At 36.6% G+C, this 72089-nt stretch overlaps 3 protein-coding genes across 3 annotated transcripts; 1 reads left to right on the top strand and 2 right to left on the bottom strand.

Moving 5' to 3' along the window:
• Positions 1 to 27449: 27449 nt before the first annotated feature.
• On the top strand, positions 27450 to 52266 carry LOC134679945 (protein windpipe). The gene is made up of 2 exons (XM_063538897.1): positions 27450 to 27517; positions 49155 to 52266. Exon 2 carries the CDS (start codon positions 49175 to 49177, stop codon positions 51233 to 51235), a length of 2061 nt encoding a protein of 686 aa, XP_063394967.1. The 5' UTR covers positions 27450 to 27517; positions 49155 to 49174; the 3' UTR covers positions 51236 to 52266.
• Positions 52267 to 54808: 2542 nt separating this feature from the next.
• Positions 54809 to 65743, bottom strand: LOC134680246 (uncharacterized). Its single transcript, XM_063539339.1, has 5 exons — positions 65626 to 65743; positions 61470 to 61633; positions 60093 to 60512; positions 57026 to 57235; positions 54809 to 56939 (listed from the first exon to the last, which is right to left on the bottom strand). The coding sequence occupies exons 1-5, from the start codon at positions 65741 to 65743 to the stop codon at positions 54852 to 54854; spliced, it is 3000 nt and encodes a 999-aa protein (XP_063395409.1). The 3' UTR covers positions 54809 to 54851.
• LOC134679944 (leucine-rich repeats and immunoglobulin-like domains protein sma-10) lies at positions 59772 to 63314 on the bottom strand. Its single transcript, XM_063538895.1, has 3 exons — positions 63158 to 63314; positions 61470 to 61633; positions 59772 to 61376 (listed from the first exon to the last, which is right to left on the bottom strand). The coding sequence occupies exons 1-3, from the start codon at positions 63165 to 63167 to the stop codon at positions 60060 to 60062; spliced, it is 1491 nt and encodes a 496-aa protein (XP_063394965.1). The 5' UTR covers positions 63168 to 63314; the 3' UTR covers positions 59772 to 60059.
• Positions 65744 to 72089: the final 6346 nt, after the last annotated feature.

The following is a 72089-nucleotide window of genomic DNA, read 5'->3' as shown; positions in this document are numbered from 1 at the left end:
AATATTGGCGCCTAATGTATGTGAGTATTTAAGAATAAATTATAGCCACTAATTTCGTTCATGTGCATATCATGGGTAGGTATCGCAAAAACAGCTAAAAGTTGTGCACCGTAACAAGTAGTTGTCCCGTCACGCCGTAACAAAGTGGAGCGCAATTTCTTCGCTTCCATTATCTTGCTAATGTTCGCTTATCGTTCAACGACACCTCGTTAAACTGTTGTGCTCCAATATCAATTACCAGCTTCAGTGAGCTAGTACTGACTCTGTGTTCCGATTGCATCGAACACATCGCTTCGCTCGCTTTCGCTCGTATCGCTTTCGCTCGCATCGCTTTCGCTCGCATCGCTTTCGCTCGCATCGCTTTCGCTCGCATCGCTTTCGCTCGCATCGCTTTCGCTCGCATCGCTTTGGGCAGATCTTCAAATTTAATTGTCTGGCGTACACTTGTACATATTATTAGGGGGATGAACGTTGTACATGTCCGCAGGAGAATGGTTTAGATAGGTACCCTGCTCGTGTCCTCTGGGTAGCGATTGTAGAAAATTCAAATTGATAAAAAGTATGTATTATTTATTTAGTTAAAACTGGACGTCATTAGTATCATCATCAAAATCAATTTGCCTTGTCTTTGAAGATCTTACTTGCTACCGGCGTTTTATGGATGGTTTTATCCGCGTGATAAAATAATTTTCACTTTTTAACATCGCGGGATAGAAAGTAACGGACACAGTTTTATCACGCTGTCACGTAGACAAGAAAAACCATCATATCCGCACTGGTTTACGTGAGGCCAGTCAGTCGCTAAGATAATGGAATATTGGTTTAATACTGCGTGTTGTATTAACGGCATCGATAAAGGAGTCGATGAAAGCGTTTAAATTCATTAGGTACCTATATGATGTATACGAGTATGTAGTAATACCTACTTATCACTTAGTAACAGCTGGTAGGACAATCAACTTAGAAAATTTACGTCAGTACCTATTAAAGATACGGCTTTGTAGTTTAACGGCGCGATTCGGGAAATGAATTAGAGATTAACTAGATACGATATAGTAAAGATATGTGACGTCCCACTGGTAAAGGTACCTTATGGCGGTTGGTACTTACGCTATTATTAACGCCGCTCTAATATTATTGCGGCGCTATGCGACGTAAGCGCTGGTCGCCATTAGGTACCTTTTTCCGTGGAACGTCACATATCTTCATTATTTCATATTTAATGAATCTCTAATTCATTTCTCGAATCTCGGCACCAACCGCCATAAGGTACCTTTTGCAGTGGAACGTCACATATCTTTACTATTTCATATCTAATGAGTGTCTAATTCATTTCCCGAATCGAGCCGTAAGTTAATCATTGAAAATATCTCTTTTACCTACATCAAGTCCAGGATAGATTTGTCCCATTGAATGCCTCATACATTCTGGCAAAAAAGAGTAGAAATTAGAAAGTGGCAATACTGATGTAGTGTCGTTTCTTTCCAATCAATCTAAATCATCTAAAATCACAGGCCACATTTTACTTAATTTAAATTGCCACTTTTAAAATTAAAATTACTTCTTCACATGCTAACCTTTCCTTAGCATGTGAAGAAGTAATTAATTAGTAGTAGTAGTAATAGTAATCACTTTATTGTACACAACACAGGTTTACATAATATTTACAGAAATAAAGGTACAAAGGCGAACTTATCCCTGTAAGGGATCTCTTCCAGCTAACCTTCGAGTAGATGAGGGGAGAATGCAAATTAGATAGATAAACTTACGGAATGCACAGTAACATTAATTATTATTTCATGCGATTGGACCTAGATCCTATATTGCAACCATGTAACGAAAGTCTAGTTGTAATCCTTGTAATAACTACAGCGTTTGAGTGGATAACATGCAATCGTCACGGAGTCTGACCGCCTATATGCAATTACTCAATCAAGTGTATTGCAAGAAGTAAAAATTAGTTAATTTTCGAGCTAAGTTATGGAAATTTTATATGTATACATGAGTACCTATTTATGTCGTCGTCTTGTCGTCTAGTTGTCAAAAGTCACAACACAAGACTAGGTCGATTTGTGGAAGATTTGTCCCTTAATTATTTATCCCATATATCCGCTGCTAAATGTATTATACATAGAACAATATCCCTGTAAATGGGTATAACTATAAAATAAATTAAATAAGCTATGGCGACATAAAGCTTTAAGAAGAAATTCGAAGATTTAGGTAAAGTTTCAAAGAAGATAACTGTCTTTGTTTTGCGTAAAGTTGACATAACGTGGGCAGGGTAGAAAATAGAGGCAAAATATGTTTAGTGCCTTTTGCATACAAATTGCCGCTATGGCCTAGGCTAGCCTTTACATAATATTAATTTTTAAACAAACCCTTTTAATTTTCTGTTATATATATGTTTTTATGAAATGAAAATAGAAATGATCTAATAATTATGTATCATGGAAAATACACAATAATCGAGTAACTAATGTATAACTCAGTCATATCAGAACTACTTAAAAACATTAATACAATGAATGTGTTTAGTGCCTTCCGTCTTTGCAAGTCTTCCGTTATAAAATTTAATAAACAATGCTATCAGCTACCACATCCGACCGAGCTTTAACTAGTATCTCAAAAATGCAACCAAAATCAGTCTGTTATCACTTTCCTGTTTTTACATGCTCCACTCCTTTTTTGTTGCAATCATGATTCATGAAATAACAAGTATGTTGACTCACATTATTATCATTGTCCAATGCCACACGCAGATATAGAGAACCACAAAAAACGTCTGTATGACTAGAATTACCTCATCTGACTAGATGTTACATTCTTACCTTATGTTCGAGCTCATTATATGATTCGATTTAAGCTAAATATTTTGTTACTCATGTACCTATTGGGAAGCGTTGGTAGCCTAGCGGTAAGAAGTGAGGCTTCCAAACCTTACTCTTTGTATTAAATTGACGAGTGGACTCCAGGCGCCTCATGGAAAAATGGGATCACGTTAGGAGGATGATGACATTGATGACTTACCCAGGTCTTGCAATATACATATACATCTATAGAAAATATATATGTATGTACAAAGTATGATCCCAGAACATGCGGCGTAGGAAGAACTCCAACAAGTGGATGAACGATTTGGGTAAGAAGAGATATCGTTGGGTGAAGTCAGCATTTGTGATTATTGCGCGAATACGATTAACATAACAATTGAATTAATTTTTCAATGGATGTTACTGCTGTTATATGTCTAGCAAAATACCTATTATTCATTTTCTTTTATTTAAGTGATCTCATTTTTCATTATTACTTTCTTACTAATGAACTATGCATTAAATAAGCAGACAATAAGTCATTGCGGTTACATACTTAACTGTCATTAGCTCCTAATTGCAGATTTCTAATGAAATTGACACCACCTGTTTGGGATTGTTTAGCAACTGTTTTGAAAGGAAAAAAATTACACAAATAAAAATGGTTCATTTGAAACATAACTTATATGTAATAATATAAAATGTCTCACAGGAAACATAAGATGGTGGTACAGTCACCTGCAATAATATGTTACACAACGAAGGCCGCAAAAATATCTGACATGATCTTATTTATAGAGCCATATGAGCGTGTCACATATTTTTGCAGCCTTCGAAGAGTAACATATTATTGCAGGTGACTGTACTAGTGCTCGACGTGTTAATGCTCAATAGATGACACCCTGCTGTCACCTCTATTGACAATTACTTAAGTTTCAAGATGACATGTACAGGGACTGCGTCGAGCACCAGTACCACCACCTTAGCTACATAGTACACTTCATGACGTACGTCTATTTAAACTAGTAATTTCAAAACTTAAGTTATCGAGCTTAATTTAACGGTATATTGGATTACATTTAGCCTGGCCTAATTTGAAGTGATTGCCCACTAGAGTAGAATAGCGTACCTCTTTATTTAGAGGTGTTGTAAGAGGTGATTAAGGTTAACCTACAGGGTTTTCATTCCCATTGCTCACAAATTTAGTGCAAGTTGATTACTATATTTTTTCTGTTTTTTTTTTATATGTTCATGAAAAATTAAAAGATTGGGTCACGTTTTTCCGTGTGGGAGCCCCCTTAATCTTAAATTTTATTTGTTAGGTCTAGACCTAATAGTTGGAAAAACATACCATCAACTATTTAAAGAGATAACAAGTTTGCCCTTAAACGGATCTTCAACTTTTTTGTTACACTTTGTATAAAACACAATCAAGACTTATGGCTCATTTATACGGCGCGGCGCGCGAACTCGTATACGATTTTAGTTACATGGCGGAATTTGCGGACCATTGAGGTTACACCAGTTCAGCCGACCGATGAAATGAAACTCACATGGGATGGGAGTTCTCACATCGTCTAAATGAGCCCTAATACTGTGCTGTCCCCGACAAGCAGTCCCCGCGACCTTCATCGAGAGAAAGCATCCACTTTCCCACATTAGATTTTTATTGATGTATACCTACTTACGATCCCGTATACTAACGAGGAAGGAAACGTGGCGCAATAAGTGTTTTTACCACTTTCAGCTATTTTGATAAATGCTGAGCGTTAATGGCTTCTTAAAAGCATGCTCGTTATGCCAGGTATTAAGATATGTTTGTTGATTATTTGTACTCGGTGCAACGGTATCGGCTTTGAATTAACACTATTGTGGGTTAATTTTGTACGAAGCGACTTCTAACCTAACGTCGCGACTTCTAACCTAACGTCGCGGTGAGGTAGTAGTTGGTATCAGCATTGCACACATCGGTTTGTATCCCATCCTCTTCGCCAATGTAATATAATAGAAAGCCGGTTTATTTCTGACTGAGTTTATTGTCAAATGATCTCGAATCTCAAGTGCCAGTATATTAACAACCTTTTTTACAATCGTAGCAATTGACTCTACCAACGAAGTTGTTGTGGGCCCAAATCTCGGTAGTTATTTATACGCTAAATATTTTAAAACTTGTATGATGTTTTGATGGACGCGAATATTTGTTCATGAGTCTAAGGTGTTAATTATGCTTGGCCATTTCAAAACTCATTCAAATTTCTACCGTATTCTCGCGCAATAAGTTGCAGATTCAAACTAGTATATCAGAGGATATTACGCTGTGATGCGTGGTGGGGAAGCATAGTCGCCAGACGAGTGCCATAGTTGCTACATAGCTAATAAAATTGAAGTCGCGTGCAAGCAACCACTTGGAAAGAAAATTAGTCCCAGGAAAATGTACCCTTTTGCCGGCAATTAATTTATGATTATGACGTTCTGTTTTACACCAAACACATTGATAGCATAGAGGGGAAAGAAACGAAGAAGTGTTGGCTGGACGTAGCCAAGGATGATATGCATGCCACTGGTTAAAACTAAACGGAATTAAAAAGAAAATAACGGAAACCGGACGCTTAGATTTTAAGCAGTAGCTGATGAGGATGCAACTGCTAACTGGGTTCAAAGCTAGGATAAAAAGAAACAGAAACACTTACTTACAGCCAAGCAGAATCAAATAAGCGGATAACTTAGGTAGGTATGTGTCAGCAAAACTATTATGTAGCTCCTTTGCAAACATATTTTGTATGCAGGGGTGCTAAGCTAATCCCAATACCTTGAATACCTGCAATCAATATGACTGTGTGAGATTTTGAACTTTATTATGATTTTGCACAGAAATATAAATAAAAAAATATAAATCAACATTATAATAGGACATTTTTACACAAATTGACTAAGCCCCACGGTAAGCTCAAGAAGGCTTGTGTTGTGGGTACTCCGACAACGATATATATAATATATAATATACAAATACTTAAATACATAGAAAATTACCATGACTCAGGAACAAATATCTGTATCATCATACAAATAAATGCCCTTGCCAGGATTCGAACCCGGAGCCATCGGCTTCTTAAATTCATAGGCAGGGTCACTACCCACTAGGCCAGATCGGTCGTCGAAAACACTTTACGTATTTATTAACATTTTCAAGGAGGTACAGGCAAAAAGAAAAAACTAACTAGGATATTTTTACAACGATACGAAAGTAAGTAGAAGTACTCTCTTAAGTACTACTTATTTAAAATAATGTCAAGTGAAATTGGAAACGGCTTGCGAAATATATTTTGCATACAAGACAGTACGGTACCTAGATGTTTTATTGTATAATTCAGCATTTCACTGATTCTGCTTTTACAGCATTTGTACAGGGCATGTACTTTCCAAGTTTATTATAAATTTAACATTTGTCTTAGGAATATTAGATTTAGCTATAATAAATTTTGGGATCTCATTGGATCATTAGAATGTCAGGTCGTGATGTTATTTTAACACGAACAAATATATTTTTTCAGTTTTCGCAAAAGTGGTACTAACTCGAAACTGTTTATAGTATGCATATTAGGTCAGCATTTTGGGTCACGGTGATGGCTATTTATGCTATTATCATTCGCGATGACAAAGGGAGCGGCCAAGGCTGACGCAGGGTGGACACCATCACGCACCCCGCATCGGAAAGCAAACATTAAATATTTGAGCATGATGACATAGCATAAAATTTGTTGGATATGTTAAAAACTGGAGTAAAATGGCTCGTAACTTAATTTAGATAAATCATTTTTGTTTTCTAAAGCAATTACCAATAAATTGTCTGCGAACGGCGATCCCAATGGAGATAACGATTACACCCCACTTCAAATGAATAAAAAATATCCCCATTGCATTATTGATGAGAATTGAAAATGTGTATTTATTATAGAAAAACTTCGTACCTAGTGTACAAATTTACGACAGACCGGATCATACAAAAAAAAAGAATAATATAAATGGTAGATGGTATTATAACGGAACCGTTAAATAAGATTAATGGCGTGTTTACAAACCATTGCTAACCAAAACCACGCAATACGTAATCACACGCGTAAAAAAACGTACCGTTTGCTAATTTATTAACTGAGGTGGTACGATTGTCGTACGATCTCTGTGCTCATTTATATGTTTTCCAACAGACTCTGCGTGCGATTATTTGGAATAAGCAATACGTACGTATCTAATGCTAAGTAACGAAAATGTACTGTTTTTGCTGTAGTTGCCGCGTGTTTCAGCAAAATTTTCGAGGAATTGTGACCAGTTATTCGCAGTTACATGCACGTGTCGCATGATTTACCTACTTAAGTTTCTCAATATACCTTTACGTCTGACTAAGTCTCAGTTACAAATTTACAGTTGTTAGATAAAATTTGTAGGAGTAGGTATGAACGTTAAAAAGTAGGTAAGTAAACAGAAATGAGGTTAGGTAAATTTCTACGACTCTGTCCAATTCTTAGACGTTCTTTAATTTAATGTCAGTCGAAAAAACAAAGTATACAACAATTTACCCGAGTCATGAAGCTTATGAGGGTGTCCTTAAAAAGAAAATGAAGCGTGTAGTCAATTTTAGCCAAGGATGGTTATAGTCGTGTCTAGTTTGGTTAGGAGCGAAGTTGCAGTTTGCGCGCGTGCATTGCTCCGGCTAGGCCGCGTCGAGTCGGACGACTCGATCAGTCCGCACCAACTCGCCGATCTGTCGACACGCCGCCGTCCCACGGACGGTCGTGGCGTGATACCCGCGTGACGAAGTGACAGTGCTGTGAGCAGTGAACCCGATTTTTCGGCAGGACGATTTCACCGAACGAACGGAACGATACGACTGTTTTTTTTTAAATCAGTTGCACAATACACAAGGTAATTTTTTGTAATTGTTTATGAATGGGATAATCTTGCCTATGTGCTTAAGTATTAACTTCATATAAAAAAGATAAGATCAACAAAATAACAGCTTGTGTAAAATCATCTTCCTAGTTGACAAAAAAAAAGCAATTTGAAGCAATGGATGGACTACCGGCATTTTTAAAAATGTCATATCTAACTAAGTTGGAAAGTGATGTAGCCGATGTAGGTAGGTATAATTACAACTATTGAAAAACAGTTTCTGATATTGAAATTCATGTGTTTGTCTTTAATATCATTTTAGTTACTACTTTACAGTGTTAAATTTGCCGAACGCCGGTTTCGTACAAGAATGACAAAACAAGTTTTCAAGGTTCACATCATTTTCGTAACGTCCTAATACTTTTATGTTACGTGTAGGTACCTACATTTTATGATCACGCTAGACAGGTAACTCATAATGGTAATTTAGTGGTTTTGATGACTGATGGTCGTACTTTGCCTTGTCTTGACATGGTAACCTTACGTGCTGATATCGTATCGTATCAGTTAAAAGGGGTCAATAGCGAGCTAACTTAACTATTTAATTAATGTGTGACGACTTCAATAGAAGTAAATCCGGTTGTAAATTTTATGAATGACATTGATTACGGAATATGGTTAGGTACAATGCAATTCATGATTCTGTTTCCCTCTTTAAAAAAATATTTAAATTAGTTTTTTTATTACACCTAGAATTCCGATAAAGTGCACATTAGGTAGCTATTCCTATACTGTATGCTAACTTGTACAGTCACCTGCAATAACATGTTATACAACGAAGGCTGCAAAAATATCTGATACGATCTTATTTGTAGAGCCGTAAGAACGTGTCATATATTTTTGCGGCGTTCGAAGAGTGTCATATTATTGCAGGTGACTGTACCCTACTACCTACATTTATTTTCACGATCAATGCCCATCATGAGTATCATCACTTAACTGTTCACTGCCGGCAGTGAGTTGTGGATCCAGGATTTTGGTTATGGGGTTTAGGTAGGATCCTAAATTTTTTTATCACTCAGACACTTTTGGGCAAGGCTCTCTTTAGCTTCCTCCCCCCTCTAAGTGCAAGTAGGTAGAAAAATGATCGATATAGGTATTTTGCGCAAGGAAAGTCTAATTTACCTCTAGGATTAACTTAATTGAAGTTTAACGACCATATAAGTTAACATGCGACAGCGATAACTTATTTATGTTCCAGAAACCCAGTATTAATGGCGCCGCCTTGCACTTCTTATCTAATATAAATAAAATTCTACCCTAATTAATAATAGCAGTAATCATTATACGTCAATAATAAAACAATTAAGGTTAAAATTACTTAAAATGTAGGTACTTGTTCTATTGTGCTTTTAATTTAGAAAGTAAGTTACTGGTCGTATTTAGTATAATTGCTTAGTTTTGAAATAAAATAAATAAGTATAAATAAGCATTAAGTGTAACAATGTTAAAATTGATAAGCGTCTGGCATTTTCTTATAGAAAATCCAATAAAATTAAAAAAATAAAGCTTTTTAGTTGATAAAATGATTTTGCTTTCGGTAGGTAAAGGGTAACATAACAAACCGCCCGTATATGGGTACCTACATCTGCGAAGCAATTAAAAGGGTTATCGTATTATCTCAAATTAAACGCACACGGCAATACTATAGACCCACATGCTATAGAGAAAAATATACTGTACCTACAGCCTAACAGATTTTTATCGCGAAGTATGCAAGGAGTAGAAAAGTAAAAAAAAAACAACTAGCTGATAGATTTCTAATGGTTATAAAAAAAGAACATATCTAATTAAAGATATTAGGTGTGGAGATGGAGATAATCATATCCGATCACCGAATATGGTACGATTACCACCCTTACCTCGGGATCAACTTACAGGTCCACAAAAAAGGTTAATTACACTCTTTCTGACAAGTGACCGTGCAGACATTACCATGGACAGCGCGCAGCAGCTCTATTCACATTGCTTATTGCGTTCGACTCAATATCAATCCTACACAAATACAGCACAGGTTAGGTAGGAGTAAAGGGGACGACCGAAGCGGTCCATACAAACGTAGTCCACATTTTCCTCTTTGGATGAAAACATTATACCTATAAGTAGAAAACATATTACAATTTGATGTATAATGACCGGCTAAAGGGTCAAACATAAAACGTCGTCGTTTGACTTTTTAGATTTTTTGATTATTATAAAAGTTAGAAGCGAAAAAAAATTCCGTAAAAAAATTTAAATGCTCGTAACTCTTATAATATGTATTAAAAAAGACGAAAAAAAGAATCAAACAAAGGGGCATAGTTGTGGTTGATATGGTACATACATCAAATTTTATTATTCTTTGAAAATTGTTTATACCTATATATGTAGAGGGGAAAACTAAGTTTGTATAGAAAGACGGTTTCGGGGAGGATGTCCACTTTCGTCTCAAGAAGGCGTAATAGACGCGTTTAGTGAAGCTGTAGCAACATCGGACCAATTTCCTAGCTCCAGTTACATTAGTTCTTCCGAGGCAAATACTTACTCGAGTAAGCCGTGACAGTAACGCTGCAGAAGCGTCGCCATTAAGGTAATAGAAGCGATTAGCGAAGCTTGGATTAGCGGCCACCGGCGGCGCGCAATTTCCTAGCTCCACTTACCTAGGCCACATTGGCCACACTCTGATTAGCCTTGGGGTAGTTTGGAAATTATGAAAGATCGGACTGTAATCATTTTTTTTACATAATCCAGGAAAATAAGCAAGAAAATTCACACTTTTCCGTATTTTTCAGTTCATCGATTAAAAATCTAATACTACCTTTAAACGAGTAATTCTTGTTTATTTATATAGGTACCTATATATTTCGGGGATCTCGGAAACGGCTCTAACGATTTCGATGAAATTAGGTATATGGGGTTATTCGCGGGCGATAAATCGGTCTAGCTAGGTCTTATCTCTGAGAAAACGCGCATTTTTGAGTTTTAATTTTTTTATTCATAAACAGTGCCTTAGGCCAAACAAGAATATAAAGAATGAAATAGCAATATATTTTTGGGACCAATGTAGAAAAATACAATAATGGCTATGATTGAAAGCTAGCTTTTTATTACGTAAAAAATCTTTAAAAGGCATTCAAACAACACTAAATTGACTGCAAATCGACACCGCTGGTAGAAATCGTTAGCAATATTATTACTTATTCATGTAGCAATTTTATAATTCCGCTTACAACATACGAGCATAGTTTAATGATGCACACAATATAAACTAGCGGTGTATGATTCGCCAACAAGAAACTAACGATTTGGTGCGCAAAAAAAAATTGCATCTGATCTTATAGTCTCATGTTGTTAAAGTATCAGTCGTTTTAAAGTTGTTTTCAATTAATGATCGCAAATTACAGTAATAAAATAAGTAAATGAATAAATTAATTCATTTCTCAATTATAATAAGTGGGCAATTTTAATAGGTACAAACAGCAACACTCCTATACAAAAGGCATAAGGTCCAACGAACCGAACCGTACAGTTAATAGTGTGGGCGATGGTACCAAATCTGTTAATGATCATGTGCTAACAGAAATATTGCATACTATTACATTTGTGACGTTATCTATGAAAAGGGACCTTATTGTCGATGGCGCTTACGCCATTGCTAACGATGTTCCTATATAAATACAACGCCGCGCGACGCTGTGCGGCGTATGCGCCATCGACAATAAGGTCCCTTTTCATAGATAATGCCCCATTTTTGTTTTCAAATACGCTAAGACGTAGACGCTAGAATTTGTTTGGTGGTACTTTATAACCAAAATGATGATCTTCTATTACGCTAAATAGTTAAGGAGCTAGAGTTCAAGATATACTAGGGACAGTCGAGACAAAAGAAAAGGTGAATTAAGTAGCTGAACCGGTTAGGCACGTGTTGACAGCAGGAATAACTTGCAGTTGACCTAAAGAATGGGGTTAGTTTGAAAGATTTCTTATTGACACTAATGAGGCTATGTCTATAAACTTAAAAGCTAATTAACCTAAAGGAAAATTATATTGTGGTCATTTCTTCGCTCCGGCAAAGGGGACTTTCCGTATACCAATGCTTTGCATACCATATTTGTGTGTGGAACACAAATAACAATATAATATTTGGTTATCTTACTATGTTGTGACACATATTATAATAGTCTTTAAAAAAATACTCCTGAGTAGTCCTAAATATTTCCCCAAAAGTGATAGTAATGTACGTGACTCATAGTAGATAAATAGCATTAAAATTATTTTATGTCAACAGGATTTATTTTTTATCTATGGTGCCTTTTTTAATTTCTCACGATTTTCTTTGCGATGTCTACGAACCGCACTCCAATCCGTAAAGGATGTTCTTCTCACAACTTCAAATCTACCTTTAAACATATTTGCATTCGATAGTTCGACTTAAGCAAACAGCATGATGGATGATAAGCGCAGATGTCGGGGTGTGACGAATTATTTACATTTTTAAATGTCATATCCTTCTTAAGAAACGGACGAAAAAACTTTCGGGGTCTTATCATTCTATGGGACCTCACATCCTTCTTTACATTTTTATACTAACATATCGCCCTGGAGTTGGGATTATTTCCAAATCAAATTCATGCATCAACCGGTTTTGATTAAGAAAGAGGTGTCGAGGAATGATATTTACTCCCGTCGTATTTAGCAATATTCCGACAATTTATTAAGCAGTTGCGTTGGTATTGCGAATTAAAAGCAAGATTAACCGAGATAAGTCCCGCATTGCTTTTTTCGCATTTATACGCAGTGAAAGTGCACCTACTTTCACCCCCACTGCGAATCTGTATCAAAACTCGTGTGTGCAAAAAAATGGTGTCATTGGGTCTTCCCTCCGTGAATAATGCTAGTCTATTAATCTGCAATTTGTTCTGAGCTGGCTGTTTCGAAATATTATACAGCATAGACATTTATCTTTTAAATCTAGTTTGCGTAATGTACCTACTTACGGTTAAGTAGACTAAGTGGTAGCCGGGATTTAGACATGTTGATATATATGTAGTTAGTATTAATACTCATGATTGTCATCCGATGGACATAATTTGCCTAGGACTAGATATACAGGTATTATATAATATTACAATAAAAAAAAAAATTGTGAATAATCATAATTTATTTTATTCAAAGAAAACTAAATTATAGCATTATGATATTTATGATAAACTTGGGCGTGCCAGTTTTTGTGTTTTTAACATCGAAAACAAGGGTGTCTGTTCTAATCTATATTTTGTTGACATTTATAACCTGAAAATCTTATTAGGTAACAATGTAGTAAAAAAAGAAAGCTAGTTACTTTCCTAGGGTCATCTATTCATCAATGGTTCAAGTCGTAATGCGTGACTGATTCAAAATAAAGTTATTCACATGCGTAAATAGGGCATACTAGTGGGTAAAGGTGTGTCCACACGTTGTGTCAAATAGGCCATGTGGCACAGAAGCTATTGTGGCTCTGCCCATTGTGTCAGATGACAATAAATTATTACCATATTTAATGAGAGCGATGCACTGCGCTGGCGCATCTCGCCAACTTAGAAAAACAAAGACTGGCCATTGTTTGTTAATAATGCATAGAAATTCGTGTAACTATGATATTGTAGTTTCGTAGCTGCATACTGATGTGGAGACGTGTGCCGAGGATGTGGAAAAAAATGAAGGCAGGAGTCACGATGACGGTCGCTTATTGTCGTGATGAATTGAAGATGCGTTGAATAATTACATAAACTTAACGTTTTGTATAACCAATTTTCAACCATTAAATAGTTTTATTGGTGATTGAAGAAAGTATGGAAATATTTTACCATCATTCTATTTTCTAGTCAAAACTTTACGAAATACCTACGTTATACAAATACTTTCGTTATACAAAATCTATGACGAATACTATATCTTACAAGGTATAGCTAAAGTTTGTTTTAGGAAAATACCGTTTTTACGAGTTTTCTTGGTCACTCAGACAACTTTTCACTTGCCGCAATAAAAATTTAACTGTCTTATCTTTAACTATTTTGAGAAATGGCCTCGTTATGTTATTATATACCTATTAATTTTAATTTATTTATGGTGCTATTGCAGTTAATTAAAGTGGTCATTCTGTCGATCATTTTTGTTTACCTATCTGCTGTTGATAGGTATCATCATATAGATATGTGTGGTTGCAGTATCACGTTAAAATTAAATATTTATCATATTGGCATGGGAACAGTAAATGAATTAAGAAGTTAAATATTTAACCAGATTCATAACAAGATAAGTAACTTATCGGTGTGGTTCCTAGTAGGTAATCGACATTAATGGATACCGAGGCAATACAAAAGAACAAGTTAATATAAGCACGCTATAGTTAGTGTAAAAAGTATTAGAGAAGCTTTAAATAGCTATGTGGAGTAGGTTTGGAAATTTAAGGTAAGTATGATTAGGATAATTATTTAAATTCTGTTCTGCATTCATAACAAGTAAATTTAAATATAGGTAGTATGGTGTAATGTAACATTTATAGAGTTTGGGTAAGCACATAACTTCAATTTTTTTAATTTAATTTTGTTTTACTGGAAACCATGAAATATTAATGATTTTACAAACACTTATCTAATTAATCATAACCTACTTAACCTACCTACTTTTTATTTTTTTACTACTTAATACAACATGCCATAGATAATTGTTTTGATATGCATATTATGCATTTTAACCGTCATAAATTAGGTGATGAAAGCATGCCGTTCTCGTGTAGTCGGTCGTAAAATGCGTGATTTAATTACTGCCTGACCGCGGGGCACAGCATATCACATCACTGATACCACATACGAGTAACATCCGTAATATTCGCTGGAAAATCAGTTTGAATTTGGAATGTATTGCGCGAATATACGTTAAATAATTGACTGAGTTTTCCAATGACAGTGACGACTGTTATATGTGTGTGTGTGTTGTTGTTATTCCATCGTGTATCCGTGCACTGACAAACAACTGAACATCTGAAAACAGTTTATGCATAATCGAGAGTATGTACCCAACTGATAACAATATGTTTTGCTTGCAGATTGTTTTTTATTCAAAATTCATCTTATCATATTTATCATGTCACTCACGCCCAATGTACTTAAAAGTTTAACGTGCAATGTACACAATTATAAAACACAGCTCGTAGTATTATATTTCTTAGAAATAATAAGATATACAATCAATGTCGAAGTTTATTTTTTTATGAATTACATAAGTTGCGCCTGCAGCATCGTGCTGAGTGAATTACGTGTAAAAACGTATAATAAATTAAATTATAATTTGATGTTTATATCAATGCGTCACTTTTACATAAAATAGTGCACTACCGTGGGTGCGAAAACAATCAATGCACCATTTCGAGTCAGGGCATTGGTTAATACATATTATTAGAGGTTCAAATAAATAATAACAAAGGATGTCTTGTTAACTTTGGTCAAGACTCGAAGACAAATATGAACACAATTATTTTAATTGGAAAAACATATCCTCCAATCACTCTCCTGCCGTGAAGTGTAACTAATGGCTATTTACACAGCAGGGATTGATTGAGAAGTCAATATACGCCTTGCTCCCATGACACTGGACAATGGATTCTTTGACAGTTGGGCGACGATGACTTTTGACAGTTCATTGCACTCCGGAACAACAAAGATACCTTGACAGCGCACTTACACTTTCAAAATTGAACACGGTGTATAAGAAACGTGTGAACGCGCATATCATTATCTACACGCGTACCTTATTGTTCAATTGATAAGAATCGTATAAGTATCGATGACTGAATAAAGCAATAGCAATTTTTTTTAAGTGTCCCACTGCTGGGCAAAGGCCTCCCCTGTCTTCCGCTACTCGTCACGGCTTTGTGCATATCGCCACAAAATGAGTCCAGGTCGTTTCGCCATCTCATTTCGCAGTAGCAACATACAAAAAAAAGTTAAATTATAAAAGCTCAGCCAGAACTTTTTCTACTTGATCTGCACCTCGTACCATCGCGGTGCATTGTAACTTGCGTATATGACAATTGATGAAATCTGGGAAAAAATAAAAATTGACTATTATTTATTTAGGTATTAACGCCCATTATTACTTTATATATTATTCAAATTCAGTTCCTTACTCTCTCTCTCCCCTCTATGCAAATTAGAAACATAGATACACAATATTTCTTTGTGATAGGGGTCGGTCAGGCCGGTAGTGAAACAAACGGTAGTGAAAATTCCCTATCTAAATGGCAATTTACAACATTAGAAATTTAATTAAGAGAATATTTACGGTATTGTTGACGCAACACGCACACGCACAAGCCTTGGCAGTGAACCCCGACACAAAAATTTGATAAAGCCTAACGGGCTTCGCCGAGTAGCATTCATTATTTTACTAGTTAAGGGGCCACTTTTATCTTTACTAGAATACTTGGAATACTAGCTTGGGCCGGTCTTGTCTATATAAGGCCCAAATGGCGTCTTCCGTACTGATCAAGATTCAGAAACGACGCGAGGCGCGACTAAGAGTCGATCTGAAGCAAAAACACAAGAAGTTTGCAGAACTCGAAATATGCAGTAATTGATAGCGTAGACTCACTCTCGTGACATTGTAAATCGGCTTAAGAGACATTTTGATCATTAAAATGTGAGAGAACCCGCAACCACTCTACAACCGCTTCAAGATTGCAAGGACAACTATTGATATATCTGAGCTCTAGTTAATGTGACTTTGTTGCTAATGTGTATTCATTTATTTTCTTCATTGGGTAAAAAAACAGACATAGGCAGATAATACATAAAAAGGACATGGTTTATACTTACGTTTTTATTACTAAGAATTTTATTTAAGGTCATCATTATTATCAGACTGAACTGCTGATCTCAGGCGTATCGTTAAGTAGGTACCCAATACTCATCTCATCTCATCCCGACCCAGTCTTATCTTTGAGTGACCCCCGATCTTTCTAGTATTATCGACCTGTTTACCACGAATGCGAGGTATTTTTTTATACGTGCAATATAATTTCTAACTTGGAATAAATAATAATAATAATAATAACCCCGCGGGGGCAGCTTGTGGCGAGCTGACGGTGAGTGGCGACACCGCGGACCCCTATTCCAGAGGGCCCTGTCATCTGGCCCTCGCCTCTGTGCTTGCCTTGATTGGCCGGCCAGAGTGGAGTCGCAAGAGCGGGACCTATGCTCCAGGTTGGAAGTGTAAAATGTCATAACGCCGGCGGCCTGCTGAACGGATTACCGGGATCTGGCTACCGCAGACTCACCTCTCGACAACCTCACAGCCACTCCAAAGTGTTGCCCTGTTGTCGCACTGTGCGTGCGGCCATTGCGGGGCCCACTCAATGAGTTGGCGAGTCACCACCTGTCTGATACAATTTTGAGAGTGATTGTCACGGCAGGTGTCCGCTAGTCTCTCCCATAGCCCATTATCCAGTTCATCCAACTTTCAAATCTATAGCCCATGACCTTAGTTCCCATCGCAGCACAAAAGTGCTGCACTGCAATAGTCTTTGCACCTGGCGGGGACCATCTCCGGATGTATCACATTGTGCGTTCGGGGATGGTATCCGCCACGTGTATCCCGTGCCTTTAGATTAATTTGTCTTAAAGGGCCTCTGCGCTGTTGGCTTCGGCCCCACGCACGCCTCCCAAAGGTCCGGGACCCCATGGTCCCGAGATATGGAAAGACAGACAAATAATAATAATAAATAAATATTATAGGACATTCTTACACAGATCGACTAAGTCCCACAGTAAGCTCAAGAAGGCTTGTGTTGTGGGTACTCAGACAACGATATATATAATATACAAATACTTAAATACATAGAAAACACCCATGACTCAGGAACAAATTATCTGTATCATCATACAAATAAATGCCCTTACTGGGATTCGAACCCAGGACCATCGGCTTCGCAGGCAGGGTCACTACCCACTAGGCCAGACCGGTCGTCATACCGGAAATCGGTCGGTCGGTGGAATGAATGACAATATACAATAAAAATTAAGTAACTATACGTATACCACATACCGCGTGCGTTTCCTAATTGTACGCAGACCCAATATTTCTGGGAATGACCCTAACTTTGACCCTTTTTATTATTTATTTGATCATTTTGTTTGCAATAAGTACAAGGTCCATAATGAGAAAATTAAAAAGATATTTACCTATTAGATGCAATTGAAAATGGCCATGGACTCATCTTGACAAAAACGCACTAGACTCACTAGAGAAGAGACCTTTTAATATTTCTACGAATACTAAATATACAGTAATGAGCTTCTTTACTGTTAAATGAGTCAACGATAATGATTTTTCGATAATGATACAGATGTAGTGCATAATTGTTTTCCATCGTATTTTCTCGGAAACGTTCGTATGTATTTGTCATGCTACTTCAGTCAACCTATGTACTTTTTGTACCGAGACTGACTGAAATAGTAAAAGACACGTTCGTATGTTTCCGTGAAAATACGATGGAAAATAATGATGCACTACATCTGTACGATACTAACATAGACTAGGAATCCTCTAGACCGAGTTTAGAGCAATTATTTCATGCAACCGATGATGTCAAAAATGCGGGGGTGCGCGGGACGAGGTGAGCGAAGTCCCGTGCCGTAATTGGTCCGTTCAAAGACACGGACGCCACACAAAGACACTTTCGTTCGACACGAACATGGAGTAAAATTACCGTATCCTGGCAGAGGGGGTAGCTCGACTATGCTCAGTCTGGATGATGTTTTGACTAATAACATAACCTCGACAGAAACTATTATAAATAAAATAGAAGTCGCGCGTCTTGCTACCTACATTACGCACCCCGTCAATATTCATAATCAACTACAAAGCATTTTGTATTATTAAGACACTGACAATAGCTAATGTCCTTGACAATGGTATTTAAACAGTGCTTTAATGATTACATACCTGTTTGATTTTACTGACGTAGGTATATGTATATGAAGTTATTATAAAGGAAGTTGATTATAAACAGGTCGATAGATATTTACAATTGTATTTTATACATATCTTACATTTCCAATAAAATCTTTAAATACCTGTATGTTTTTTTTACTACTTTAAACGTCTTTAAACATGTCTTTAAATATTGTCTTTATAAATTCAGTTCTATTACTATTAAATTCTGATTAACAGGCAGCTGTCCAATAAATTGGTAGGTATTGTAGTATTTTTCGTTCACATGTGCCTTGTAGATAACCACAGCTATTATTAGCACCTTAATTATTACTATTTTAATATACCCGCTTTAATATACTTCTACTTGTACTGAACAATAAACATTCCTTGCAAGTTATAATTACGGTAGCAATTTTCCAGTTCATCCCAAGGATTGTTTATATATGGCTTGCGCGTGCGCCTCGGCAAGTAAACAATTTAGTTTATAGAATTACTCAAACATGTACCTGAAGCTTTTGTTAGTCATCGTGCGTTTATTTGTACTTAAATTGTTAAAATATTCTACCCTCCATTATCCTAACTTGACCACCCGAGAACGTCTTGTTCGACCTCGTCTCCTACGTATATTTTACGAACATCCTTGCCCGATTTGATAGTTACAGTTCTTTCTCTATTTTCAATTTATTTCTCTTTGGCAATTATTACTTTCCACTTTATTTAGAGAACCCTTCAATGACCAAGTCAGCTTATTTAGATATGCTCACTTTTAGGAAAACTCTCCACTGGAACAAAAATAAATAATTTCTGAGAAAAATGCTAGTACATTACTTTCTGTTCAAGGAATGTGGTCATTATTGTCTACGAGCAAGTTATCGTTACCTTTGGAATGGTATCGATAAACAAATTCCTTCAACCGCCTTATCCACGCATTGATGGCAAGTAACCGTATTAGGGAAATCTAGAAACGCCATAGATGTCGTGTTAATAATGAGAAATGTTTTCCGTTAGGATGAGGGATATGACTAGGCACTAGGTGATATTCCAATCGATTAAACAGAAACAGCAAACACTTAAGACGTAGGTACACATAGATAGCTGCAAAAGTGCAAAAGGGCATACCCCCGCTTTATGAATGAAATTCTTTCATAAGTGTAGCTCGCTGTCATCATCATCAGCCCGTTTCAGTCCACTGCTGGATATAGGCCTCTCCCAAGGTACACGCCACGTGGCCCGCTCTACCGCTTTATGCCTCCAGCGACTGGATGCATAAAGGTGACAGTCCATTTCCAACGACAGCTGCATTACTGTTCATTTTACTATGGAAATTGACAATGACAGCGACGCGTTCAGTACCGGTAGTGCAGCTGCGGTTAGAAATGGAATGTTACCATAAAGCTCGCTGTACTATTGTAAAATCCCTCTCAGATTTATGTGACAGATTTAATGATATTATAATTTGGCTTATCTAGAAACTTACATAAGTAGTAGGTACCATGTTATTTAATTTGAAATCTACATAAACTCTCATCTCCCTATTGACCCTTCAGTGAGGCCCTCCACAATTCCACTGGTTTGTCTATGTGTCCGACTCATCAGCGGGATCAAGGAACGGCATGGATACCAGGAATGCTCGGAGGCGATCGCGTCGCCTACTCGCTGTGGGCGAGACGTAGGACACGACTGGTTCCTACAACCAGTCCTGTAACGACCCTAGCTTTACAATTACTTTTGAGTGTTCTTGCCGGCTCTTTTATTACTAATGGCTATGTAAATTCTAGAATCCTTATCTTAGCATTGTGATTTCTCAATTGTCGATGTCGCTTTGAATAGCGCCACTGTGTCGTTAGGTAAAACTAAGCGGCAGTGGTTCTACTATTTTTTTAACAATAAGTCCGCATGCTTTAATTTCTGAAAATCGTTATGACAATAGCGCCGCATATTTCCAATACATACTATATCATGTCTTATTGAATTTGTTTTTAGAATTCAATTTCATTCAACAGAACCTGTTCTATAAGTTGGGCGACGTCAATTACCACTGCCTGTGGCTGCCTGTTGATTTGTTGTCCGATCGGTCGTTTCACAAATGGCTACAGCCTTCAGCCAGAACCTAGATCTTCGTTGCTTTGACAATGCGCTCCGCCGCCCACGCCGCGCCGAGCCGCTCTCCAATCGTTTCATATTCCTGCTTTCCAAAGCAAGGAATCAAATCTCACAAATAGCCACGTGATTACATCGCGACACTGAATTATTGAACTTCGACGTTTATGACCAAGAATCTATTCTTAACGGTAAACGCAGGAAATTAGCAGCTAGAAAGTGCGAGGCTTGCTGCGAAGCATGTCTAGCAATAAAAAAATGGTATTATCCTTTTTTATTGATGAATAGCTTTATAAAAAGTAATCAAAGCTGTAGAGAAGATGATTAGATCTATTCTTCGCAAAATTGACACCAGTATATATGAGCAGTCAATCGCAAGACTTTCTAGTTTTATTTAAGTCAGTAGTTCAGCGATGCGCGCGAATGATTCCTTACATAACTAACTTCAGTAAGTGTATAAGAACATTTATGCGCAAATTACAAACTAAAAATACAGATCTTTGACCTGGAGGTGCGACAGTTATAACACTTATAACGGAGAGAGAAGTATTCTGGTCTGTGCGGGCATACCTTATCGCGTATTTGGCTAAGTGTCACCGAAAATGGCGGTGGAGACATTCGCCTTTTAGCTAATTACGCAGTGGAGCCAGTCGCGAGACGGGGACTGATGAGGTCCATTACTCGAGCCGCCATGCGCAGCTCATTATGGTCGCATGCAGCTTCGCGTAGGCCATAAAATTGCTATTAACTTCACTTAGACTATTTGTCTTCAACAACGACAGAAAATACGTTTATTAGACACTAGACGCAACTTAATATAGGTCTCACTTGAGGTCTGCATTAGCCTCTTAAGATGCGTTAGCTGATTGGGCGTTAATAATTTATTTGAACTTCCGTTCAAATTTTAATGTGATGTGATGTGTGGAGTTTAATGTGATCATTTATGCATATTTTAAGACAGCATTGAGTGTGTCTAATTTAATTATGTAGGAACAGATGTCTAACGCACGGATAATGGCGTGTGTTTGCATCGCAAGTTAGATTCGGTACGTGTGGTGAATTATTGCATTGCATCAACATCACAATGTATCTAAATACAACTGTGGCGTCAACTAATTATTACAAAAGGAATTATAATTTGTTAAATACCTAATTAGCATTCAGCAAAGTTCTGTGAAGCACATATTTGTAGAATGTCATCATCGATTGTGATCTTAGATAAGACCTACAGTTCCTACTACCACACAAATAGCGTGGCATTTTTGCAATGCTTAAATAGGTTGAAGTTATTTACTGATTGGAGAAGTCTTTTCGATATATGGAAAGTATTTAGTAGATTTTTTTTTACTATTTTTGAGTTAATTGTGATCAGTAATACTCCAATCTCAAATAATCGTTATTTGAAAAAAGTTTACGGTCGTAAAAAAATGTTTGATAATGTTGTTCTAAAATTGGCATATATTTACTTTCCTATGTATGTACTATACATAAAATAGAGTCTATACTATAGAGAAAGGGCCGAAAAATAAAAGTTGAATCTCTTTAATTTGGTCATCCACAGTTAAAACCGTTTATATAATAGAATTAAATCGTATTCGGCAAGTCTGTTCAACACGATAAATATTTAAACCCGCGTGAATTCAGTTGACCCGACTCCTAATGCTATTCAAGGTCTAAAGTACCGTGGTACACATTAATATTGTAAGTACGCCGAGGGACGGACGGAGCGTTTCAGGGTCGAAAAAACACGAAACGAGCTTTTGTCAATGTTGACACAGTATACCAAGGACGAAATGAAAACAATGCAAACAACATGGCAAGGAATAGGTATGTTGATTAATTGCCTATACCTACTCGTATTACTTGTATGTTTCTGCACAAAAATATAAGTTTTCTGTAGTATTAACTACCTATCGCATGAGAGATTCAAGGTACCTAGTTAGAAGTGTCGGTAGAAAACATCTGTGAGCAAAATCAGAGTAGAATCTGCTCCAACGGGTCTAGAGAAGTAGAGGGTACAAAGAAGAAAAAAGGTACACATTTGGTACTGTGTAAACGCACTTACTACAAATTTACAATGGAGCATTCCACGGACTGTCCCGTACAAACGCATTTTATTTCCTGTGTTGCGACTTTTTTCTCGGCATTTAAAGCAGGCGATTATTTTTCTGTGCATATTTTTGACCATTTCCCATAGAAAAGGAAACTCTTATACCTTTAAATCTTCAGAAACTTCGCGTTTGTACGGGACAACGGTAGACAATTTCATGGAATGCTCCAATAGATGTATCGCAGTCACGTATACAAACGGTAAGGTCACCCATGTTTATGCAAACACTCGGTTAGAAGATAGTGGAGTTTGCCGTAAGTAACCAAGATAATATCGGGCAGAGAAATTCCTACCTGGCCCCGTCACTCCGACGCCCGCTTCGGACAAAAAACCGTTTCCTTTGCATTATGTTTACAGGACCTCCGACACTACGGCTCTAAGGTCCCTTTATGCACCGCCCCTCGAATAACTTCGAACGGACGTTTTTTGTTCACTAAGATGCCGTTAAGAAATGCGATTAAAATTGTTCTATTAGTCAATTTATCTTTTCTTATAAGCTACGGGGATTTAAATTATAAATTGCGTAGAAGATGGTTTGACTGCGGTCACATTTAGATATTAAATTGAAGTCAAAACTTAATCATTATTAAGCCACTGATAAACCCGTAATGCCTAATACCTACTGATAAAATATTACAAATCTTATCTACATTCTCTCTGTGTTTTTAATGAATGAAAGTCTATATTTTCAGGCAACTATTGGTCCATACATAAATACCTTCAAACTAGCATACATATTATTATAAAATACATATAAATATTATTATTGGTTTTAGTAGTCGTTAACAAGGACCACAAGTGTTTAATTTGAATCGAAATCCATTTTGATTTCATGGGTTTAGGACAATCCCGTAACTCTGATCTAAATAAAGACCGCCAAGAGATGACATTAAACCTGATCCCTAAACAAAAAAGCTAATGGTTTTTGTCTCGTTCGAAGAATTGAACCGTTCCGATGCGTATGGGCAGATGTAGCTAGAAATAGTGCATTTCCAGTTCCCACGACGGGCGGGCTTGCGTGCTGGCTAATGAGTCTTAGCCAGATAGATTACATGTACTCGCTTGCAATTTACGCACCAATGCGTAACTACAGCGACCACAAATACTGCCAATTTCGCACGCCTCGCATCCCTCGGGATAAACAACCAATCAATATGCAACGTGAGAGCGTTACATCTCTACAAACAAAACATTTTTTTCGCAAGAATACTAGTCGTATTAGTAGCAGGATTCCACACCAACCGCTTTAAGTACAGTTTACATAAAAAGTTATCCGCTGGAATGCTTTCCATAGTAATGGAGAGGGCTCGTGTAATTTTTTTCCTAACACTCCATATGCGGTCACTATAAATCTTAATCAAGTTTAGCTCATCAGACAAGGCGTTAAAAGCAAAAAGTGTACATTGTAAGGCTTATTTATGATGCTAGGATTATAAAATGTTTCTTGTAGTTTTACTCCGTCGCTTGAGCCAATTATTACATTCAGGTAATTGAAATCAAGAACATCTTGATTACTAACTAGCCCAGTCACCTACACGTCTGCTATGACGTCCATTTCGGTAGTCAAGCTGTGAATACAAATATCATCGGCTTCTTTTTTGCTTTCATTTGCATAATATTTGCAGTGCTGATTATCTGACTGCCGAAAACAGCTAACGTTGCATTGTTATCATTGCTTACAATATTCTATTGTAATTTGTAATTTATCTGAATGTTTCATTATACATACATATATCCTTTGCCTTGTGGTGTTACGAAATTTTGGTCATGCAATTATATTCGTCGAATATTAGCATGATCTTTATGACAGACAGATTTGCAATTATGCCACCCACGGTCTCATTATTTGCTAAAACACTTTCACCTCGCTTCCACATCTGTCAATGACCACCGACTCCTATTCACTGTGACTTTAGTGTGCCAGACGGAAGTGTGATAGATGGTTGCTAGCCTAGATGTTGCAACTGTCTCTACTTTAAAAGTTAAAATTTATAAGACCATTATATTCTCAAGACGACGTATTTAAATATGTATTTAAATTTAAAACAGAATCTTCAATGTATGCAATAATACCTTAAGGGTATTTTTATAAGGCCATTTCATTAACGTATTATTATGGTAAACTTGTTTCCCTACTCATAAAACAGGCCAACTTTACTCAGCCCTTATTTATTTCTCTTATCTTCTACCAGGTATCTGCGCGCTTAATTTACGTCTTCATGTTTTCGGAGGTAATCGTGTCCTATTTGGCCAATTTTTGTGTAACCTTGCAGTACCTTAATTCGGAAATGGCTGAAGTCACGGAACGGACGATGATGTCGTATCTCCACCTGATGTGTCGTATTGCTTGCATCATGAACCTTTACCGAGGCTACATAAAGATTTATAAATACAGCTATTGTGCGAAACGACAGAACACATTAATCAACAATTTCATCTAGGTAATTAGGACGCAGATGTTTGTTGGAGTCTCTATCGCTGCGTTTGCTTAAATTAAGTTGAATTGCATAGTAGCTGAGGCAAAATAACGAATAAAAATGCGTCTGAATTTCGCAAAGAGAAGTGTAGTAGATAGCCATTTTTGGTTTATGTCCCGTACGGTATTTGCAGCGGTTTGTACGTACCGTTACTCTAACTACCGGCAAGACTAGATGATACAGTATAAAGAGCAATATCTTAGGGCGTCTACCAGACTATGGTTATTTATTAATTTGTTTATGATGCTCTCGAGGTTACGCCCCGTTAAATCGAATTTAAAAGCTATTGATCCACAAGCCATAATTTGTAACGATGTAAGTTCACGCTGTTTTATTTGATCCGTCTTCATGATTCGGAATTCATCTGGTTGTATATTGAAGTTTACGTTTCGTTTTTATGATATGTCTATCATAATTGACGTCAAAGAGATTCTGATATCTTAATATCGTACACCGCATCGTCATTGTAACCATATGATGTGCTGGTTAAGGCCTGTTCAGGCAAAGTAAAGGTAACAGGGAACGTTAAAAACAGATTTCTTGACTATACAATTTTATAATATATAAGTCCAACGGATGACTTTTATTTGTACTCGCAAAACATGTTTAAAAATTTCTTATCTGCATAAGTAAATGCATCTAAACATATTTACACAGCGCGGAGTCAAATCAATGTCAATCTGTTCTTATCAGTTACCTCATACTTTGTAACCTTGTCAACGATTCAATTTATGAATATGACGCGAGTTTACTTTGCATGTATACTGGACATATTGTAAGTCACGATTACCTTATTAGTAAAGGAAGTCATGTAGTTTCGTTTCAGGTAAATTCGCATTCAGTTTAAAGCCTTGACATATTGTTTCTTCGTCATGAGTCACAGATAGCTTCATATGTTATTTCTATACATGGTAGTGAGATGACAACGAAGGCTGAAGGAACGCCCTGATGGTCCATTAAAAGTTGAATACGGTGACATTTAAGTATACTTAATGCCAATATCTTAAGTACATTATTCTTTGAATATTACGCAATGAACTTCGGGAACAGTTCATTCAACGACTTCCTTTTTTTAAAGTGATATAATTATTACATTTTTATCTTAAAAGGAAACGGGGACACTTGTTCGTTAACCGAACAATGACGTTCGTTATTGCTGTCCTGTAGGACAAGAATGAGCAATCGTCATTTTAATCGTAAGAGTGTTCCTTGCGGCACACCAAAGCAGGAGGCATTCAAAGTAAAAAAATACGATACCAACATGATATATGTCAATTTTATTGCAACAGTAGTGTCAGCATGACGCAGATTTATATAATATTTTAAAATCTGCACGTGCCTCCAGATGGCCGCGGGCTGCACATAAAGCTGGTACAATCTACCCGATAACCTATGCTCCGATATCGAGGTCTGAATGGCGAACTGTGATTGTAAATTACTGCAAGTCTTTCACTGTGACTACGTTACTTGGATTCATAATTTTCTCACAGACGATTCTTTGTTCTGTCTTGGACAAGATAGCCATTGTCGCAAAAAGTGACTATAGCGATAAATATCGTCTCGAAAGGTGCGTCCTTGCGTCTGTGGGTGAGACAGGTTCCTTGGTGTAACCCTCCAATCGGAAAGACGCTTTGTATCGTACGATGTTTTACCTATGTTGTGTAATAATAGTGCGCCGAGCTACTAACAGCTGTTCGGGCTCGGGCCATTGTCCTCTTTTATTCCAAGTCTGAGATCATTCGAGCGAATATTTTATTCTTTACTTATATCCGATCAATTTTTGCAGCTGTTGATATATGTACTGTAATTGGCCGTATGAATATGACGAATGACGTTGATTGTTTCACCGCATCATAAAAAGTGAATGGCGAATCGTTGAATGGCGATACCTTTTAGGGTGTGGATATACTGGGTAATCTTAGGGCTAGATATGTTTACTGGATGGATTGTTTATGACTTTAAATCTTCTTCTTCTGCTGCCATGCCCTAGCGGGCGTCGGCCACCTTAACTTATGACTTTAAATAGAAGATGGTTTATATTTTGTCTATTTGTATTGTTACAGAAAAGTGCATGAAGGTGATGCTGACTCTACGCTGCTAATGCTCGTCTATTAAAGGTAAGGACAATATTCATAGCCTTAACATTGTTCAGTCTTATTTATTATGTCATTAAAAGGTACCTTGTAAGCCTAGTTTAGAGTGTAAGCAACTGTAAAGAGCTAAGATAAGAAGGTATCTTTTAAGGACTAAACATACAATTGAAGCTTTAACATTTTAAATCAAGCATATATTGGTGTGAAGTTTGATTATTCACAAACGAGTGAAATATTTTGATCTCAATACGTTGCCGGTGGCATAATGTTAATAATATCGTTGCCAAGCACCTGCCAGGCGGATACATTTAATATGGATATTAAGAGGCTTGGCACTGAAAGTGTTAATTGCGGAAAGTAAATTAACAGTATTACCCACATTTTAGAGTAATTGGCGTAATTTGTGTCGACAGTAATGTGTTACGGTACGATCCTTTTTTAGGGTTCCGTACCCAAAGGGTAAAACGGGACCCTATTACTAAGACTTCGCTGTCCGTCCGTCCGTCCGTCCGTCCATCCGTCCGTCTGTCACCAGGCTGTATCTCACGAACCGTGATAGCTAGACAGTTGAAATTTTCACAGATGATGTATTTCTGTTGCCGCTATAACAACAAATACTAAAAACAGAATAAAATAAAGATTTAAATGGGGCTCCCATACAACAAACGTGATTTTTGACCAAAGTTAAGCAACGTCGGGAGGGGTCAGTACTTGGATGGGTGACCGTTTATTTTTTGCTTTTTTTTTTTGCATTATGGTACGGAACCCTTCGTGCGCGAGTCCGACTCGCACTTGCCCGGTTTTATACAAATCCGTTTCTCGCCAAATCGAAGAAAGGGAAATGACCCTGATAAAATATAATTATATTAATTGAGCTACCAGTGACAATAGGCTTTATTATTCATTCCTGTTTCGAGTCATGAAAAAAAGTTGCATTCAATTTAGGTTTGCTGGTCGAATTACGTGTCCACCAGCGTAGTGTCATTATGTTATATAAGTATAATGTATGTATTAGTTACTCACCATGTAGTACAAAGGTAGCTTAGTACTAAGGTCAGAATACATACATCCGATATCCGTTAAGAATAAACATGCCTTAGTAGTTCATAATATGTATAAAGTGCACTCGTTTCAAAGTTCGCAATAGGGCGAAATGAAAAGGCAATTGATTTTAATTGAGCTGCGGCAATTATCGATCCTCAATTGTTACTTATTGAAGTGAATGAACCAGTTTAATTTAGTTTTTAGTCAGAGTTAAAAATAAGACAAAATTATGAGGGAATTCGGGATTAAGTTCTAGAAGTTTCTAACTTTGTTATTCATCGTAAATTTTGATGTCGAAAATGTTGTAACATCGCAATACTGTTTCTTAAGTTATTGTTTTTTAGCCATTACATAGTAGGTGGTTATGTTCGGTAGCAGGGAACAATAATTAGTTACCAGCACATTATTATAAACATTAAAATGTAAATGACAATAGTACTTTGCGTGGAACATCGCTATTGTCTAGTCCTAGCCAAAGTCCATAAACAGTTCGCATTGCTATTGCGTCATTGAGATTAACAAATCTTATCTATACTAGATAACAGTTGTTGGATACCGATGCGAGTAGGTTATATGTGCTCGAGCATTGAGTGTGGCGAAGTGGAACTTGCGAGTCTCAGATTCCATTTGTTGTGCAGGGTTGTTGGTGTCTGTGCGGTACTCAAGTGGACGAAATGTCAAAGTTATAAGTGCTGATGTTTTGAAACATAACGTGAGTTGTTTGTTTTTAACTATAGATAATTTTAAGCCTACCCTAATGATGAAAAATTATTATACATACGGTCAGGCGACAAGCGACAACGCCAAAATGCACAGCTTCAACTAATATTTAGATATAAAGATACGTTTTTTGTACGGTGTTACCACTCAACTACAGTCTAAAGTCTCACAACTATGGTTCAAAACCTACTCGAATATCTACGCAGTGTTAGGGCAAAATCATTTTCTAAATGGTAGAAAAGACTCGAGACAAAACCGAAAAAACGTTGTTATTGAATCTGTACCATAGACAATATAGACATCATAGTTGTAGTATTTAACCATAATAGTAGGGTGGTTTTACGGTATGCCATCTCTTAACTAAATTACAATTTATAATTCTGAATTCAAGTATAGAAAGCCATTAGTACAGTCATTATAGATTTTGACCCGTGAATAATTAGTTCTTGGATTTTTTTTTCGTAGGTCCCTCGGGGGGGTCACTGGGAGTGTAAATTCAAAAAGTAGGCTGAATCAGGCTCCTGCGTATATTCGAAAAATGGTTTTTTTTCCAAAAAAACGGATTTTCTTCAATAACTCGGCCATTTTTGATTTTACAGTAAAACCGTAAGGACAAAAATTGTAGGAAATTTGATTCTCTACAAGTTAGTCCAGTCATTATATCCAAAAAACCGACCCTTTCCGTGAATAATCAGTTCTTGGATTTTTTTTTCGTACGTCCCTCAAGGGAGTCACTGGGAGTGTAAATTCAAAAAGTAGACTGAATCAGGGTCCTGTGTATATTCGGAACACGGTTTTTCTTGAATAACTCTGTCATTTTTGATTTTACAGTAAAACCGTGAAGACAAAAATTGTTCAGAATTTGATTCTCTACAACTTTGTTTCCCTTTATTTATGCCGTAAAGCGTGGAACATAGGAGATAATGATAATATTTTGAATTTGTTGCGTTTTACAGGCTTAATTTCTAAAATATCGATTTTGGGGGAAAGAAGGTGGGAACGAAAATTGTTCAGAATTTGATTCTCTACAAGTTTAGTCCTCTTCATTTATGTCGTAAAGTTGAAAATAAACGAGATGTTGAAAATATTTTGAATTTGTCGCTTTTTTCAATTTTCTTTTCCAAACTATCGATCCTAGAAGAAAAATTGTGAGGATCAAACTTGTAGAGAATCAAATTTTCTGAAATTTTTGTCCTCACGGTTTTACTGTAAAATCAAAAATGACCGAGTTATTCAAGAAAAACCGTTTTTCGAATATACACAGGACCCCGATTCAGCCTACTTTTTGAATTTACACTCCCAGTGACTCCCTTGAGGGACGTACGAAAAAAAAATCCAGGAACTGATTATTCACGGGAAGGGACGGTTTTTTGGATATAATGACTGGACTAACTTGTAGAGAATCAAATTTCCTACAGTTTTTGTCTTTACGGTTTTACTGTAAAATCAAAAATGGCCGAGTTATTGAAGAAAACCCGTTTTTTTGGAAAAAAACCATTTTTCGAATATACGCAGGAGCCTGATTCAGCCTACTTTTTGAATTTACACTCCCAGTGACCCCCCCGAGGGACCTACGAAAAAAAAATCCAAGAACTAATTATTCACGGGTAGGGTCGGTTTTTTGGATATAATGACTGTACTACATGGCTAAACATATACGTTATTACAACAACTGATAGAACTAGATTCCGACTTTTAAATCTTTACCAATTACCTAATCACAAAAAGACACGATATTCGTAAGTGAAATATAATTAGTAATATTGATTAATATTTATATAATTGCTTGACACGAAAAAAAAAAACATTAGGTATCATTATCACACGTACATACAGTTATTTATAAGTATTATCAGAAAAAGGTCGAGCCAGTTCAAGAAAATAAGATTGGTTTTATTACTCAGTACTAGTATTATTTAATCATGAATCTGTGGCATAAATATATTTACAAAAATAGCGGTTGGTGTTACCTACTAATTACTTATTTAACAAACCACGTTGCTCACTAACTACCTACATATAGGATTGCATTTCTTATTAACCCAGAATTCAAGGATCACATACACAGATGATATAAGTACCTAATTATAATCAAAGACATTTTATCATAATCCCACAGGGAATCCATTTACTTATAACCTATTAGTTTAGCCACGGCTTCCGACATTTAATTTTGAAATAGTCGCGGTTTCATCACGGTCGAGCTGCGAATGTCGCTCGTGGTGGCTGACATTGTAAGCTTTATGACCTGGACTTGTAAGCCTGCTCATGATGAAATAAAATGATGATAATTTACTAGAGTGTTGCCTTATATTATAAAAGTTTATGATTGCAATTACTTTTAAATATTGTAGTTTATTACTAAAACCTAATAAACGGCCGCCGTAGGCCTAAAAAGTAGCGCTGGCTGGACGGCGCGCGGCGTGACAGCGGACATGGGAGAGAACAATCTCACACCTGAGGATGCAGAAGAAGTGGAGAAGATTGTGCAGGAAAGCGGAACCTAGCGCTAAGCCCGGAAAACGCTACGGTGAAGAAGAAGAAGAAAATTACTACTCAAACTAATCATTTAAAATAAGATAACATAAAAACTGTTTGTGATAAGTAATAAAGCCCAGAAAGAAAGCGGATTTTGCTCACCTTGATACGCATTTCTTCATTAGCAATGTGTTACGAATATAAATCAATGATTCAGATATCGTGTCGATGATAATGATAATAATACAGCCGACCTTCCAAGATTATTTCAACGAATCAGAAAACAATGCACAAATAAATATTAAAAGATTCAGGTTTTATTACGGCATTGATAACGTATATGAGCTTATAAACTACGACGATGAAAAAAGTGAGGACAACATGTTCTGGCAATCAAGTACGATGACAGACGTTAACGAAGGTCAAGGCTTTAGGATAAACACGTAGTTATTTAGTGAAGTTACGCGTTTTACTTGTGATGTGCCACGTGGGTGAGGAACGTCATAATGACAGTTTTGATTAGATAGATATACTTACTATTACTTGTTTGACGTGTTCGTAATTCCCCGAGTTGATTGAATACAACGGTCTTCCTACGTCATCTATGACATACCTATATATTCGCAGATTAATAAATATAAAAGTATTATGCAGAAACGTTAAGATATATGTTGATACATGATACCAAGTTGATTTCAATATGACTACGTTGAACATAATATATTGTAAAATGATAATCAATTGTTGTTTTCCGTTGTGTACTTAAATTTAAAGGCTACTTCCGGTTATTAGGTAGATGTAGGTGCACATTTGGTTTTAACCTTTTGAACGCCACAGACAGTAATTGACGCCAACGCAAAATCGTGACAACTACGCCAAAGATGGCATTTGACGTCGATGGTTTTTTGATGAAAATCTACTAAAAAACACCCCACTTTTAGGTTGGCATTACATTTATTCACAAAACTAAATTTTACCCCTGTGGCGTCAGTGGCCGGGCAAATAGATGCGCCGTATGGATTTCAAAGGGTTTAGACTGTGAATTAGATTGATTCGATTAATTTAATTGATGATGCAGCTGACCACAGGTTAACTAGGTATATGTACATAAGGGTAAGAAGATGTTCTGTGTCTAGTACATAGGGGGAAAACTTACAAAACCTTTGGACAATAAGTGCCAGGTGTAAATTCTAGGCGACGCAGTGTCTCAGAATATTTGGCATTATTCCCAATGGGCCAATTTATTCGTTTTGTTAGTAATCCAGCCGCAAACTCTTTACGCTACGCCGGAAGATCAACAGATGGTCACGTCTTAATAACTACAATGAGAGTTTTAAAAATGACAGACAACAGAAAACAGGACTTGACGCGCCAGGGCGGTAACGCGCAGTGCGGTTCTATAGGTATTGTATAGGTAATTACATATTACTAAAGCAAGATAAAGTAAGCGTTAGTGGTTCAATAATTTAAATATGTACCTACTCGTACAGTAATTAATATACTGTTACTTCTCTAAGTGTTATCCTACCTGGGCATAATACTGGCATTGCAACCAAGAAAAAATAAACCTACTAGAAAATCCTTATTCAAAAAGTCTCGTAGAGACAACCTTGAGTTTTTTCGCCTACGACACCATAGTCGTTAATACAGAGATAATTGCCTGGTTACCACGAGAACAATATAAAAACGTCACACAAAATAAACTAAAATAAATATGGTCTGCAATTTGTGTGCTCATTGCCACGCGTAATTTGAAATAAAATTGCAACAACAAATTGGCCTCCATCCGTGATATGACTTAGTTATCTAGCTAAAATATCAGTCATCCTATAATAGGTGAGCGTGTGGATATAATTAGGATGCCTGACAAATATAATTTGGTAGTTTACGAACACGCCTGCAGGCTAAACGATAAGGCGTAACAATTTGAGGACCTAAATATACTTAAATCTACCTTGTGATGCCGTTTTTTACAAGGAAGATCTGTCAGAATTTTAAAACAATATTTATGTCTTAACTTCTTATATCAAGCAATTAGGTTAATTTTAATAATTTATAATACATATATGATTTCGCAAATGATTGTTTATAAAAAAAGAAACTCGTCCTTACACGCAACGGAACAAGTAACCAAAAGGCAGCTGCTCAATTGCTTATCAACCAGTCTGTTACAAATGTAGGTAAGTTTCGAACTTGTTTCCAACGGAAACCTCTTCATGAATTCAACGTGAATTTTGGTTTGCAAAAAAGCGTTTGACGTAAGCAATGACGACTGGGCGAATGTTGTGAATGAATAATAAATTCCGAATAACATAGGTAGTACTGCTATGAAAATCTAAATTTACTAAATGCTTCTTTTTCAGTTTATTTTCGGTTACAGTCACATTGCATCTAAATGTGGATCAAGCTCTATTTACGATGTCGCCCGACAGATGTTTTAAATAAGGATTATGTTTTACTGTAATAGGTTATAGCTAACTGGTTATTTGAGTTCTTGTTTTGATAATTTTAATGCATCTGTCTACGGTAAATAGTTGCACACTTTGTATGTGACTATAGGGATGCTAGCTAGGCCATCAGTGGTAAAAGAACCAAATCAAGAGTGGTAAAATTCTCTGAAGTATTTGGAGGGTTTATGGCGATGTTTTGTGGTAACTGGATTGTTACGTATGCCGTGCAGCACTATCGCCACCACCACCGACACCAACTGTCAAATTTGCGGCTAAAAATTTTGCATTGCGGGAGGCAGAAATGAGACCTAAGCATATAAATTTGTTGTATGCATAAACTGCATGTGCAGTCAGTACTACTAAATTAGGTGACACAGTTACATCTCTCACCACCCAAGCACACGGGAACCGCAATTATCTGGTTAAGATATCGCCTAATTTCCCAAATTATTCAATTTGGACCCCGTCCAATGCCGGACAATACCGCTCACCTTGAGTGTCACAAATAAAATGTGACTTTTCACTTATAATGCAGTGTTCGGGGAAATCTCTGGTTAGCAGCACGTGTGAAATTCGAGCGTAGTGTTTGATGCAACAGTTTGTTTAAACAGTGTATTTGTAAAGTGTGGCTATGTGCGTATTGTCTTTGTTTCACTGATGCCTACGCTGATAATAATGATGATACGCTGAAAGAGGTGGGTTTACGTTACGTTACAAGTTACGGATTGTATGTAAGCGATAATGCCGATTTGTTTTATGAAAGTGTTATTGTTAATTGACAAAAGTAGTGTCTCGTACACTAGCATGACGCAATAAATCAGATGTTTTAATTATATGTTCATTAAAGCTTGATGCGCGTATAGTGATAGATATCGGTAGTTTCGGTGGAGAAACTATATAAATACCTTATATGTATAGTTCCTTATATTTCATGATTAAAGCTACAATTTCATTGAATGCATTAACCTCGAAATCATCAATAGTATGCACGGTTTTGGCTTAATTACAATAATTTATGCGGTTAGTATTAATTGCGTCAGTTTTAAGTATTTCACTATCCTTAATTACCCACAGTTCACTTACCTTCTATACATGTTTTTTCTTTTCGTTATTTTGGTGTTGGTTCCTAAAATTTACATTTGACAAAAATGGCTAAGAGATTGAAAAAACAGCCCGCACATATGTCTCATTCGGTTTACTTTCGTTTCGGCCAAATACATTTCGCCAAATTTCACTTCCCAACAAACTTATCGCAATAGTTTCATTTCCCAAAGGAACCTTTAGCAAAGTTACACTTCGCATATAATTTATTTGGTCAAATTATCATTTGGCATAATTTTACTTTGTCAAATGTTATTAGGACAAAAACTTATTTAGCAAACGTTTTTTATTGTCTAATATTATATTCCAAAAAGATGTTTGGTCAAAATTGTCACTTCGCAAATTTGACAAATAGGCATCTCTATTTAAATTTGTACTTTTTGTTATGTTAATATAGGTACGTTAAATTCTACGTAATTAGGGTGGGTTGGGTTAGGTTTGAACTGCGATCCTCACAAAACGGTACCGCTATCAGAAAAGTGGGTTAGGTTAGGTTAGAACTGTGACCCTCACAGAATCGAAATGCTATTAGAAAAGTGGGTTAGGTTAGGTTAGAACTGCGATCCTTACAGAAACGAAATACTATGTACTAGAAAAAGGTCATCGAAGTGGAATAATTAATTTAATAGAATAACGAGATGTAAAAAATTTGCTTGACATTTTAAACTAAAATATGGTTTAAATATTGGTGGTTTTTTACTAATTTTGGGTTATAATGATTACTTTCATGTTATTTGCTTTAATAGAATGGCAAGATGTAACAAATTTGGTTGTCTTTTTACATTAAAATGGAGTTTTAATTTTAGTGATCATTTACTACATATTTTTAGCAGTAAGAATGTATTTTTTTTGACGTTACATTTTACTATGTATATGTAATGATCAGTTAAATACTAGACAAATAAAATTCTGCAGCCTCCACTTTATTGGTATGTAAATTGTATGACATGCAATATTTTGGGACATGTAAGTTATGCTTAATGATACATTTGACTAAATAATATTTGGTAAAATGAAACTTGTCCAAGTAATTATTTGCTAAACAATAACTTGCCAAAAAAGACTATTGCTAACTGAAAATTTGCGATACGTTGTTTTGCCAAACATTTTTTTGGGAGATGATAATTTGGGAAACATAGTTTGGGATGTGATACTTTGGGAAACGATTTTGGCCCATTCGTTAGTAAACCGTCTCATTCATATCATAGTGTTCATTTGATAACACATAATTATTTAATGAAATCAATAAGAAGTATCGAAGCGTTAATGACCCACACACGAACTGGCCAACTTAAATTACGCCACTCATTGCTCTACTTTACCACGGTCAAAATACTATAGCCAGTATCATACTTCATTATTTTCATACTTACCTATAAGGCAAAATATTTTCAATGTTGTCAATCAATTTGGACCCCCGTAACCTTAAGTATGATAATAATTATCGCATTGAAGAATAATACGAGATTGCTCTCAAAATCTATTATTACGAGAAGAAGCTTCAGTATTTATTCATAGTCACTAATTAGTTAGGTACTTATTTCATTTTATCGCTCTTTTATTCAATATCTTGGCATCGAATTTCGCAGTAAATGCTACCATACCTTTTTTAAGTTGAAGTGAAAATACTGATACTATTTGTGTAATATGAACAGTATACATGTATATAACTAACGCACCTACATTAATAACTAATGAATTTTGCATGTTAGGTATTTGTTACCTTACCGTTACCGTATTTTGCGGGTTCGGGTTAATTTGACACCGACAAAAAGGTCAACGTGCTGTTATAATGGTTTTACATTTACAACGTGGGTTATTTTAACGTACAATGTACATATATTATTTTCAATGATAGAATTTACCGCTACTACACTACACAGATATTTAGCAAGAAGATAGGGTACCTACACTACCTACGTGAGCCATCTAAGGGCGCACCAGAGAGTGGATCAACTACAGTCTAATAACGCGAATTAAAATTTGCTTAGTCCAGAGCACACAGTCGCTGTAGCCGAAATCAGTCAGGAGAGAATCATCATCATCATAAAACCTGGTTTTTCAATTCTCAAATAAATAAATACTGTCAGGACACGATTGTCACCGATTAGGTAGGTACTGAAATGATGACCATGGCCTCACGGTCAAGAATGGAACTTTAAACTAAAATTCAGGACATAAATTTAGCAACTAAACATGAACATATTATACGAGTATTAATTATCTGAATGGTGACATGCAGTGAATCTCGCAGAGTTACGAGTAAGAGCTCTGCCCTAACATCAAACGAACTTAAAGGGCCGTTTAACGTTAAATATGGCGCCAACACCTGTTATACCGTAGCGAACTACTTAACAATATTTTTCGTCCACCTGACCAGATAAATATTATTAATTTCAGCGTATGTCAATATATAAAATATGTTTAAAAAATAAACACACAGACATTCAAGGTGATCCCATTTTACAAAATTTTAGTATTTTCTAAATTATACACCGTGAAATTTTAGTGGTTGTTTTCCCGCGGCAGGGCGATTTGCTATCGGTAGTACTTTCGAATTATGATAGACAAACTTATAAATAAACTGTTTTCCAAAAAAAAATATTACAAAAAAATAACCTAAACTCGAACAAGCGAAAAACAATAGTAACACACTAAAACTGCAAGTCGACGACAGTTCCCGATATTGTAAACAGATAAACAAATAAACAAGCACATGTTACTTTTTTAAACTGTGTAACAAGGCTAGAGTGCTTTACTGTTTGACAACTGAAATTAAAATTTACTTAGACTGTTCCTTCACGATTAACAGTTGAAATAAAACCCTTTTTATTAGTTTGATCGTTGTGTCAACTTTGGTAAATCGAATAATTACATCCTCTTCGCTTATTAAACTAATGTGATAACAGATCCTGTCAATATCATCCCTGCTATTTCTAGTAAAATGGATCGACATTACGAATATTCTAATTTAGAGTACGTCGCGATGGTGCAGCTGTACGCTAGGGCTAACTACGACTCCCACGCCGCCCGGCGACTTTACGCGGAACCGGACCATTTACAGTCGCTGCGTCTTCGGGGGATTTTAAACCCCCAAGTTCCACACGGACGAACAATTGTCGCCGCAACACAGCGGCTGCTTAACCACGGGCAGTTTCAAACGCCACCACATGCACAGGGCAAAGGTGATTGTGTATTGCGGTATCGGGAAGTTTAAGTGTTTGTTTAAGTTTTTGATCATTAAAAGCTTGATCTTAACTTGTTATGTTTACTATTAAGGATCTGCAAACTAACTGCACGTAAAATATGTGAAGGAAAAATAGATGGAACTACTTTTCAGGTTATTTTGTTTCATTCACTCAAAAGAATTAGTTAGGTACTACTGCAGTGCTACTACTGGTGTTAGGTCACTTTCGAGTTTCGTTCGACACATTTATAAATCTGGCATTTCTTAACATTACTTAAAAAAAAGATTACACATCGACTGTATATCGATAGCAGAATCATTTCGTTGCGGGAAAACAACCACTAAAATTTCACGGTGTATAGTTCCTAAACAAATCATGTGTCATCATTACTGAACGGCAGCGAAGTGCAACATTTAATTTTTGCAGTATTTTGATGCGCCGGATTTTGCATTCAGAGTGAATTAATTTAATTCCAATCAAATTCAAACGCTACTCTTTCTTGGCCTACACCATAAAACGAGCCATTCCATGCAAACGATCCAAGACATTCAAGTACTAACTCAAGTGCCTGTGCGTGGACCGAGGAACACTAGCGAGCAGTTTAACGACGCGCTGCGTCGGCGCATAAAGCGGTCGCATTAACGAGACTGGGATACGAGGCTCTCACTCTAATTGCTTACCAACCACGAGAGGCTAAGGTCTAAGCGAACCAGTTAGTGCACCTTCGAATAGTTACTTCGAATCTCGAGATCATGTTCTCTTGTTCTTCTGAGAACTAAACTCTCCTGAGCTTGCTCAGCCAATAGGAATACGCAGCCAGAATGATTGGGTGTTTTTATCGCCTCCAGGAAACAATTAAATTATAAGAAGAAGCACTAAAATTATCCGTGTACTTTGGATTACCGCAAAATGTTTTTGTTTATGTTCGCTAGACGCCCATGCAGTCGTGTTCACACTAATGTGTGAATACGTATATCGAAAATTATGCGTTCAACCGGGGAAAAAACGTAGGTATACGAACAGAGTTTGGCATTTTGGCAAACGTATTATACAATAACATATCTGTAATGTTCTTCACATTATTTACAAAAAACGTATAAAAACGCTGCTTCTGCTTTAATTATTTTCCTCAGGGATTATTTAAATAACTGTAAATTTGTAACGAAATCAATTTTAAAATATCACGAGGTTAGTCAAACAAACGGCACATTTATAAATTCTGTGAATAATCAAAAGGATGTTTCAAAACAAACTACAAACTGTCTGTTCGTGGAAAAGTCAATACTGGCTGAAAGAAAAGTACTGCTACCGCCATTGTTCAGATTTGAATACAAACGAACGAACACGTCAGTCATGCGTGTTCTAAACAATTACACTGGGTCCAAACCTAAATTTCTGAATGACCTAAACCGTTTTGTGTCTGAAAATACATTGCAGCCGTATGATAGATCCTTCCTATATAATGTATATAAATATGAGATTTTAGATGATACATTTCAAATAGCTTAACAGATTTAATCCAATCGTAGGTAAAATTCACTCTTAAGAAATTCTCCGCAAAGTATTTTTTTAACCAAAAAGAATTCTTGTCTCATTACGTATTATCGTTTGAGAAGACAAGACATATTATTGAAGTTTGCGCCCTAAGCATCCTACTTTACTTTACCGCCCTATTATGAGCTGAAGAAGTAAGAACTGCCATTTCCAGCTTCAGTCGGCCGCTAATGACTTGCCGGCTGGCGCAGCGCCCTAAGGCGCACACTAACGAGACGTTAGCTCCATAACCATAGTCATTCAAATATCTCTGCACTAATACAGCCATTAGGCTATCGTTGCCTTGCACTACACGATACATTTTATCTCAAGATTTATTGTCGGCCTACGCTAGAAAATCGTGCCGGTAACGAAAATATATCTGGCGTGCGATAAAAGAGCGTAAGATCATTGGATTCCATAACAAATACATCTTTCTGTATTAGACAATCTTCAGGTTCAAGTGCATATAAATATTAACGCGAAGAGATCGACCGTGGAGTTTATGTAATGGACTAGTCTGCGAGCTGTTTAGATTTTCTGTTAGATACAATTTAAAAATGTGTTAAAAATATTATGCGATCGTGAGAGTTACTACGTAGCTAGTCGTGATTGCGCTATTTTCTTCTTATCTCTAGATAATGTTTAAGTGGTAGGTACATGAAATTGTAGTAAATCGCTGATATAAATATTTAATACAAGTTTAGTTAGGTACTTGGTGTGATGCGCTAAACTACTTAGGTAAATCAGCCAGCCATGGTGAAAGGAGTCATCATCAGAGGAAAAGAATACAAAGGACTAGGTAACAATATTAGCAAAAAAATCTATAATTAAAGGAGGCTAAACCTTTGCAACGTCATATCCGACGAAAACATGTTTGTAAAATGAGTGTAATGTTAATCTCATCGTAGAGCTGTCGTCCATTGTCATCTGACGTCAATTGGTGTTTTAAGAAGGGAAGTAAGTCTTTCAAAAAATTACTGATTTTACAGTACCACCTCACCGAATATCGCTTTTTGCGAGTAAATGCAAGAGAAAATAAAAAAGACCTCAATTTCTATAAAAGAAGTGTCCACTGTCTTGGTGAAATATTAAAATTGCTATGAACATGAGTACAATGAAATAAGATAAACATACTATTGCTCGACGCGGTCCCGGTACATGTCATCTTGAAACTTAAGTCATTGTGAATAGAGGTGACAGCAAGGCGTCATTTATTGGGCATTAGCATGTCGAGCACTAGTACGTTTACCTTAAATGAGATGAAAAATAAATAAAATATACATTAAAAAAAACATACCTAATACAACAAATTTTGAATTCAGCTTTTTACAATTTTGAAATCGGTTAAAACCTGAGATATCGCGAGATCTCTTTTTGCGTTGTTATACGCTGTTACAAATGTACGTAGAGTACAGTAGTAGTAAGTATAGTTAATACCTGAACTTCTTTAGGTTTGGTACTGAGCGGCTACCGCGAAAACCGAAATTCGCAAATTGCGGGGATCCTTCTCTTTTACTCCAACGAAGGCGTAATTAGAGTGAGAGAGAAAAATCCCCGCAATTTGCGAACTTCGATTTTCGCGGTTATAGCCCTGGAAAACACTTCTCTTTGTTTCGTAATCTTTCGATGGCAACATTACGTGTGTCTGGAACAGTAAAGTTCTGTTCCAGATATCCCATGACAGGAGAAACATTTTGTAAAAGATGAAATTTTATTGATGGTCGCTTAAATTGAATAAAAAGCGGACTACCTATATTTTTACTGCATGTATGTGCTGCATTACAACATCGCATGTTAGTTAGCACGCGATTTTTTTTTAGTCACCAATCGATACTTATTCTAAATAATATACAAGAATCAGAAATCCAAAAGTATGTTTACAAAAGATGTGATCATGACGTAAGAAAAATGTTTTGCCACTTTTCAGCCAATCATCAGCTAATGTAAACACAGTATTTATTGTTTACGTTAAAAAATCTTTGTCAATAAATAACATTGGTAAAAAACGTAGCTATTTGCTTATTATAATACTTGTTAATATTTATTATCATCCATCGTCGATCAACGCAAACATTGTGTTTCTGTTTGTTAATTACGAAAATATCTTTAATAAATGACGCTGTAAGCTTCGAAAACGCTGTTATTAAGTTGTTACTTCCCATGCGGGAGATCACGGCCAGCGAGTCTGTTGCATTGCATGTCCACCGGCCTTGGTGACTCATGCAGTTTCTTCGTTATGTAAAAATCCTTTCGCTTTCATATTTCGGTATACTGGAGCTAAGTACCTAAAATGCCTGACATAACTTGAGTGAAATTGTATAAACTTTGATTGTACTGATATTAAAACAGTTTCACATTTCCCGACAAGGTATCATATCGTTCTTTCGCCAAATTGGATTGGTTAGATCTGCGCTGAATTTTAAATTATTTTTTCATTCCTTGCTCGCATTAGCAGACTACTGGAATTGTTTATTATAATTCGCATGAATTTACAAGCAGTTCACGCTAAGATCAAATGCACTGTTCAGTATCAAGCATAATACCCGTAGGCCCGTACCTACGAAAATAACCACAGGTACGTTTAAACAAATTCCTAACAGGCAGTCAAGTTCATTCAAGGTTCGAATAACTGATGTTAAAAATAGCATCCAATCTTCTTATTTGCGTTTGTATTGCAATTTGTACGTGCGTGTTGGGACTGCTGGGGGATCGGGAGACAGGAAAGGCCAAATAACGAGTAATCTCGTTAAACGTATGAAGGTTACCTTATGTTTTGGTTTAATTCTTGAGCTGTGGCAATAGACACTAGTTAGTAACCTATAGCACTGGTTATAGGTGGTGAGATGTCATACATATTAGCTGTATGGCAACGAACAGAGATAGCTACATTTTGCTGTCTTCAATGTCATTCATGTGGATAAACTGGTATAACTGGCTCCAAAAGTACCCAATCACCAAAATTTCCAGTTATATAAACTCCTCATTTTGCTTACCTAAATCAGTTTCCTTAAGCTGGAAATATCTACTATCTCCCAAGGCATTCTTGCGGTGACGAGATGCCAAGCAAGTACAGCCAAACATGTCATGAAACATGTGATTAATACCTAAGAGTACAAACGTCACTATTACCTGAATTAACTAGGTACCTAGGTGGTGGACTCATGTTGTGCAGGATTGGATACTTTCGTGTTACTTGCTTGTTGGTTTTACCTCTCAGATTCATCTTTCTGCGAACTTACGTCATGCCTGGTTGTGATTTCATCCACCTAGATGAGATCTAATCTTACGAGACATGCACATATTTGTACATAGTACACAAGATTTGAAGTTAGTACAAGTCGTATTTCAAGACGCTTACCCATTTGAGACGCAAAGCATTTCAAATATGTATAGATATTACAAATCTTTGTTTTATTTAATTGTTCATGATCTTTCTTGCTTATTGGTTATAATAAGATTACGTAAGTAGTAGTTGAAATTTGTTTGAACTTGGAATTAACTGCGCCAGAATAGGTAGACCGGGGACAATAGAAACACGTCATGATTGAAACAAGTCAAATTTCTCGAAAACTATAATACCTACACTTCTGACGCAACACTCGATATATGCGGACGGTCATGTTTCAATCCTTGGCCAGTAGGGCTCGAGCGACGGTGCGAGACGGGAGTGTCCACGAGCCAAAACAGTTTTTCGCGGTAAAAAGTAAGCACTTGCGCTCTCGTATGTTTTCTTATAACTTCGTTTACTCTTGTATTTTGACTAATCAAATTATTTTGGTGTTCGAGTTAGGAATAAACGAATGTTTTTAATGGCCGTTGATCAGCGTTCGAGTCTTTTTTATATATAATATTTGACCTTGGACTGAAAAATGGGCCGTGGGGACGATAGAAACAACTTGCTTGTGGACGATTGAAACGTTTCAATCGCCCTCGTATTTTAATCGTCCCCAAAAGTAGCCGACTTCAAAATATAAGGAGGTTCTGTATTCGATGCACATGTTTGTTCTATTAATGCTCACTATTATTTATGTAGTTTTAGACCCAGTTGATAAATTATAGATCTACGAAGTTTTTTTTAGAAATCTGCAGTTTTTTCCACACGGCTGGCTTGGGGCACGTTCCGGCATTTCGATGTTTTCAAGCTGAACTATCAGAGGATAGTTTGATACGCAATAACTTAAGTATTTTTTTCTAATTTGAATGAAATTGAGTGAACGTATAGTTGAGGGCATTATATAGAGAGCTAGAGGAGCTTAAAATGCTAAAAAGCTATTTGTCATGTTTTTGTTTGATAAAACAATTGACACTGATTAGTTTATTGCGTCTATTATTTCATTTTACATCCCGACGTTTGCAACACTCGTTGTCACAGGGTAGGTACACGGAATGGTTGTGATTGAAACATTGTTATAGTTGAAACAAGCACTTTTGTATGACACATAATTATGCTTGTTTTCTGCGATTCTATATCGTTATATTTTATAATTGCATTAAAACTACTTTGCTTAAGATAAATGTATAAGGTAGCAGCAACAAAGAAAACTAAAAGTCGTAAACTCTTGTTTTTTTCCGCGTGTTTATATCGAAATGTACAGATGCTTATAAATTGAGAAATATTTAATTTATGCTTGCGAACTTTTGATGAGCTCATTGTATGCAGAGGTAGTGATGAAAAAGATTAAAACAGACATAAGTACTTTCATTGTGCCGAAGATATTCGAGTGTTTCAATTGACCTTACATAGTGTTTCAATTGACAGTCATGTGAGGTCAATTGAACCATGCTGCCCTATTCTCTTTATTAAGGTATTGTCAAAAAACTATGGATTATAGATCATTCAAATACATTTCATTTAGGAACCAGATAACTAACCTTGAAAAATTTTTTGGCGTACATCTTTCTACTCATAAAAATATAACGGTTAAAGGCGGTTAAAGGAAAATTGTTTCTATTGTCCCCGGTCTCCCTACGGTAAACAAATGAATACATTTCCGGAAATCCCAGCATACGGTTGTCGGTAGTGGGGTATTAGGTATATTGATATTAAGTATTGATTCAAAGGGCATCTGCTTGTAAGCAGAGAGTAAATAAACCAACCACGATTTAGTTTTCCAGGAATAAATGTATCTATGTTTCTCCTGATTTCAACAGTGGGCGTCAATAGTGTTAATGTTGTCGTCCAAATGCATTTTTTTAAAGATTAGTAATACAAACGGTCGACTCACCCATCCTTTTGGTTCAGTAGTGTGGGTAGTATTGTGTTTACAACCGCTCTTGCCTCATGACTTGCGAGCGGCATTTGCGCATGATGTCACACTTGGCGTAATCTTGCGACAATAAACGACAATTTTACGCGAATTGCCACGTTTAACGTTCACAAATGCTATCATAGTTGCAAAATCCTACATCTCAAGTTTCAACGCAACGGCGGCGTACAATATTGTCGTATCCTCCTAAATTAGGCTATACTGATTAATCATATTATATTTCTGTTTATTTTATTTTAACTTAGGGGCCCACAGATTACCATTTCGCCGGACGATATCGGCCTGTTAGTTGTTCGGACCTGTCAAATTTTGCGTTTAACTAACAGGCCGATATCGTACGGCGGACTGGTAATCAGTGGACCCCTTTAAGTAGTATAGACAGATTATAAATAGGGATGTACCGACTCACACAGGCGAAAAATCAATAAAAGTCGGACAAAACCAAAAAACTTCTAAGTAGCCCCAACAGGCAAAAACCAATCTTAGAGGATAGTCCAATAAACAGTGCACGCTACTCGCATAATCATTTTCATGTTAGAGTCATCTACGCGACACGTTCTCATTCCAAAGTTCGACTTGTTCAAAGGCGAATATTTTACTACTCTGCGAGTGTTACTTATGTGCTTACTTATTTATCGTTTGCTTTCAGAAAGTTGTGATTTAATGATGGATACCCTTCTAGGAGGTAATAACCTAATTACTAATAGTTACTTTTGATAGCTATGCTTGCTTGTTTATTATAAAAAAAAAATAAGTGTAATGTCTTGTATTTTTTGCACATTGTTCAACTTCACCAAGGAGAAAAGTACAACTTCCTGATAGATCCGGTTTTGATATTATCAATTTTAGAAACTACAGAACTTGGGTTTTAACATACAACCATTATTTTATGCGACCTTACGCGACGTTTTAACAAAATTTTCATTTTAATCGATGACTAGTGTAATCAAGCATGAGCGCTTAGACACATTTTTTTTAGGCAAATGGCTATGGAAAAGACTTTTAGTGTCTTCCGATCCTTATATAACAGGACTAAGAAAATTGGGTAGTAAAAAGTCGCTTCCCATATGCCAAAATGTTTTAAATCTTTTAGAAGAACCAGATATTATGATCAAATTTTAATAATATGTCATAATATAATTGTAATTTTGTTTTTATTAGTTGGCAAACCTGCATTAATACGATTTCTATAATAATCCTGAATGTTTAGGTTTTGTCCGACTTTTATTGATTTTTCGCCTCTGTGCGACTAGTCGCCGACTAGTCGGGAAAGCCGACTATCCGGCCACATTTGTAGTCGGCGATTAGTCGGCGACTAGTCGGCAAAAATGGCCGATTAGTCGGCACTTTATTATTGAAAGAAAAACAGAAAAAAAGAAACCAACAGTCAATATTTACCATATGTTTTATGTCTATTTTACCAAAATACCTATTCAGGGTGTGGAAACTATTGTTCATATAATTCTCAGGTCGAACTCAACTGATTCTCGTGTAATTTCATGGAAGTTCTATACTTAAAGGATTTTATTATAATTCAGTTTTTGTTTTTTTTTAATGGTGGAGCCATGGGAAACTACGAGTATTAATGTTATTGCAAAATTTAGAGACTTATAAACAGGGCACGTTACTCGTAAAGACGCTGACCACAGGGGATAGGTTCTTAACTGGCGACTACGTATGAGAAATAGAGCCTTGGAAATACCTCCTACAAGTTGTACCTACTGACGGTCTGCTCAGGATCGCTAAGTAAAAAAAAAGACAGAAATTGAACGAGGAGTCTCTGAACCTGTAGAGAACACCTTTTAGCCAAGCTAATATATGAATAGCGCAACCAAAATAGCAAAACTATTGTTTTTCACCCGAACTTATAAGAAACTAATGATCTGGCCGACTAGCCGACTAGTCGGCCGACTAATCGGCCATTCGAGCGCCGATTAGTCGGCTAGTCGGCTAGTCGGCCAAATCAATAGTCGGTACATCACTAATTATAAACTTGAAAATAGTGACAAACAACAGACGGAACACACAGGTGATGCCTTCCAAACAACCTTTGTGTAGCACATATGATAATTGATAAACACATCTACGTCTTTGGTTAGAGTACCTGCCATTAACCTGTCTCTGGTTCCAATCTGCGCAGCACCCTGGACTCGTATGTCACCTCGGCAGCATAAATCATCCATGCCCCCTGTGGAGTTCCGCTGCAGGCGTGGGCATTCGCACAAGCGTTTAACCGCCCGCTTCCTGCCGCCCGTCTAACATTGAGCCATTTTAGCCGGCGGCCAAGTGCACCGATGTTTATTGCTAACAGAAATAGAACGCTTAAAACCATTAGAAATAGATTTATGTATAATAGCGAATTCCGGAACATTGTGTGGAACGTGCTCTTCTGTAACTCATTCATTGACGTATAACGTAAATGTTGTAACTGTTGTAAATGTTGACGACGCAGACTAGAAGAAACTTAGCAAATAAACTGGAACAGTATTATGAGTATGTGGCCCTAGAATTCAAACTGAACAACTACGCTGTACACTTATGCCCTATAGAAAGCTTGTGCAATTGAATTGCAGTCTTGTGTATAAAGATGTCGCATAATTTTGTCTCACCTTACTGCCGAAGTGCCAATGTGTTACGGGAAATTGCTCGCATAGTGGATTTGTAGTGGGCTTTGTGAATGTTTAATTTGAAATGATGCTGCTATGAATGAAAGGAAACGCCTAGATTCAAATTGCCGGCTGAACTGCAGTTGCACTAATTGAAGAGGTGGAGTTGACAGGCAATAGACTGCGGGGGACCGCAGTTATCTACTAGCCACTATATTTAGATGGAAATATCGGATGTTGCGATTTATTCCATTACTTCGAACTGTTGTGAATAATTGGTATCGATTAGCTTATCTAGTGGGAGGTTTATGAGCGTCTGCGGCTGAAACGTTATACTGTTCATGACCGCAACAGATTAGCGTTAAACGTATGTAGACGTGAATTACAGTGACGCTGGACAATTTAGATTATCGCAAAATTCACCAGCTTTAAAATCATTTCACGCCGTTATGAAACAGCTGCGAAATAAATAGGCACAATATGTCATAGTCAATGTTGATTTAATGATCTGCAACATCATTTCCGTTGTTACCCGAAATAGTCGAGTAGCTATTGTAAGATTGGTATGTTAATAAGATTGGTTTTACTCAAATGATAAATAACACGTATACGACTAGAGACAGAACTGAACTTTGATTGATAGTGTTTTTAGGAATATTCCGAATTCCATATTTACATGTGTTGTTGAAAGTTTTTTCAGCCACCACAAACAAATTTGTCTTAGAATTAATGATATATTAAATATGTAGTAAAAACTAAGGGGGAGGCCTATGTAAGGGGGAGGCCTATGTCAGCAGTGGACGTCTTATGGCTGAGATGATGAAAAACTACATTACAAGGGTTGTGAAACTATAAGGGTTCCTATAGAGGAACCCTTATAGTTTCACAACCCTTGTAATGTAGTTAAATACGGAATCCTAAAAACAGGCAAACAACCTCTGTAAAATATAACGATGCGAACGGAACACTAAATGCCCCGAACTATCTCGGGCTTGGCCAAATTGTTCTTTATTAATCTTTGGGTCATTTCTTTGGTTACATAATAACATTAATTGGTTGAAATTTTTTAACGATTCGAATCAAATACAGTGTAGAATTTCCGGTTAACTAACGTGTAAAGTTGTAAGTGTAAATTGTAGTTTTATTAGTAGTAGTAGTATGTACCTACTACTACCTAATACTTTCGAAACGAAAATGAAAACTTAATTTTTTAATGATTAGGAACATTTCGTAAATTTTATTAATTGTTTTTTGTTTTGTTTATATTCCAGGTGCAGAGTCTATAAGCAAAATGAGTACACTCCGTGCATGGGCGAGCCTGCTGGTGGTGTCGGTGCTGCTCGCGCCGGTCCTGTCCTCCGTCTGCCCGGACGGCTGCATCTGTACAACCACCCGCGACGGCCTCCACCGCGCCGCCTGCAGCAACCTCGCCGAACTATACAAGTTCACTCTCCGCCAGAAACATCACAACATCAACATCCTAGATCTGTCACACAACAACATCACCAAAATCTCCCGGGAACTCGATCGATTAACCGAAGTCGTCACGCTGGATCTATCGACTAATGGTATCACAGAAGTTAGCAAGTTTTTGAACAATGCGAAGAAATTAGTTCATCTTAATTTGGCTAACAATAGAATAGAGAGGTTGTCACTTGAGCATCTTCCGACTAGTGTGAGTTCTTTAGATTTAACTAACAATCTATTACGAGATGTGCCTAACAAAGTTGGTCATTTGGCTAGCTTAGAGCATTTAGAATTGGACGGCAACCCGCTTGATTGTACCTGTGATAATATCAAAGCACGAGATCGGTTACTGGCCTTAAATGTTCATATAGATGCCGTAAAATGCGCTTCTCCCGGAAAACTTAAAGGCAGGTCATGGTTAGAACTGAAAGCAAAAGACATATGCAAAATAAAAATTGATACAGACCCCTTAGATATGATGATGGGTGATCAACCCCCAGTTGATGCCGTAAGAATTGGTGAAGAGACTACGGAATTGAAATCTATGCCTTTAGTCGCTTCTAGTGATTTAGATGATGGCAATGTAATACATGGTCAACCTCAAGCAGAGGACGATGATAATCAACAATTTTTAAAAGTGGGGCATATGTCTACGGTATCTCATTCAGACTATATCGGAACTGAGGGTTCGGGAGATGTGGAAACTGCGACTGACTCTGAAATCATTATGCACAAGCACGCAGAGGATTTAAATGCTGAAATACAAACTACTGATGACCCGAGGGAAGGATCTGGCGAGGGTTCTGGTTTTATTCCTTTCGATAGCGATTATGACAATGAAAGTACTTCAACATCCACTGGAACACCTAATTATGAAGACTTTCATCCAACTCCAGTCACGCCATTATTTAACGATGAATTCAATAACACCACAACAGAGTTTCCATTGGTGAAACCACCCACTTTGTATGCAGGAGGATCTGATTGGCATCTCAAAACTGATGAACCATCGACTGAAAAACCCGCAATCACGCCAATTACTCGGGACACAACAGTTTCCGAACAAATTAGAATAACTCCGGCGGAAGTTCAAGAAACGTCATCTGAAGAAAATCCTGCACCTCATAAAACTGGTACATATGTATGCATTGCAATTATTGTCATTTTGTTAGTGGGGCTCATAGGATTTGCTATAATCAAAGGTCAAATGAGAAAACGCAGGGACAGGCGACTTTTACGACAGCAAAAAAGAGACGTCGAAAATGCTTCCAAAGAAATGGTCGATATGAATAAGTCATTACTAGGTAAACCGGCAGTACTAGAACCTACCATTGAAAGAAAAGTTAATGGTAAATATGAGCTCGTACCTACTCATGAAAGCTACCCAAAAAAGAGTGAAAACGGGGATATTGGCAATGGCATTAAACATGGAGATAACAATGGTGTTAGAACCGATAGTCCAAGAGACACTAATCAAAACAAAAGCAGTTCAAAAGATAATAACTTATCTGAGGAACCTAAACAGAACGAATCTTTCCAGTCTACTCCAGCATCTCCTGATTCGAAAAAAGACACTCACTCTTTATCAAGTGAAGATGTTTTTGTGCCTATCAATGACAACGAAGCACCTCATTTAAATGGTAATACTGACATGGATTTGTCACAACTCTTACTGAATGGTGATCAGAACACAGAGTCCGATTTCTTATCGCCGTCTCGCGAATACGTTCCAGTGTATTCCCCCGACATGGGTCGAGTGCGAATCAAGATGACTGAGACGCCGAAGCCGAAAACCCCAGTACTCGTCACGAGGAGTCGGTCCAACGCCGGCGACATTATCATAACTCCGTCCTTGGACGACAGCACACGCAAGTCAACCACTTGAAAATTGGTTTCGGTTAGTAGAACACTTGGTGTAATACAGTGTCAATCAGCAAACACTTCACTAATGGCAAAATTCTGTGATTTTATTGTGTGGATATTCGTTGGGATTATCACGTTGAAGCATTTGAAAATGTCGGTGCGTGTGTGAGTCAAGTCTAGAAACTCTGCTGCCAAAGTGTGTTTGTAGTCGACAGTGCCTTTATTTTAAACTTTGTTAGTGGTATAAATATATTTATGAGAGTATATTGAGCAATAAGTAAAATATTTTTGTACGTGTAAAAATGTTGCCATGTTCACGATAGCTGTAAATGTCGTTTTAGTTGTATCTTTATAATGGTCTCGTAGAAATCTACGTTTCAAACCAAAACTGTATGTACTGACATACAGTGTTATATGGCTTAGATATTTCAAGCACATGTGTACCTTGAGTACAATTTTTGAATTGTAATTTCAATGGTTGTGTACTTATTTTTCCAGAAAATACCGAGCTACTACAGCGACAAGTAACAAACTGGGACCAATTGAACCCGAGAAGGTGACTGAAGCTGACATGTCGAATGGCAAATGATAATTTGTCACATAATATAACAAAACTAATGATATGTCAACGACTTTCCTTTTGTCACTTTCTTGGGTCGAATTGGGCCCCTATAAATATTTGAGCTGGCTATGTTTTATCAACTGTCTTCTTATTAGAGATTTATTCTTTATCGGTCTGGCTAAACGTAAGTTCCTCTAAGTTATGCTTTTGAGTTTAGTGTTTAAGAATGTGATACCAATAATTTTAGTAATCTATACTATTTTATATGTATACGCCTATTTAAATTTCCATTTCATGATTTCTGTATATTGATCACTTATTTTCCATCATTGAGCTTGTATATTGTTGACATTTACCTTATCACTTTTAAATTTTGGTTTCTTATAAGTTTTTTTTATAAATGATTGAACAAAACAATAATGTAGATCGTTAAGGAAAAAAATATGTATTTTAAAGTAATCAATACAAATGATATAAACAGTTGGTCAAGACTTTGTTCGTTTCACTTATGTACTACCTATCTTGCCGCAATGAAGATTTTCAGTAAATTTGCAGATGATCGTATCTAGAAAATGAATGGGGCATGAGTCATGACCATCGATGGTTAGACCGAGCATTGACATTTTGTGGGGAATTTGCTCAAAGCACAGTCATGCTTAGCTGAACCTTAGCTAAGTGGGTAGTTTTGATAAGAAATGCCTAAAAATATGAAAAAAAAAACGAGCAAAGTGCATAACTTCGAAAGCGGAATAATTTTGAAAATGGCATATAACTACTAAACTATAAGCACCTCTACTGTAGCAACACAGCAACAGTACCTACGCACGCTGCGCTACAGACGTACGCTAGAAGGTAAGTGTTGCTATGAAGTGAAGGCTTTATAGATATTTGCCAGTTTTAAAAATTACCCCGCTTTCATAGTTATCCCAATGCACTTCACGGACGATGATGTAAGTACTTGTAAAATAACTACGTCCCCGTACAGTTGAAGTCGTAAAAGTTGTAAGTAGTAGGTAAACCATGTCACAAAAAATATATGCAACTAAATGAATAGGGCCTCGTAGAAAATTACTTATTTTATTACTCTTAAACGAAATCTTGCTTGCTTGATTTCTTACAATGAAATAGAACCAAAGGGGCCGCCGTTTCGTAGTACACAACACTGTGTCTAGGTAAATTGTTGCAATCCACAACATTTTATTGCTTATAATTCTTATAAAAATGTACAAAAGTATGCAACTTCAAATCTAGAAATTCAAATTTATAAATTGTTGACTAGCGACATCTATTACTACATGTAAGGTTTATTGTTGGACAATAACTTCGATAGATGGCGCTTCAAGCACGAAGAATAGGTACTTTAATGCAAATAAAGTAAAGTAAGTGGTTTCTAAAGTGGTGGATAGATGGCGTTAAAATAAGTGAAGAAGAATTTGATGAAAACAGGATAATTTTTTAAGATGTATTTAATTTATGTAGGTTTTTACTTTCTACTATGTAAAATATTTATTTATTACCTCTTATCATTTTAAGTACCAAGAGACTGACACCACAACAAAATTAGGGGTCATCCATTAATTACGTCACACGTTTAGGGGGAGGGAGGGGGTCAAGAAAATGTGACATATTGTGACATGGGGGAGGGGGGAGACACAAACTTTGTGACGTCACTTTAACTTCATCAGTAACCGAAAATATATTTAAATTATTTAGTTCGCTGTACATTTAAATAACAAGTTTTTAAAACGAAAATAGTTTTTAATCGTTTAATTTTCTTTCCTAAGCAGTTTTGGGTTATAAAATTACTAATATTTATATCGTCAAAAATATTTTGATAAAATATTAATAATACTTAGGTACTTACTTAATTCGATTTGGCGATTTCGTAGAAAAAATGTGACGTCACACTAGGGGGGGAGGGGTTTGCCAAATGTGACCAAGTGTGACAAGGGGGGGGGGGGGAGGGGTCAAAAAACCTAGAAATTGGTGTGACTTAATTAATGGATGACCCCTTACGAGAAAGGTGTATAAAGGAATGTGGTAGGTGTGGTGTATAACTGAAATAGCGTCGTAGTTTAATAAAAACAGTAGGTATAATTAAATATTTTCGGTAGGATAATCACTGCTACAAAAAAAGTCTTAGGAGCATTAGTGGACGAACGTTTCTTCATACAAACGTATGCTCCAAACAATAATAATAATATGCAATGTACATTAAGGACACTATTTTTACACAATTTATTGTATATTAACCATAGCTATGCCCTTTCGTTTGACTTGTATCAGTTTTTTGACTACGGGATTATAACTATGTATTAAGTGTTTGGAGCGATAAATAAAGTCCATAGTAATTTTTTAAAGCTCCTAACTCTTAAAAAAATCTAACGTAAGGGCACACTTCTGGATTATAATTATGTACTTACCTACCAAGTTGCGTCAAAATAATTTCTTAAACCCAGAAAGGAAAACGGGGAAGATTAAATTTGTATGGAGAAGCGATCACTTCGTCCCTTGTGTATTCAATAACACTGGTTTACAACTAAGGCAAGAGTACCCTTCATATTACAGGTGGATACTATGGATAGAGGTTAGGTATTGATGGAGGACTAGATATTTTTTATGTAAGTACTGTAACTAGGATGTGGTTGTACTTAATAAATAAAATAAAATAAAAATAAAACTACTAAAATAAATAGGGTGCTAACTTAGCCATACCTACTCTGCGACATGAATGTGTAGGTATGTGACCAAATTTAATTTGTACCGATCATTCAAACAACCGTAAGTCATGGCGACAAAAATCGGTGGTGTCATAAATTTCAAATTATATTAAAATGTGAATATTTTCTACGGAACAACCAGGTTTTTTGCGTTTTTAGGGTTGCTGGTTTCGCAATGTAAAGTTTTTCAGTACGAGCTAAGTACATATTATTTATCGTGCTACCCATGGTTAAAAACATCCTATGTCTCTGTAGAAAAATGACAAAAGTATTTCTGGTGCTCTTGCCTTAAGTGTTATTTATAACTTAATATATTATGTATATAATTTAAATAATACTTATACTACTAGGATATTTTAAAAATTACTCTCTCTTGGTTCGTCGTCGTCAATAGAATGACTTCGGTTTCTAGGTCGCAGTGGCCTCTCCACTTCTGCCTCCACTTCTACAGTGATACTGTCTTCTGTGTCACCGTCGGCACCGTCACCGCCGAACGAGGACATACGACGGCGCCGAGCCCCGGGCGAATGTTCCAGTTCAGTTATTTCATGGCTACCGTACCTAGCTGGTCGCCTACGTCGACTTCGCCTGCGACTGTTGTCGGGTGTCTGACTACGACCTAAATCATTCAGAATTGTCACATCTCCGTTTCGTTCAGTCTCTTCGAGCAAGTCTCCGCTAGATTTTGTTTTTCTGCGCCCTCTCTTCCTTTTAGTTTTCTCCGTTCCAACTTCGCAAAGAGAACGACAAGACGCGTTTAATTTTGGCATTGAGAGGGCTTCGTCATATGATGGTGGGGCGACCAAGTCCCGAGGGTCCGGAGCATTGCAAAGTGCCTCCTGTTCCGCTCTCATCCGCAGCTGTCTCAGCCTCTCTCTTGCTTCTTCCACTTGTCTTTCCCGCTCAGCCTGTATGGACGCCATACGACGTTTCATAGATCGTTTGATAGCATTAACTAAGATAAGACACAAAGCTAAACCTATAATCATAACAATAATAAACCAGATGACGTTATCCGGACTAGACCCTTTTTCGGTGGGATTCCATGTATAGTAGCATGCTTCCAACCAAGTCCGTCCAATAACGCTGGCCGGACTATTACAAATTAAATTATAAGATTCCTCTTTTTTATTAGGCTCCAAGGTTACAAACTCGAAAAAATCATACATGTTATCATCACTGCAATCACAGCGCCACATATTGTCACTAAGATCCAACCGCTCTAAATAAGGATTTGACTGGAAATAATCCTTCTTCCAAATAACAGTGAATCTATTTCCAATAACACCTAATCCCGTTAACCTTGGTAACATAAAAAATGTGTAGTTGCTTATGGTACTTATTCGATTGTAGTTCAAATTTAAATATTGGAGTGTATTTGATGAAATACTATCAGGAATATGTGACAATAAGTTGCGTGAGAGATTAATATCGACTAGTGATTGTAAGCCTTCAAAGGAATCCTTTCCTATGGTAGTAATTTCGCATTGACTCATGTCCACCGTGTTCAAGGATAGAGATCTCAAATGTCCAACTCTTGTCAGATAATTTCTCGAAAGATTTATGTACGTCAGTGCTGGCATATCTAATAAACTATCTTCAGGTACATTCGCAATTTCATTCCACGATAAGTCTAAATATTTTAATAGGCTGAGTCCTTTGAAGGTGTCAGAACTTAGAGACCCGATATTATTATACGACAAGTCCAGATGTTCAAGCTTACTATTATTTATGAATTCATTACTTCGCAAGTACCTAATCATATTGTGATTGATTAACACTTTTCTTAAATTAGGGAATCCTTGTAGGCTGGGCTGCAGAATGTTACAATATGAAATATCTAGGTATCTAATGGAATCTGAAAACAAATTTGTGCTAGCTGTTGATAGATCTAATCTAAAGTTTCGTGATAATCTCAAATATATTAAAGATGGTAAGTATAATAGATCGTTATGACCAATCGTAGTGAGTAGGCAATTGCTCAGGTAAAGACTTTTCAAAGTAGTTGATACCATGCCTTGAATTCTTAACAAAGGGTTGTTGTTTAATTTTAGCACTCTTAGGTTGTCAAGTCCACTCAATGGCGATCTGCCGTGTATAGATTCTATTTCACAATCGTTCAGGACTAATGTTTCCAATGAAGAACTTATCAATAATTCTTGATTGGCCAAATTTCCGAGTGTCCTAAATTTGTTATGCGATAAATCCAATATTTTCAAGTTCACGGCCTGTTTGATGAAGTCATTTGGGTTCAAGTTAAACCATTCTTCGAATTCATTGCTGGATAAATTTAGCGATTCTAATTTTGTTAGATTATGAAACGCATTTTCTGGCAAATCTCTCAGCTGATTCGAACTGATATCAAGGGTGACCAAATTATAAAATCTGCTTAGACTTGTAGGAAAAACCGATATTTCATTCTTTGAAATATTCAGTTTCTGTACCTGAAAATATTAAAGAAACGATTAATTAGAAAATACAAATAAAATTGTTCACATTTGTCTGTTTAATAATCAAAATATTTGCATACCATGTCACCAGATCCGTCTGGTATTTCAGTGAGTCCTCTTCTAGAACAGTCGATAGTAGTTCTATCATCATTGCAAGTGCAGATAAAACACAAATCATTCGAATTTCTGCCATCAAAATCCAGGAAAGTAGTTGAACTTCGTGTCAGTAAAGGCAGCAGAACACATACTGTCACAAGTACGAGATGATGATTCATCGTGTTATGACATTCCTATCTGAAATGATTCAGAAATAATCTTAATTTATTAAGTAATTAAAGAACGTTAGTAGGCTCCAAGAATAAAGTCGATCTATGAACACCTGCGTGGTATATTTTTTTAATCAAATTTCTTGTCACGTACAGTTGGCCAAAACTGCTCACTCTAATTTGTGATCGGACTCAAGTACCAATCATAATCAATATATCTGCAGCCGCAAAAAAAGAAAACAAATAGCAAGAATATATACAACAATATTATCTTTGTTATCAGCTAGCCAGCTAGCTAGGGTTTGTTTGTGATTAGCTTTGTTTAGTTTGTTATGTTTGTTATATAAGCTAGTTTGTAGGATAAGTTGGTAAATTTGGGTCGTGTTACATACCGTTATCAGAACCGTGAACCAACTCTTGAGCATATGATTGCATAGTTAACAACGACCCATGTACTTGCGCTCATCACAAGTCGAAGGCTTTACACCGTTTCCTGTAAATCACAAATTTTTGGTTACATGAATGTATTAAAGTTCAATTTTGCAGTTCCGGCTAGGATACCTATGTAATTATTTCGAAAATTATCAAACTAAACCAGATATTTTGGATCAAAGTTTATTCAACAATTACCTATGTATAGTAACAGCACCAGTCATGGGACATTTAAGAGGGAATTTGGAGTATTTGTGATATTTCCCTAATACATGTGAATGGTCTACCGCTTAGCGTATTGAAAGATGAAAGTCCTACCCGTCTTTCATGTTTCAGGCGTGTTGTATCAAAGATACTGCAATGAGTTTCCACATACTTAACAAATTAAAACTATGCTATTTTTCTCCAGTCATGGACACCAAAGCTCCAGTAATGGGCCCCCCAGTAATGGACACTGCTCTATCAGTATAAAATATTGAAATAGGTCATCAGATCTGGTCCATGTTATCATAATATTGCATTATCATCCGATTTGCATATTTAATTACGAATACAAAATTTCAACTCAATCGGAAAACGGGAAAGTGGCTCAAACTCGGCTACCAAGATTTGACCCACACTAAAAAACGATATTAATTTATCAGAAGTCCGAGCATACCTCCTGGTTGACATATTTCGTAACTACATTTTACTTCTGTATTGTTTAAACATGAAATGATGGCATGGCAAGCATCATTATGTAAATTATCCCATTATAGGAGGTATGCAGTTTTACAGCTCCTATAATGGGATTGGGCCAAATACCACTATTTTTTTACATCTGTGGAGTCACAACATAGTATGTTGTATACCTTATCTCATGGTAAATGCAATTAACAAAACACATTCTAGTTTTCATCAAGTATTAATTAATTAAAATTTAATAAATTAACTCACCTCTCTTAGCGAAGTTGTTAAGAATTCGTAGTGGTATTTTTTTTCAGTGACACGACAACTTTTGGGTTGACGCCAATTTCTTAAAAAACAACCAAATTTAATAAAAATTCAAACTGAAACAGCTCTAGGACTCTTATTTATGATAATATACAGGCAGTGTTTATAAGCTACTTTTAGACACTTATTTTACAGGATTTGTGGTTTTTTGTCCCATTACTGGTTCCACGCCCATCATAGGGTACACTACTATATATGTATAAAAAAAATATTTTAACACACCTGCCAGACTAATTATAAGAGGTGTCGTGGCTGCAGGTTTCCTTTATAAGGAGCATTCCACGAAATTGTCTACCGTTGTCCCGTACAAACGCGAAGTTTCTGAAGATTGAAAGGTATAAGAGTTTCCTTTTCTATGACAAATGGTCAAAAATATGCACAGAAAAATAATCGTCTGCTTTAAATGCCGAGAAAAAAGTCGCAACACAGGAAATAAAATGCGTTTGTACGGGACAGCCCGTGGAATGCTTCATAAATAGGTAAGTAAAATAATAACTTACCAAAATGTTATATCGAAAACGCCGGTTATTTTCTATTATTTCGCCTTTCCAATAAATAAAACATTTTAAATATGTTTATTTTCCAACTTATTTTATCTGTGCACTGTTCCACACCCTTTTAGGAAGGATTAGTCATATAACACTTCAGTGAAAATTTTCACAGGGGTTATTTATCACAAACACATGGAAATAAGGCAGATGATGGTCACTAATTGATTAATTATATTCTTTAAAATACTCTTGTCTTCCCTTCCGTTTAATTATTTTAATATTTCGTACATAACACGTGTGTTGCTGAGCAGGTGATTTCATAGTATGAGCTAGATCCATGATGTGTTATCATTGATAAAGAGATAAGGAATCGCAAGTAAGTCTAATCTGGCCATAATTGGAAGAATGGCCAGTTTCTGGGTAAATATTGAATGCAAGTAAATCGTTTAGGTAAGTAAATCATTAAGATTTATTCATGTTTTATAAATTAACTTTTAATAATAAATTACTTTACATAAACTTATAAACAATTTCACCGCATTACAATTGAAATCGATAACGAAACTTATCGAAATTAAATCACTAGGTATTGATTGTTTTCTACAATATAATATCCATTGCACTACATTTTAAGTTTAATATTAAACAGCGCCATCTAGTAGTATGGGTAAGAATCAGAATGTATCCTATTTTGTAGTAGCGTCTAACTCACGATACCTTCATTCTCGGCTCAATTATTGATTAAATCATATCCGCAATGTCTGAACAGATGTCGCCACTAGTACAAGAATTAAAAGTATAATTTTATGCTACATTGTTATGAACATTATTATAATTCAATGTACAATAAAATTATAGGTACATTATTAAAGAAAACATGTTTATAATTTAACTTAACTTATGAAATATGTATATATATACCTAGTCAGTTATTAGTTAATACGAATTTGAACTGTGTGTCTTACTGAGCGTCTGTCACTCATTCTAGGTCTAGATTCCGTAAGATCTCCAATAGACATAGACCTGCGGTGTCTACGCTCTATTGGATCTTCGACTTCGTCCACAAAGTCAGGTAGAGAATGAAAGGATGAGTTCAATCGCGGCATCAAAAGAGCTTCATCGTAGGAAGGAGGGAGATCTTCGTCGTGAAGGGGAACTCTCATTACTAAGGCCTCGACACGCGGCTGGGGTGTCACGCTGATGCCATTTAGAGCCGCAGTTTCAGTGGGCGGTGGTCTTGGCGGCTCAGGTTTGTTCAGAGACATCAGTCCTCGGCATATGAATGACGTAATTAATACACCAATGATCACTCCAACCATCACGGCCATGAACATATACGATTCATCCGATGCCACATCTCGGTGCCACGTGTCAATGTAAGCCCTCTGCCATGTTAATTGTGTCACATTAGATGGCGAGTAACATATCAGCGAAGAAGCTGGGTCTACAACCTTTGCCGGCTCCCTTGTCAAGTACTCATATGTAAGAAGCAAGTTTACGCCAAATCCTTCACAGCTCCAACGGTTTCCTTTTACATATATTTCCCTCAAATACGGGTTTGAGGAGAAGTATGCGGACGACCAAACCTTTTTAAACTCGTTGCCTCTCAAGTCCAATACCGCGAGGTTCGGTAATGCCGAGAAGGTGCGGTCAGTAAGCGACGAAATCTCGTTATAGCTTAAATCTAATTTCTGTAAAGTGTGAGACTGGAAATTGTCCGGCACGCTCTCAATTTGGTTCAAGGACAGGTCAATTTCTAGTAAAGTAGTCATTTCGGTAAGGGAATCGACGTTAACATTACCTATTAGACAGTTACTTAGATGAAGGCTTCTCAATGAAGGCGATTGGAATGCGGGGACATTTGTAAAGGAATTTCTGGATAAACTGAGAGTGAGCAAATTGGTTGCTCCAGAAAATAATGTTGGTTGTAGGTCAGCAATTCTGTTTTCTGATAAATCAAGATGATGCAGACCAGTCATTTCTTTAAACGAATCGTCATGAATTTGGGTAATCTTATTCTTGGATAGGTCCAAATATTTTATATTGCTGTTCGGCATTTCACTTATCCAGATTTCATAGTTGTTGTCAGAAAGGTTGAGGGTCTGCAAGTTTGGCATATTCAATAAAAAAGTTGGCAGAGGGCGACTCAGTCGATTTCCTGACAAGTCTATTTTTTCTGCATGAGAAAACATTTCAAGTTGGCTGGGAAAACTTTCGAAATTATTATTCGAGAGAAGTAAAACCTGGGCCTGTAACAAAAAAGTGAAATTAATATATTTTCAATTAGTACACATTACACATAACATGTAAATGTGTATTTGTGGTTAGATAAAGGTACGTACATCGTAGTTTAAATTTTCTGACAATTCTGTGAGTTCTCTGTCAGAGCAGTCGAGGTGAATCAAGTTGTTAAGAGAGTAGCTCCGGCACGGCTCGTCCTCGGTATCTCTTAAGACGCCGGCCCATACAGTCGGTAGCAGCAACCACAAGGCCACTGCTAATACATCTGCAATTATAAAAACATTATTAGTTACTAGATTCTGAGTGCTAAAACTAAAGCTAAAGCTACACTGTTGTTCCCCGGGCCTGAAACTATCTACATACTAAATTTCATCTAAATCGGTTCGGTGGTTTAAACGTGAAGATGTAACAGACTGACAGTCAGAGTTACTTTCCCATACAAATGAGAGTATAAACTCGTAATATTAGTCCTCAAGAACTGATAAGGCTGTTAAAATATTGGTACAATAATCAGTATAACTTTGTGAGGTGGGGGATGTCGGTCTCGGAAGGTTATAGAGCTCAGTGCGGAGTAAGGCAAGGGGGACTTACATCTCCACTACTGTTCAACATTTATGTTAATCAGCTGATTGTCGAGCTCAGCAGCACTATGGTTGGCTGTTCGATCGGTGGCAAAATGGTAAACAACATAAGTTACGCCGTCGACATGGTGCTGTTGAGCCCGTCGATCAGTGCTATGAATAAATTGTTAAAGGTGTGTGACACGTATGTGGAGTCTCACGGGCTCATCTATAATATTAAAAAAAGCGAGATACTCATCTTTCGAGCTGGTAATAAGACCCTACCTATAGTTGAGCCGGTGACACTCGGAGGTGTTGAACAGAGTGTCCAGTTTTAAATACCTGGGACATGTAATTACCGAGACTCTAAAAGACGACGCGGATGTTGAAAGGGAACGCAGGGCACTGGCAGTAAGAGCTAATATGTTGATTCGCAGGTTTGCACGTTGTACAGTGGAGGTCAAGAAAACATTGTTCATGTCGTATTGCCAATCACACGTGCAGCCTGTGGATCAATTATACGAAGCGCGCTTACAGTGCTCTGCGTGTCCAGTTCAATAACGGCTTCAGGATGCTGTTGGGGCTACCACGCTTTTGCAGTGCGTCAAGCATGTTTGCGCAAGCACGAATGGACGATTTTCATGCCATAATGAGGAAAGGGATCGCCTCTCAAATGTATCGCCTGCGGGGTAGCACCAACAGCTTGCTGGTAGATATAGCGGAGAGATGGGACTGTCCGTTCCTTAGTCACTGGGCGTCTGCTCATCGTCCGGTGTACCAGGACCCCAAATGAGTCTATTTTAATATATGTGAGACCTAGGTTAAGATGATGATGATGCATTTTACTGGGTCGGTCATTTAAATTCTGCTTTTTTGACCTTGGTAACAAATACATTGAAACTTAAAATGAATGAGAACTTGTGAAATAATAATAACAAATTGATATTTTATGTAAATTATAGACATGGTCGCGAAACCAGCTTACCAATGCTGAAATTTAATGTCCATACTCTTTTAAACATACAGTCAAAATATAGCCTTAAAAAGTAGATGCCTATAGCAGGTAAGAGTGACATTCCATTTCCAACTGCAGCTGCAATACTGTTCATTTTACTACGGAAATTGACAATGACAGCGACGCGTTTCTATAGTAAAATGAACAGTATTGCAGCTGCAGTTGGAAATGGAATGTCACTTTTATGGTCAAAAATTATCAAAAAATTTCTTACCTGATTTCATCAGGGTTGTTTTTTAATCCACATTGTCAAAATATTTCACTCCATTCACTTCACTCAAGGCATTATCTATGTTATCTATGGTTTATATCTATCATGCACCGATATTATTTATGAATAGATGTAGAATTAGTCATTAAATCGGTAAATAACAGTTTTATTAGTTTTAGTTTTAACAGTTTATGAACATAAACAGTGGTGCAATTGTTTAATGTCAAAACTACAATTTGACTAAGCATGTAACGGTGACCATTCTAGTTTGTAGGTGCGTCTTAACTAATCTATGTATAGGATAACAACATACAGGGGGTATATATATTAGCAATTTTCTTGCTCTCAAGCGTTCAAGGTTATAAACGAAAATAGTAGTGTGTCTTGTAAAAAACACAAATTAAAATATTTTCATAGAATGTAATTTAATTTGTTCTTAGTGCGTTCGTATGTTAGTAAGTGGTTGGAAGGTTTAAGCGTGGCACGAGTGGACTAGCGGTAAGGGCGACGGCCGCTTTCTATCACGGCACCGCTCGCCGTCGGCAGGGTGTTCATCCTCACACCCTAGAACCTAAATGGTCGTGTACTGTGCGATTTAAGAGGAATTTCCTCCCGCGGACGCTCCGGCTGTGGAATGAGCTCCCTTTCGAGGTTTTACCGTCTACAGTATGGTGTTCTTCAAAAAAGGAGTGTACAGTTTTTAAAAGGTCGGCAACGCGCATGAAACACCTCTGGATAGTTCATAGGCTACGGTGACTACTTACCATCAGGCAGGCCGTAAGCTTGTTTGCCACCGATATGGTATAAAAAAAAAGAATTTCAGCAAACATCATTTTAAAAACAGCCTTTACATGGGCATCGTATCGTTATCGACACTTCTTATCACTGATTAGGTATCAGGTTGTCGCCCATTCTGAAGAAATGTTCGGTGCCAGTTTTACCCATTTTAATCTCAAAACGTTGACTAATCCAATGTCGCCAAGTAAGATCCAGATGGAGATAATATTCTAATTTTGTATATCAAATTTTTACAACGATAATAAACTTTGCGTCCGGGTTCTTACTCGATACACGCTGACCCTAGGCTGAACCTAGAGATAAATTTAGGAACTAACTAAATATGATAAAACTGTACCGACATCTTGCGCCGCATAATGTCGCGTCATTTCTTACATTTGTCTTCAAGGTAGATTAAAAGGGAGTGAGATTCCCGAGTAAAATACATCAATACATTGCAGAGAAAGGCAGTGTCGACTTATATGTAAGATTTTCATGACATACGTCTTTTAAAACAGCTAGGCAGCCGTCACGCTTCCCAAAATCCTAAGTGCCTCAGATTAAGCCCGCCAGGTGTCGCTAGCGCAAAAACGTCTCGTTCGGCGTTCACGGCTGTCTGAACTCATTTGCGGTAGATTTGCACCCCTTGAAATCAAAGTTGTAAGGAGGATTCTGCTTGATAAGCTATTACGATTACGATATTGGAAGGGTTAAGTAAATTTGTCGAACTTTTGAATAGCACTTATCGTGCTTGGGTACTTGGGTACTTGGAAAAGTAGTTTAAGTGTGAGCAGAAATTTAGTTCGTCTTTTTCTTGGTAAGTTGATTCATAAAAATATCTTTAATAGGTTTTTATGTAAAAGTTATTAGTACCTACGTTTGGTTATACTAAACTAAATTACATACAAAGGGATAATTTCGATAAGTCTATTATAGGTGTCTGATAAATTAGAAATAAAGAAGCTTAACATTGTTTAGACCAAAGATTTTAGAGTATCTTTCTACATTTACACCGCTAACTTAATTACTTCTAGAGAAAACTAAGACCATTCAAGTACACCAGGACAACCAAAAATGTCTTTAAATCGCAAGTTTAAAATGTGTATTGCACCTATATCGTGCTCTATAAATAAGGATAAGGCCCATTAGAGGCGGTCCGGCAAATCTTCGCCCGCCGAACGCCACTTACTTAGACTTAGAGAGCCCCGACTACTTTGTTAAAGATTTGGGATTCTAACGTCCATTTTGATATATATTTGGCAACTGAATCTGGTAATTTGCTGCTAGTTTTGGGATACAGCGACGAACCATGCAGGATAGGTAATGGCTATTATGTATTGCGAGTCCAAATAGATACTCCACATTTTCTTTCAGTTAAAATTTTTCACCAGCTAGAGACTAACGGAATAATTACCTACACATTGTAAAGGTTGAATAAGGAAAACCAAACTTTATATTCAAATACATATCTGTCTGCACTAATACCGAGAAAAAAAACCCACAAAAATGCTACTACATAATTCATTAAATATTTTCGTTTAAAAACAAAACGTAATAATTATAAAATATAGCTGGTCAAGCAAATCTTGTCAGTAAAAAAAGGCGCGAAATTCAAATTTTCTATGGGACGATATCCCTTCGCATCTACATTTTTCAAATTTGCCGCCATTTTCTACTGACAAGAACTTCTTGACCAGCTATACCTATTAAGCGATAAGATAGATAACACATCAATAAAACTAAAACAGAACTAGTTTTCTGGGTTACCGGGATCTTCATCAAAAATGCTAGCAAATAAAACCTCTTACTCATATCAATACGTCACGGAAACATAAGAATTACGACTCTGCTGACCCTTCCGGAGTCTAATACCCCCGGATCAAGGAAATATGATACGTAAGGAGAACCGTATTATTTGTGCTCACTTTGGGATTTGCCCTCGGCCGTAATTGTTGATAAGTTAAGCTGTTTGACCCTTAGGAAATGCCAATTTGTTGTGACTTTTCGTTTGCTCAGAACTGCTATCAATTGACCGATGGATTATTTTTTCCGATGTTTTGATGTCATCTCTTGTTTTTTTGCGGATCGGTACCAAACTAAGCACTTTTCATTTTAAATGCTGTTGGGTATTATTGTAAAGCATTTTACGAAAATTTGTAATATCTGCATCCAACAGAGGTTAGGGTTTAGGTGTTAGGTTAGCTTAGCTGTTAAGTATGAGAAACAGAAGTAAAAAATTTAAAAAAAAAGTTATCTTGTATTAAATCTTATACTCATTAGCCAATTAACATATATAAATAAATAAATAAATAAATAAATATTATAGGACATTTTTTACACAAAAACATATGCGTCTTATCATCTGTAGTTTAACCGCGCACAATCTAAAATAAACAAATAAATAAATTAAAGAAAATATTATTTATCATTTCGAAATAGTTTTTTTAACTCTACGAGTACCTATACTAATTAGTATAGTTTCAGGCCTTTTTTTAATATCTACATATGTAAAATATAAAGATCCTAGAGATAGTTATAACTATGTATTAAGAGTATAAGTGTTTTGGCATATCTAGAGCTGTAAACTTATACTTGTATTTATTTAAAGAATAAAGAATAAAGTCTGTAGAGATAGCTTGGTTCGACTTATACCTATGGATTATGTTATTTAAGTATAAAAAAATACAGTAACATTCAGTGATTTTGGCGGGCCCGCATTAAATGAAGGCATTCTTAATTCATTCAAATCGCAAGCAAATCACTAACGTCGATACTCAACCAAATAGTCTCTTTATATTTGAATATCAGTTCAATATTTGCCATTATCAAAGAAGTATTTGGTAGCGACTTTGTCTCCGTCTGAATCCGCTACTTCGCCCTCCCGGCCTCCAATGTCAAATCCTTTTATATAAGGCATGGGGTCGTGTCGATAGATTTTGATCAATAAGTGTGAGAACGAATTTAAATATTTCAATAAATATGTTTGTTTTTTGTAATCTGTCTTCAAGATTACCGCAGCTTGATTTTATACTAGGTCGGTAGCAAACAAACATACGGTTCGCCTGATAGTAAGCGGTCACCGTAGCCTACGGGTGCCTGCAACTCCAGGGGTGTAAAATGCGCGTTGACAACCCTTTAAAAACCTGCACACTCCTTTTTTTGGAGAACCCCATACTGTTAGTCTGTAGAAAAAAACCTCGTCATGAGCTCATTTCACATCCAAAGCCGAGCGTCCGCGGGAGGAAATTGCTCTTTTACGGCTCGGCCACGACATTGAGCGACTTGCGACGGTGGCAGTGATAACCATAGGTTGGAGCGAGACACAGTGATCGGACCTTTCGTTCCCACCTATGGCTGTCGCTGCCGCCGCCGCAAGTCACTCAATGTCGTGGCCAAGCCGTCACATTCAGTGCCAGGGCGAGCTACGAGCGTAGCCGATAACACGGAAAAAAGTATGTAGCGAAAAGCGCCTACGAACAGAAAACCCGCCGAGCGGGTCGCTGGCAGTGAATGTGTTAAATCGCACAGCACGCATATGCTTCTATCAACTATGATATCCCTATCTATATCGAGTTTTCAATACCTTATGTCTGTATCCGGGGCTATAATATAGGGCATAATTTAAATAGCGTCGTATATTATGCTTGATCAAAGCTAGAAAAAAATGTATGACTACAGAACATTATTATTTTGAGAAAATATGAAGTGTCAAGGTCAATTTGTTAAATAAGGTCCACCCTGCCATTACGACCGTTGGATGAATTATTTTACTGGTTCTTAAAGAAAAAGAGAGCCAAGAGAAGGCGGTTATTATAAATAATAATTTAAATTCGTAATATGGTGCTAAAGCACAAAGCTAAAATAATAACAAAAAACCAAATATACCTAATTATTTTCTCTTAAAACGAAGCTTTTGGTTGTTGCAATTATTAAAGTAATTCGAGTGTTAAAGAAGGAAGTGTATTAATCACGAATGTTATCAATACTTTTTATCGATACCACCTACGTCACTAAACCGTTCACAAGCATTTTAAGTATTGATGGTAGCAGAATAAAACAGCATTGAGTCGCGCATCTAAACCCCGTCGTCGGGAAACAGGCTTATTCCTCCAATGAGTGCTATTGGAGCGGCCTTTCCTCTCCGGGGGCTCAGCCTTTTACAACGTATAGCCTTACGATCGTTCGCGATGGGCTATAAGGCTAGACTTTGCAATGTATTCGGAAAATCATCCGATTTACTGTATAAAATGAAAAGTGTTTTAATTTTTCATTATGTTTGTGACCCATTTGAATAACAAAATAAAAATTGACTTCAACTCACTGTATAATTAATTACATATGAAATACTAAATTTACTATTTATTATTATATATTGTTATAAAATGTCCTACTTATAATATTTACTAGCTGTTGCCCGCGACTTCGTCCGCGTGAAATCTTATCTTCAACATTTTACATCTTTAGTAGGTACCTATAATTATCATATCCAAGCAATGTTGAAATTACTTTTCTTTTTTAGCAAGTTGTATGAAGTTTTAAGTCAAGTGGATTTTGATGTTGGTTGCTGAAATTACTTTTCTTGTCTTCTAATAATAGGTACCTATGTATCTATCTTATAGAAAGATTCAAGTTCCGCACTCACAAAATATCTGATCTCCATACAAACTTTCAACCCCATTCTCACCACCTTGGGGGATGAATTTTTAAAAATGCTTAATTTCGTTATCATGTTTTTTTTTTAATTTAATACCTTTGCAAAAAGTTCAAGTTCCTAGGTGAAAATTAAATTTACACCGCAAGACGAACTTTCATCCCCTTTTTAACCCCCTTAAGGCTTGTATTTCCAAAAACGTTGCAATTACTTTTTTTTGTAATCGGCTAATATGTCTTTCTAAGAAGTTTCAAAGCATTTGTAATGGATTCAAACTTTGAACCCCATTTTAACCCCGTTAGGAGATGAATTTTACAAAACGCTGAAATTACTTTTATTGTCTTCTAATAATATCTCCATATACAAAGATTCAAGTCCCGCGCTAGAAAATATGTTTGATATCCATACAAACTTTCAAGTCCGTTTTCACCATTTTAGGGGATGAATTTTCAAAAACGCTGAAATTAGTTTTCTTGTATTCTAATTTAATACTTTTTTACAAAGTTTCAAGTTCCTAGCTTAAAATAAAATTTGCACCCGAAGACGAACTTTCATCCCCTTTTTAACCCCCTTAGGGCTTGTATTTCCAAAAACGTTGCAATTACTTTTTTTTGTATTCGGCTAATATGTATTTCTAAGAAGTTTCAAAGTATTTGTAATGGATTCAAACTTTGAACCCCATTTTAACCCTGTTAGGGGATGAATTATACAAAACGCTGAAATGACTTTTATTATATTCTAATAATATCCCGAAATACAAAGATTCAAGTCCCACACTCGATAAAATGTTTGATGTCCATACAAACTTTCAACCCCTTTTTCACACCCTTAGGGGATGAATTTTCAAAAACACTGATATGAGTTTTCTTGTATTTTAATAATATATCTTTTTACGAAGTTTCAAATTCCCAGCTTAAAAGAAAACTTTAACCCCATACAAACTTTCATCCCCTTTTTAACCCAGTTAGGGGATGAATTTTACAAAAAGCTTAAATTACTTTTATTGTCTTCTAATAATATCCCCAAATACAAAGATTCAAGTCCCGCGCTCGAAAAAATGTTTGATATCCATACAAATTTTCAACCCCTTTTTCACCACCTCGGGGGCTGATTTTCTAAAACGCTGATATCAGTTTTCAGTTTTCTTGTATTTCAATTTATTACGTTTTTACAAAGTTTCAAGTTCCTAGCTTAAAATAAAATTTGCACCCGAAGACGAACTTTCATCCCCTTTTTAACCCCCTTAGGGCTTGTATTTCCAAAAACGTTGCAATTACTTTTTTTTGTATTCGGCTAATATGTATTTCTAAGAAGTTTCAAAGTATTTGTAATGGATTCAAACTTTGAACCCCATTTTAACCCTGTTAGGGGATGAATTATACAAAACGCTGAAATGACTTTTATTATATTCTAATAATATCCCGAAATACAAAGATTCAAGTCCCACACTCGATAAAATGTTTGATGTCCATACAAACTTTCAACCCCTTTTTCACCCCCTTAGGGGATGAATTTTCAAAAACGCTGAAATTAGTTTTCTTGTATTTAAATAATATATCTTTTTACGAAGTTTCAAATTCCTAGCTTAAAAGAAAACTTTAACCCCATATAAACTTTCATCCCCTTTTTAACCCCCTTAGGGGATGAATTTTGAAAAAACCTTTCTTAGTGGACCCCTAGACCTTATAAGGAATCTAGTTGCCAAATTTGGGCTTTCTAGTCCCAGCGGTTTAGGCTGTGCGTTGATTTAAGTCAGTCAGTCAGTCAGTCAGTCAGGTCTTTCACGTTTATATATTTAGATTACATAAAATACGCTTATTTCAATACACATTATCTATTCAGATTGATCTACTTTGACTAATTTGTTATTATTCTATGATTTCTCAAGGTATATATTTAATGCGATTCATTGTTTACGAATGAATGTAAGGCTTGTGATAAGCATTTTTTTAGACTATTATTAGTTAGCTGGAATATAAGTATAAGACCTCATTTTTGAGAAGTAAACGAAAAACACGAAACGCGTAGACGTCGCAAAACAACATGGGGGGAAGATAAATAAAACTGGGCAAGTATAATTATTCCTCCGACTCGACTCGTACGTCGCGAAGCTAAGAAAGAAGTCATAACTAAAATTAAATACACTTTGGTAAATTTTCGCTAGAAGCCACGTCTTACTTCGGAGCTTCGGTAAGTTTTCATAAAGTTATAGTTTCTCAAAAGCCCGTCTCAAAACTGTGGAACATTCCAGAAAATGAAGAAGCGAGGCATCCGAGTGAAACGAACACGGCTGAGGCGGAATAAAGTTGACATTTTTGCAAAGGTATGTTAGAATTTCAGTAAAATTAAATGTGACACTACACGAAATGAAAATAGTGTGAGCGGTGTCGCCGCCCGCGCTCGCCTTTGTGAATCTGAGTCTGAGATATGTCTCAGCTAGTTCTCTACCGGTACAATACCGCCCGATAATGTTGGACGAAAAATTTTGAACAAGGAAACCAAACAAATAGCATTATTAGTCCATAGGTACCTAGATTGAATTACTATAAAAAAGACAGAAAGAAATAGGTGTAATATATGATAAAAATAGTACAGTAGATTCAGATTTAGCTAGATTAAAATAACAAAAGTTTACAAACATTTTGATATTGAAGTACCTATTGTTTCATGAAACTATTCAAGAGAAGGATTGAAGACCCATGAAAATAAATGTTTCCTTAGCTCATAAAAAGTAGTATATTTACAGCCGTAAACGACAAATTGCTGTCTAATTCTATAGGTAACAGTCGGATTCTGAGAGCCTACCGCGAAAACCGGAATTCGCAAATTGAGGGGATCTTTCTCTTTTACTCCGATGAAGGCGTAATTAGAGTGATAGAGAAAGAGGTTTCTTTCTTAACAATATGTAGGTATACCTAGTTATTCTTGTAACTGCTCCCGACATGTAAAAGGTGCCTGCTTTAATGGTAACTTATTATACATAATTATTCAAATGTTTTAATTATCTCGTTCTACCGTAGCATCGCAAAACAGATTCGTTTCAAAAACTTTTCAAATGCATTATGAGCACTGAAATACGAAATAGTTACACACCGCATTATACATATATTGCAGCGCATTTATATTAAAACCTTATCTTCCTCAGCGTCAGAATGCAGAAGCCGTCTGTATTACAGAATGCAAACGAGATGCAGCTGTGGGTACATTAGCGAACGAATAACCTCTGTCGTGGTTACTATCGCGCGCGACATAAACTACCGCGCACATTACCAGTGCCACAACTCGACACACGGCCTGCTCCGATGACCAACGTTTTAAACTCTATCGTGGTGGCGTAATAAGCTATTGCCACGATACTTGTGTTTCAACTGGGTACCTAGCCTGCCCCTGGGCCCCTGAAGTGGACGAATAACCTCTGTCGTGGTTACTATCGTGCGCGACATAAACTACCGCGCACATTATCAGTACCACAACTGTACACACGGCCTGCCCGGATGTCCAATAATA

Source organism: Cydia fagiglandana, chromosome 3, assembly GCF_963556715.1.
Source record: "Cydia fagiglandana chromosome 3, ilCydFagi1.1, whole genome shotgun sequence".
Classification (NCBI taxonomy): domain Eukaryota; kingdom Metazoa; phylum Arthropoda; class Insecta; order Lepidoptera; family Tortricidae; genus Cydia; species Cydia fagiglandana.
Note: the sequence above shows the minus strand (reverse complement) of the source record. Positions and strands in the feature narration are given on the sequence as shown.

Coding starts and splice junctions, on each gene's coding strand:
- LOC134679945 (XM_063538897.1), top strand. CDS start 49,175: ATGAGTACACTCCGTGCATGGGCGAGCCTGCTGGTGGTGTCGGTGCTG.
- LOC134680246 (XM_063539339.1), bottom strand. CDS start 65,743: ATGAGTAAGAGGTTTTATTTGCTAGCATTTTTGATGAAGATCCCGGTA. Junction 61,634..65,625: donor TCGCTTAATAGGTATAGCTG/GTCAAGAAGTTC, acceptor TTATAATTGCAG/ATGTATTAGCAGTGGCCTTG. Junction 56,940..57,025: donor CAGACGGATCTGGTGACATG/GTATGCAAATAT, acceptor TAATATTTTCAG/GTACAGAAACTGAATATTTC.
- LOC134679944 (XM_063538895.1), bottom strand. Junction 61,377..61,469: donor CAGAAAATTTAAACTACGAT/GTACGTACCTTT, acceptor TTTTTGTTACAG/GCCCAGGTTTTACTTCTCTC.